This window comes from Cherax quadricarinatus, chromosome 1 (genome assembly GCF_038502225.1).
Source record: "Cherax quadricarinatus isolate ZL_2023a chromosome 1, ASM3850222v1, whole genome shotgun sequence".
Taxonomy (NCBI): domain Eukaryota; kingdom Metazoa; phylum Arthropoda; class Malacostraca; order Decapoda; family Parastacidae; genus Cherax; species Cherax quadricarinatus.
In genome coordinates this window covers 101,679,269-101,751,357 of record NC_091292.1, presented here as the reverse complement: position 1 = coordinate 101,751,357, position 72,089 = coordinate 101,679,269, and the positions used below count along the sequence as shown (strand labels likewise).

Below are 72,089 nucleotides of genomic sequence, written 5' to 3'. Positions count from 1 at the left end.
AAGTAGCGACCAATATAAGTAGAGACCAATTTAAGTAGCGACCAGTTTAAATAGCTACCAATTTAAGTAACGACTAATTTAAGTAGCGACCAATTTAATTAGCGACCAATTTAAGTAGTGACCGATTTAAGTAGCGACCAATATACCTAGCAACGTGCAAAAAGAACTAAGCAGGTTAACCCAACTAAGAGCACCGGCCCAGATAACACCCCGTTTAAGTTTCAGATGGACCCTCTGAATTGCCAATCCCCATTGCTCACATAAAAAGATTGTCCATCACCACTAATACCGTACTAGAGGTTCAAGGAGGCCAGAGTTACGGTGCTACTTTGGCTTGTTATCTACAAGGAAAATGATATCTACACTTACATTGCGATCTACACCTTATATTGCAATCAACACGGTACCTACCCTAACCTAACCTATATTAGGTTAGGTTAGGTACCGTGTTGATTGCAATATAAGGTGTAGATCGCATAACAAAGTATATTCATGACACGTAGATAACAAGCCAAAGTAGCACCTAGAGTTACTCCTATCTTTAAGAAAAATAGTAAGTCTGATATCAGGAACTATAGGCCTGTTAGTATACTCAGTGTAATATCCAAAATTCTACAGAGGGCGGTGTACTGTCAAGTGAAGTATCTTAATGACAACAACATTGTCAAAATCAACAAAACATGTGGAGTTCCCTAGGTAGTATCCTGGGTCCCTTATTATTCAGGGTGGCCCGGTGGCCTGGTGGCTAAAGCTTCACACACCCAGGGCCCGGGTTCGATTTCCGGCGGGTGGAAACATTTCGACACGTTTCCTTGTACCTGTTGTCCTGTTCACCAAGCAGCAAATAGGTACCTGGGTGTTAGTTGACTGGTGTGGGTCGCATCCTGGGGGACAAGATTGAGGACCTCAATGGAAATAGTTAGACAGTCCTCGGTGACGCACTGACTTTCTTGGATTATCCTGGGTGGCTAACCCTCCGGGGTTAAAAATCCGAACGAAATCTCTTCTCTTCTTATGTTATGTAAATGATATGCCCATCAGTGTCAAATGCGAACTCCTGTATGCAGATGACAGTGCTCTGTTAATGTCAGGTAAAGACCCACAAGATATAGTTAATGTAATAACACTAGAACTGGAGTCCTGCAGCAAATGGTTAGTAGACAACAAACTATCGTTACACCTCGGGAAAATGGAAGCCATACTCTTTGGCACGAAACAAAAACTGAGAAGGGTAAATAATTTTTATGTCCTATGTAATGGGGAACCCATCGCTTCAGTTTCCTTAGTAAAATATCTGGGGATCCCCTTTGACCCATGCATGTCAGGAGAACTACTGATCGGGAATAGTGTAGTAAGGAAAGCGAATGCCAGACCGAAGTTCCACTACAGACAAACACGATATCTATCTACTGAGGCTCGCAGGACACTGTTTATCCCTTATACGCTTGCTCTTCATGGTACTCTGCCTTGACAAAAAAAAAAAATGAAAGATTAACTGCAAATCACCCAGAACAAAATACTAAGATTCATCCTGGGGCTGGGACCAAGAGAACATGTAGGTCAGGATTAATTACAACAATTGGATATGCTGAATATTGAAGACAGAGTAAAACAACTGAAGTTAATTCAAGTTTATGAAATTGCTCACAAACAGTGTCCAGAATATCTTGCTGCTAATTTTATCAAGGCTGGGAAACTGAAGCAATCATAGTACAAGAGGGAGAGAGCACAACTTTATAGTACCCACAGTTAGTGGCCAGGCTTCAAACACCTTTTATTGCACAACAATAAAGGATGAAACAGACTGCCTGCACATGTCAAAGCCAGTCATACCTGGAGTTTACCTGGAGAGAGTTCCGGGGCTCAACGCCCCCGCGGCCCGGTCTGTGACCAGGCCTCCTGGTGGATCAGAGCCTGATCAACCAGGCTGTTGCTGCTGGCTGCACGCAAACCAACGTACGAGCCACAGCCCGGCTGATCAGGAACTGACTTTAGGTGCTTGTCCAGTGCCAGCTTGAAGACTGCCAGGGGTCTGTTGGTAATCCCCCTTATGTGTGCTGGGAGGCAGTTGAACAGTCTCGGGCCCCTGACACTTATTGTATGGTCTCTTAACGTGCTAGTGACACCCCTGCTTTTCATTGGGGGGATGGTGCATCGTCTGCCAAGTCTTTTGCTTTCGTAGTGAGTGATTTTCGTGTGCAAGTTCGGTACTAGTCCCTCTAGGATTTTCCAGGTGTATATAATCATGTATCTCTCCCTCCTGCGTTCCAGGGAATACAGGTTTAGGAACCCCAAGCGCTCCCAGTAATTGAGGTGTTTTATCTCCGTTATGCGCGCCGTGAAAGTTCTCTGTACATTTTCTAGGTCAGCAATTTCACCTGCCTTGAAAGGTGCTGTTAGTGTGCAGCAATATTCCAGCCTAGATAGAACAAGTGACCTGAAGAGTGTCATCATGGGCTTGGCCTCCCTAGTTTTGAAGGTTCTCATTATCCATCCTGTCATTTTTCTAGCAGATGCGATTGATACAATGTTATGGTCCTTGAAGGTGAGATCCTCCGACATAATCACTCCCAGGTCTTTGACGTTGGTGTTTCGCTCTATTTTGTGGCCAGAATTTGTTTTGTACTCTGATGAAGATTTAATTTCCTCATGTTTACCATATCTGAGTAATTGAAATTTCTCATCGTTGAACTTCATATTGTTTTCTGCAGCCCACTGAAAGATTTGGTTGATGTCCGCCTGGAGCCTTGCAGTGTCTGCAATGGAAGACACTGTCATGCAGATTCGGGTGTCATCTGCAAAGGAAGACACGGTGCTGTGGCTGACATCCTTGTCTATGTCAGATATGAGGATGAGGAACAAGATGGGAGCGAGTACTGTGCCTTGTGGAACAGAGCTTTTCACCGTAGCTGCCTCGGACTTTACTCTGTTGACGACTACTCTCTGTGTTCTGTTAGTGAGGAAATTATAGATCCATCGACCGACTTTTCCTGTTATTCCTTTAGCACGCATTTTGTGCGCTATTACGCCATGGTCACACTTGTCGAAGGCTTTTGCAAAGTCTGTATATATTACATCTGCATTCTTTTTGTCTTCTAGTGCATTTAGGACCTTGTCGTAGTGATCCAATAGTTGAGACAGACAGGAGCGACCTGTTCTAAACCCATGTTGCCCTGGGTTGTGTAACTGATGGGTTTCTAGATGGGTGGTGATCTTGCTTCTTAGGACCCTTTCAAAGATTTTTATGATATGGGATGTTAGTGCTATTGGTCTGTAGTTCTTTGCTGTTGCTTTACTGCCCCCTTTGTGGAGTGGGGCTATATCTGTTGTTTTTAGTATCTGTGGGACGACCCCCGTGTCCATGCTCCCTCTCCATAGGATGGAAAAGGCTCGTGATAGGGGCTTCTTGCAGTTCTTGATGAACACAGAGTTCCATGAGTTCCAGTTCAAGAAGAGAGCCAAAAAGTGCCAAATAAATTTTTTTCTTATTCGCCGGTACTCTCCCGGCCCGGGTCTTTTCCAAGTAGTGGTGACCCGGCCTTGGCTCCCTATCTGAGGAGTATCCCGAGACCTAAGTCTCCCATGGGAGGAGGTACAACTACCCCCTCATCTTTGGGACCAACTGTCCCCAGGCCTAGCCACATCCCCCGCCCTCACGGGGCTCGTAGGGAGAAGCTAGGCCTCTGGTCTGCCATCTACCCCGCCTCAAAGGGGCTCGTGGGGATGGCAGTCTTATGAGCTGCAGGTGGTAGCAAGCTCAGGCTCTACCAAATAAATGTACCGACAGAAAAGGAGAAGAATTATTTTTTTATTTTTTTTAGCCAACACTCATGTAAATGTAAATAACTTTTTTTCCTTATTCCTAGTATATATCCTTTATAGTATAATAATAAGATATTATATCCTTTATAGTATAATAATAAGGTATTTAAAGGACCCCAATGGAAATAAGTCACTGACTTTTTTGGGTTATCCTGAGTTTTCTACACATATGCTGCTATGTATGATAATCTATGTATCTGTATTTGTGTATATCTGAATAAACTTACTTAGCAATCAAATTTAAGTGGTAACCAATTTAAATAGCGACCGATTTAAATAGCAATCAATTTAAGTAACAACCAATTTAAGTAACGACCTATTTAAGTAGCGACCAATATGCCTTGAGACCAATTTATGTAGCAATCAATTTAAATAGCGACCAATTTAAGTAGCGACCAATTTAAATAGTGACTAATTTAAGTAACGACCAATTTCAATATTAACCAATTTAAGTAACGACCAATTTAAGTAGTGACCGATATAAGTAGCGACCAATATACCTAGCGACCAATTTATGCAGCGACCAATTTTAGTGACCAATTTTCCTAGCGACAGATTTAAATAGCAACCAATTTAGTAGCGACCAATTTACCTTGCGACGATTTAAATAGCAACAATTTTCCTAACGACCAATTTATTCAGTAACCAATTTACGTAGCGACCAATTTAAGTAGCGACCAATCTACGTAGTGACCAACCTTCATAGTGACCAGCCTATGTAGTGACCATGTAAAGTAACAATCAACCTACTTAGCGACTAATTAGCGAGCGACCAACCTAGTGACCATATAATGATCAACCTACTTAACGACCAATTTACATAGCGACCATCCTAGATGTTTACCTGGAGTTTACCTGGAGAGAGTTTCGGGGGTCAACGCCCCCGCGGCCCGGTCTGTGACCAGGCCTCCTGGTGGATCAGCGCCTGATCAACCAGGCTGTTGCTGCTGGCTGCACGCAAACCAACGTACGAGCCACAGCCCGGCTGATCAGGAACTGCCTTTAGGTGCTTGTCCAGTGCCAGCTTGAAGACTGCCAGGGGTCTGTTGGTAATCCCCCTTATGTGTGCTGGGAGGCAGTTGAACAGTCTCGGTCCCCTGACACTTATTGTATGGTCTCTTAACGTGCTAGTGACACCCCTGCTTTTCATTGGGGGGATGGTGCATCGTCTGCCAAGTCTTTTGCTTTCGTAGTGAGTGATTTTCGTGTGCAAGTTCGGTACTAGTCCCTCTAGGATTTTCCAGGTGTATATAATCATGTATCTCTCCCTCCTGCGTTCCAGGGAATACAGGTTTAGAAACCTCAAGCGCTCCCAGTAATTGAGGTGTTTTATCTCCGTTATGCGCGCCGTGAAAGTTCTCTGTACATTTTCTAGGTCGGCAATTTCACCTGCCTTGAAAGGTGCTGTTAGAGTGCAGCAATATTCCAGCCTAGATAGAACAAGTGACCTGAAGAGTGTCATCATGGGCTTGGCCTCCCTAGTTTTGAAGGTTCTCATTATCCATCCTGTCATTTTTCTAGCAGATGCGATTGATACAATGTTATGGTCCTTGAAGGTGAGATCCTCCGACATAATCACTCCCAGGTCTTTGACGTTGGTGTTTCGCTCTATTTTGTGGCCAGAATTTGTTTTGTACTCTGATGAAGATTTAATTTCCTCATGTTTACCATATCTGAGTAATTGAAATTTCTCATCGTTGAACTTCATATTGTTTTCTGCAGCCCACTGAAAGATTTGGTTGATGTCCGCCTGGAGCCTTGCAGTGTCTGCAATGGAAGACACTGTCATGCAGATTCGGGTGTCATCTGCAAAGGAAGACACGGTGCTGTGGCTGACATCCTTGTCTATGTCGGATATGAGGATGAGGAACAAGATGGGAGCTAGTACTGTGCCTTGTGGAACAGAGCTTTTCACCGTAGCTGCCTCGGACTTTACTCTGTTGACGACTACTCTCTGTGTTCTGTTAGTGAGGAAATTATAGATCCATCGACCAACTTTTCCTGTTATTCCTTTAGCGCGCATTTTGTGCGCTATTACGCCATGGTCACACTTGTCGAAGGCTTTTGCAAAGTCTGTATATATTACATCTGCATTCTTTTTGTCTTCTAGTGCATTTAGGACCTTGTCGTAGTGATCCAGTAGTTGAGACAGACAGGAGCGACCTGTTCTAAACCCATTACATGTAATGTAATAATCAATCTGCTTAATGACCAACTTACATAGTGACTAACCTAGCCTAAGTATTAACAATATAATGTAACGACGAACTCATTTAATGAGCAACTTATGTAGTTACCAACCTGATAATGACCATATATTGTAACAATTAACCTACATAACGACCAATTTACATAACGATCAACCTATTTAATGATCATTTTACGTAGCGGCGACCATGTCACAAAACGAGCAATGTTACTATACAGTGTACATGTAAGTTTATTCAGGTATACGCAAATAAAGTTACATAGGTTATCATACATAGCAGCATATGTGTAGAGAACCTAGGATAACCCAAAAAAGTCAGACAGAGTGACTTATTTCCATTGGGGTCCTTTTACCTTATTATAACATAAAGGTTATAATATCTTATTATTATTCTATAATGAAGATAACATCTTATTATCATACTAAAAAGACTATCTACTACACGAGGGTCATTAAGACTACAAAACGAGAGTCATTACTGGGAATAAGGTAAAATTACACGTGTGTTAGCTAAAAAATAAAAAAATCATTCCCCTCCTTATCTGTTGCTACATCCATCAGACACCTTTTGGCACTCTTCTTGAACTGGTTCATGCTATGACTGGCTCTGACATGTGCGGGTAGTCTGTTCCATGCCTTTATTGCTGTACAATAAAAGGTGTTTGAAGCCTGGCCAATGACCGTGGGTACTACAAAATTGTGCTCTCTCCCCCCTAGTATGATTGCTTTGGTTCCCAACCTTGACAAAATTGACAGCAAGATATTCTGGACACTGTGAGCAATAGAAGACCGAGGCTTTACCGTCTCTACGTCACCATACATGCTTGCAAAACGTTCAGTGTTTATGAAACGTCTTGACAAGCTGATCACGAACATGACCATCCAGGAAATTACTACATCACTTGAAGACCTCAACATCTGGGCCAAGATTGACACTGTAGTGAAGATTCCCAACGCTTCCTCAATGCTCAAGGTCACATTCCTGGACGTTACCGTGGCGACCAGAGCACTGTCTGATGGCCTGGCCATCTCTTACTACTATATCAACCCTCGACAGATTGAACCTGAACGCTTCACGTACATAACACCTTGCTGGACATGTTACTCGTACAGTCACTCTACTGCCGACTGCCACGTGAAGAATAAGAAGATATGTTCCACCTGTGGGTCTGCAGGACACGATTTTCGTTCTTGCACTTCCACTGCTGCTCCCACTTGCATCAACTGTAAGAGTGATCACCATACTCTTGCAGCCAAGTGTCCAGTGCGAAAGGATATCCTTTCTAAGAAACTGAAGGAAGAAACAAAGAGGTCATTTGGCCACAAAATAGAGCGAAACACCAACGTCAAAGACCTGGGAGTGATCATGTCGGAGGATCTCACCTTCAAGGACCATAACACTGTATCAATCGCATCTGCTAGAAAAATGACAGGATGGATAATGAGAACCTTCAAAACTAGGGAGGCCAAGCCCATGATGACACTCTTCAGGTCACTTGTTCTATCTAGGCTGGAATATTGCTGCACACTAACAGCACCTTTCAAGGCAGGTGAAATTGCCGACCTAGAAAATGTACAGAGAACTTTCACGGCGCGCATAACGGAGATAAAACACCTCAATTGACTTAAGAAATCGTAATGACACGATTGCAAATAAACCATACCCCCGGCCGGGATTGAACCCGCGGTCATAGAGTCTCAAAACTCCAGCCCGTCGCGTTAGCCACTAGACCAGCTAGCCACAATAAGATTCATCCAACTAGGTATATTTCTACACCATAGGAAAGTTAGCACAGGCACCTCTGTGACCACAAATGCAAGTTTTTACAGACGAATCTCCAGCTAGCGTGGCCGTGACGAACTCTAGCTCAAGTCCCTTCACTGCCGTCAACATGACTTAAGAAATCGTAATGACACGATTGCAAATAAACCATACCCCCGGCCGGGATTGAACCCGCGGTCATAGAGTCTCAAAACTCCAGCCCGTCGCGTTAGCCACTAGACCAGCTAGCCACAATAAGATTCATCCAACTAGGTATATTTCTACACCATAGGAAAGTTAGCACAGGCACCTCTGTGACCACAAATGCAAGTTTTTACAGACGAATCTCCAGCTAGCGTGGCCGTGACGAACTCTAGCTCAAGTCCCTTCACTGCCGTCAACATGACTTAAGAAATCGTAATGACACGATTGCAAATAAACCATACCCCCGGCCGGGATTGAACCCGCGGTCATAGAGTCTCAAAACTCCAGCCCGTCGCGTTAGCCACTAGACCAGCTAGCCACAATAAGATTCATCCAACTAGGTATATTTCTACACCATAGGAAAGTTAGCACAGGCACCTCTGTGACCACAAATGCAAGTTTTTACAGACGAATCTCCAGCTAGCGTGGCCGTGACGAACTCTAGCTCAAGTCCCTTCACTGCCGTCAACATGACTTAAGAAATCGTAATGACACGATTGCAAATAAACCATACCCCCGGCCGGGATTGAACCCGCGGTCATAGAGTCTCAAAACTCCAGCCCGTCGCGTTAGCGACGAATCTTATTGTGGCTAGCTGGTCTAGTGGCTAACGCGACGGGCTGGAGTTTTGAGACTCTATGACCGCGGGTTCAATCCCGGCCGGGGGTATGGTTTATTTGCAATCGTGTCATTACGATTTCTTAAGTCATGTTGACGGCAGTGAAGGGACTTGAGCTAGAGTTCGTCACGGCCACGCTAGCTGGAGATTCGTCTGTAAAAACTTGCATTTGTGGTCACAGAGGTGCCTGTGCTAACTTTCCTATGGTGTAGAAATATACCTAGTTGGATGAATCTTATTGTGGCTAGCTGGTCTAGTGGCTAACGCGACGGGCTGGAGTTTTGAGACTCTATGACCGCGGGTTCAATCCCGGCCGGGGGTATGGTTTATTTGCAATCGTGTCATTACGATTTCTTAAGTCATGTTGACGGCAGTGAAGGGACTTGAGCTAGAGTTCGTCACGGCCACGCTAGCTGGAGATTCGTCTGTAAAAACTTGCATTTGTGGTCACAGAGGTGCCTGTGCTAACTTTCCTATGGTGTAGAAATATACCTAGTTGGATGAATCTTATTGTGGCTAGCTGGTCTAGTGGCTAACGCGACGGGCTGGAGTTTTGAGACTCTATGACCGCGGGTTCAATCCCGGCCGGGGGTATGGTTTATTTGCAATCGTGTCATTACGATTTCTTAAGTCATGTTGACGGCAGTGAAGGGACTTGAGCTAGAGTTCGTCACGGCCACGCTAGCTGGAGATTCGTCTGTAAAAACTTGCATTTGTGGTCACAGAGGTGCCTGTGCTAACTTTCCTATGGTGTAGAAATATACCTAGTTGGATGAATCTTATTGTGGCTAGCTGGTCTAGTGGCTAACGCGACGGGCTGGAGTTTTGAGACTCTATGACCGCGGGTTCAATCCCGGCCGGGGGTATGGTACACCTCAATTATTGGGAGCGCTTGAGGTTCCTAAACCTGTATTCCCTGGAACGCAGGAGGGAGAGATACATGATTATATACACCTGGAAAATCCTAGAGGGACTAGTACCGAACTTGCACACGAAAATCACCCACTACGAAAGCAAAAGACTTGGCAGACGATGCACCATCCCCCCAATGAAAAGCAGGGGTGTCACTAGCACGTTAAGAGACCATACAATAAGTGTCAGGGGCCCGAGACTGTTCAACTGCCTCCCAGCACACATAAGGGGGATTACCAACAGACCCCTGGCAGTCTTCAAGCTGGCACTGGACAAGCACCTAAAGTCAGTTCCGGATCAGCCGGGCTGTGGCTCGTATGTTGGTTTGCGTGCAGCCAGCAGCAACAGCCTGGTTGATCAGGCTCTGATCCACCAGGAGGCCTGGTCTCAGACCGGGCCGCGGGGGCGTTGACCCCCGGAACTCTCTCCAGGTAAACTCCAGGTCCATACGCTGCAATTGCCAAGATTCAATCTACAACATCCAAGATTCTACAAGCTACTCAACAGTCGTCTCCACCACCTCTCACTACCCAACCTCCACCTGATGATATTTCCACCAAATTCTATTACTGCATGATGTTTGCCCACATGCAAAATGCTGCAAAACCTGGCTCTTTCAACACGACTATCAATGAACTTCTTGCACTCAACAACATGCCATCATTTAACTTCCCTGCAAGTCCACCATCAGCTGAAATTTTGAAAATAATCCCGAAGATAGTCAGTTTTGAAGCGCCAGATGACTTGAAGGAATTAATAATTGACAATGACGACGCATCCTTTTTTGAATCCTCCAATGAACGTTCACCTGATAACATCCAAGTCAGCACTACGCCTCCTATTCGTCGATCGCCTCCTACTCGTCGATTGGCTCGTCGTGGCGGCGTACCTCCTTCACCTCCACTCACCACTACTCATATGGACCAATCAGAAGCCATGATTCTACCACAGTCTTCTACACACTCTCTAGCAGAGACACCAACTTTGAAAGAACCTTCAATGCTGCAACCACCAACAAAAACCTCTCCATCCATCACTCGACGTATTAATACAGAAGACCAACATCGAGATCAATACCTGCACTGGAAATATATAACTTTTTATACGACTCCTGACCAAGAACCCACCATGAATGTCGACACTTTGTACGAGAAATTACACGACAGAACAGTCAAGTTTACAAATCGCAAAGGATCCCACTGCTCCTTCACTACACTCAAGATGACCCTTGACCAGTTACAAGCCGACCCAGCATTTCGACCCAAGATTACAAGACTACTCATCGTTTCCTTCCAACAACTGCACAACATAAGGAATGCCTCCCACACTGAAGAATTGAAGTAACTTCTGACTCACAATTTAACGACACCTGACCAATCAAGAAGCTAGCCTCCCTTGACCACGCCTCCAGCTTCTGCCAGCCGCCAATCAACATCAAGATGCAGCAATCTTCCGTCCAGCAAGTTGCAGTCAGCACCCGCAGAGTTCCTGCTGTCTTCTATGTCGTCTTCGTTCTTGTTTATCCAGGCTTAGCAGTTGGGTCTAGTCCTGACTCTTCTCTCTTCGACTCAAGACATTCCTCTCACCGTCTATTCTTCGCACTGTCCCCACTTGCCCCTCGCCCCTCGTGGGTCCTTACCTGTGAGTCCTTGATTGATTGATTTGCTCCAGATTCTCCTCCACCACGATGCTGTGAACACTAACTCCAAGGCTGAGGGACTGATTACCTCATCTTTTGTATATAGTTCTACTGTCTTCCTATTATGTCCTAGAATCTGTATTGATAAAGCCACTGGATGGCGAAACGTCTACAATAAAGATACCCAGATGTTGCACATGTCTTAACTTTCATATTGTCGGTATTTTATACCTTTCTTGCCCATAAATACACTTACATAATTGGTCGCTTTGGGAGGTGATCGTTAAGCGGGGGTCCACTGTATTATTAAATTCATGGGGAAGCGCTAAACTCTAAAGGGTTATACAAAATTTGAAAAATAATGAATAAAATGTGAAACCCCTGAATATCTTTAGTGGCAAGACGTTTCACCTGTGCTGCAGGCTTTTTTTTTTTTTTACAATATAATACAGATGTGACTTTTATACTGGAGATAGTGGAAGAAATGGAGAGGTGATTTATTGTGTTCAGGTAATAGTAAACTACTGTTCCTCGACGGATTTTGGCCACTAAATTTACAGTAGCTTGAACTGCACAACATTTAGTTGGTTTTGCAGAAAAGATGATTGTTGTGGTAAAGTAAAAAGACATAATTTAACCTAATGAAACCCACCTGACTCTACCTTATATAATCAAACGCAACTTAACTTGACCCTGCCATTGCTAGATACACTTTTTTTTATACATTCGACCAGGCGTAATACACTAATCAATAATTATTGTTAATTAGCTCAGATGTGCTGCTCAACCAAAATGAACGTTGTATTTTCGCCAATTTTTCAAAAAATAACAATTTGCACAAAAATGCCTATTCCGTAGTGTATGTAAGTTATATGTATTATAAAATGTAAACTAATGCCCGAGTTCTGCATAGTAGCAGTTAGAAACTAATGGGGAATTTACAAAATACAGGCTAGTAATGGAACGTTACATTTGCACTGTTTCCCTTAATAATGTAATGTAATAAAAATCTGGGTATCTGAACAATGCAGTTTGCTAAAACAAACATGAAAGTATAATCAATATTACTTTTTTTTCCCCAAGAAGATAGATTATTTTTAATGGTAAATTAAGAATTTATATTTTTTTATAAGGAAATGCCTATAGTTATGCGTGACATTTGGAACAGACCTAAGCCTCAAGATAATAATTACTGTAAATTCTCGTTAAATACATAGATTAGTAAGTTTATTTAGGCACAGGTAAGCATAACAACAATTATACATAGTGAAAATTACCTACGATAACTTAGAAAAGTCAAAGTGACTTATTTCCATTGTTTACAAGTGTTAAAAGATTCTATATATATTGTGGACAATACTGGAGTTTACCTGGAGAGAGTTCCGGGGGTCAACGCCCCCGCGGCCCGGTTTGTGACCAGGCCTCCTGGTGGATCAAAGCCTGATCAACCAGGCTGTTGCTGCACGCAAACCAACGTACGAGCCACAGCCCGGCTGGTCAGGAACCGACTTTAGGTGCTTGTCCAGTGCCAGCTTGAAGACTGCCAGGGGTCTGTTGGTAATCCCCCTTATGTATGCTGGGAGGCAGTTGAACAGTCTCGGGCCCCTGACACTTATTGTATGGTCTCTTAACGTGCTAGTGACACCCCTGCTTTTCATTGGGGGGATGTTGCATCGTCTGCCAAGTCTTTTGCTTTCGTAGTGAGTGATTTTCGTGTGCAAGTTCGGTACTAGTCCCTCTAGGATTTTCCAGGTGTATATAATCATGTATCTCTCCCGCCTGCGTTCCAGGGAATACAGGTTTAGGAACCTCAAGCGCTCCCAGTAATTGAGGTGTTTTATCTCCGTTATGCGCGCCGTGAAGGTTCTCTGTACATTTTCTAGGTCAGCAATTTCACCTGCCTTGAAAGGTGCTGTTAGTGTGCAGCAATATTCCAGCCTAGATAGAACAAGTGACCTGAAGAGTGTCATCATGGGCTTGGCATCCCTAGTTTTGAAGGTTCGCATTATCCATCCTGTCATTTTTCTAGCAGATGCGATTGATACAATGGTATGGTCCTTGAAGGTGAGATCCTCCGACATGATCACTCCCAGGTCTTTGACGTTGGTGTTTCGCTCTATTTTGTGGCCAGAATTTGTTTTGTACTCTGATGAAGATTTAATTTCCTCATGTTTACCATATCTGAGTAATTGAAATTTCTCATCGTTGAACTTCATATTGTTTTCTGCAGCCCACTGAAAGATTTGGTTGATGTCCGCCTGCATTCCAGGGAATACAGGTTTAGGAACCTCAAGCGCTCCCAGTAATTGAGGTGTTTTATCTCGGTTATGCGCGCCGTGAAGGTTCTCTGTACATTTTCTAGGTCAGCAATTTCACCTGCCTTGAAAGGTGCTGTTAGTGTGCAGCAATATTCCAGCCTAGATAGAACAAGTGACCTGAAGAGTGTCATCATGGGCTTGGCATCCCTAGTTTTGAAGGTTCACATTATCCATCCTGTCATTTTTCTAGCAGATGCGATTGATATAATGTTATGGTCCTTGAAGGTGAGATCCTCCGACATGATCACTCCCAGGTCTTTGACGTTGGTGTTTCGCTCTATTTTGTGGCCAGAATTTGTTTTGTACTCTGATGACGATTTAATTTCCTCGTGTTTGCCATATCTGAGTAATTGAAATTTCTCATCGTTAAACTTCATATTGTTTTCTGCAATCCACTGAAAGATTTGGTTGATGTCCGCCTGGAGCCTTGCAGTGTCTGCAATGGAAGACACTGTCATGCAGATTCGGGTGTCATCTGCAAAGGAAGACACGGTGCTGTGGCTGACATCCTTGTCTATGTCAGATATGAGGATGAGGAACAAGATGGGAGCAAGTACTGTGCCTTGTGGAACAGAGCTTTTCATTGTAGCTGCCTCGGACTTTACTCTGTTGACTACTACTCTCTGTGTTCTGTTAGTGAGGAAATTATAGATCCATCGACCGACTTTTCCTGTTATTCCTTTAGCACGCATTTTGTGCGCTATTACTCCATGGTCACACTTGTCGAAGGCTTTTGCAAAGTCTGTATATATTGCATCTGCATTCTTTTTGTCTTCTAGCGCATCTAGAACCTTGTCGTAGTGATCCAATAGTTGAGACAGACAGGAGCTACCTGTTCTAAACCCATGTTGCCCGGGGTTGTGTAACTGATGGGTTTCTAGATGGGTGGTGATCTTGCTTCTTAGGACCCTTTCAAAGATTTTTATATGGGATGTTAGTGCTATCGGTCTGTAGTTCATTGCTGTTGCTTTACTGCCCCCTTTGTGGAGTGGAGCTATGTCTGTTGGTTTTAGTAACTGTGGGACGACCCCCGACCGAGTAATGCAAGAAGAAATTGTAGTAAGACCCACTAGGAAAACAGCAGCGCAATCTAGAGAGGGCTGGAATCGTCTCCTGGAGGAAGACGTAATTTAAGTCGTCTAACAACGGCTTCCGCCCGGCCGCAGTGTGGAAATGATTTAATTTCCGAAGCTATAGTGCCTAATAAGTGTTTAATGTGTTGATTTGGGTTAAAATGTATTTGTATTTTGAATAGAACCAACCGGGTTCGCCCTGCGCCTGCAAGGATGTGCGGGGGGGTCAGGTCAACTCAGGGCAGGGGTTGGCGGCAGTGTTTTGAATGTAGTGAGAAGGCGGTGAAAACATGGGATCAGGAAATTCAAATTCAAATTCAAATTCAAAGTTTATTCTCTATAAGGATTACAATGCTGAGTTTACAGAATTTGGTTATTGTGTGGTTTACATGTAGTAAAATAATGATTACAGAGTGTACCACTAGAACACCTAGCATGGCTAGGCATTTTGGGCAGACCGTGGCGTTCACGGCGGCCTAAGGATTAATATAGGCCTCACTTCCTAATAGGAAGTGTCGTAACTGTTCCTGGTGAAGAGTGAGGGAACGTGATTTACGTGACCACCATAATAAAGTGGTAAAATGAGTGGATAATAGTAGGACCGCAGGTGACGGGTGCGCCGCCATGGAATGTGTCCAGGGAAAATTACCCGTGAGTTAATCCTCACTCATCGGTCTCAGATCTTAATGGAGTGACCTCTAATGTGTATAATAATTATGAGACATTAAATCGTCTTGTGAACTGTAATGTAATCATTGATAATAACACTAAGTTCAGGAATCGTTGAAGCGATATGAGCTGCCATACCCAGAGTGTGTGTGCACATGTTTACCTCGTTGTTCCTGTCTCGAGGATAGTGAAGTTTTTATGGAGTCACGACTTCTAAACCGGGACAAACCAACGGATACCTCGTCCTGCTGGAATAAGAACCGTGTCAGTGTAGCAGGACATCGAAATGAGATGGTGAATGGAGGAAATAAGGAGCATCAATCACCCACAGCTAAGTAACCTTTCTAGTTATAGCAGACTGATACTGGCCAGTTAGGTATGTTGTAATTGGATGGGTTATGGGTGATCCAGCTACATCTAGTGACCACCAGAGAATATCTGGTAAGTGGTGGGATTATGTACAAGTGTTTTTCCTTGATGGATATATCCATGTGTAACCTACCCCCCCTTCATTCAGTTACACTAATATAATCTATACAGTCCACAATTAATTAGTAGCGCCGTACTTGAGGGTGCTATCCAATTTATACTGGTCTCGGATAGATATGGATAAGACTGAGAGAGGGTCGAGGGGGCGACCTGCAGTGACCAAAGGTGGTTAAGTTTTCTCACATGTCTACACGGGGTGACTGCGGTAAACAACATAGTTGTTGTCTCCCAATGAGATTACTCGTATGTATGTAATGTTGAGGTACGTACAGATAACACCCCTAGTAAATTTTCCATAACTGTCATGGAATATAGAAACTTTATAAATGACGATTTTTTCGCCTATTTTGGAATAATTTTCAAATCATTTATGAATTTTGATGCAATGAATTAAAATGTTTCATTTATTTTAATTTGTGGGGATTGTGACATTGCTGTAGTGAGAGCAGTGTTGTAGTGAGAGCAATGTTATAGTGAGAGCAATGTTGTAGTGAGAGCAATGTTAGTTAGTTTAATATGTTTATTATGCACCCCATACCCATCCTGTGGGCGGTAGTCAAAAGATTACAGAGGTACATAATTGGTCCAGGGACTGGGCCTCAAAGTTTTGATAGCTGAGCAAGTTACAGAGGTAATGAATTCACAATTTACAAAGGTAATGAACTCACAATTTACAAAGGTAATGAACTCCAGGTAGGTCTAGTCACAATCATGACAAGTTACAAAGGTATTTACAGATTACAGAGGTACACAATGGGTCCAGGGACCGGGCTCCAAAGTTTTGATGGCTGAACTAGGTACAAGGTAATGAACTCACAAGTTACAAAGGTAATGAACTCACAAGTTACAAAGGTAATGAATACTGTAAGAATGGTTACTTACGTTTATACATGGCTGCAATCATGAACAAATTTTAGAGTAATGAGCAATTCACACTTCCACACCCGGTCACAACTGTAGTGAGTTATTGGTGCAAATGTTGAGAGCAATGTTGTAGTGAGAGCAATATTGTAGTGAGAGCAATGTTGTAGTGAGAACAATGTTGTAGTGAGAACAATGTTGTAGTGAGAACAATGTTGTAGTGAGAACAATGTTGTAGTGAGAGCAATGTTGTAGTGAGAGCAATGTTGTAGTGAGAGCAATGTTGTAGTGAGAGCAATGTTGTAGTGAGAATAATGTTGTGAGAGCAATGTTGTAGTGAGAGTAATGTTGTAGTGAGAGCAATGTTGTAGTGAGAGCAATGTCGTAGTGAGAATAATGTTGTAGTGAGAGCAATGTTGTAGTGAGAGCAATGTTGTAGTGAGAGCAATGTTGTAGTGAGAGCAATGTTGTAGTGAGAGCAATGTTGTAGTGAGAGAAATGTTGTAGTGAGAGCAATGTTGTAGTGAGAGCAATGTTGTAGTGAGAACAATGTTGTAGTGAGAGCAATGTTGTAGTGAGAGCAATGTTGTAGTGAGAGCAATGTTGTAGTGAGAGCAATGTTGTAGTGAGAGAAATGTTGTAGTGAGAACAATGTTGTAGTGAGAGCAATGTTGTAGTGAGAGCAATGTTGTAGTGAGAACAATGTTGTAGTGAGAGCAATGTTGTAGTGAGAACAATGTTGTAGTGAGAGCAATGTTGTAGTGAGAGAAATGTTGTAGTGAGAACAATGTTGTAGTGAGAGTAATGTTGTAGTGAGAGCAATGTTGTAGTGAGAACAATGTTGTAGTGAGAGTAATGTTGTAGTGAGAACAATGTTGTAGTGAGAGCAATGTTGTAGTGAGAGCAATGTTGTAGTGAGAGAAATGTTGTAGTGAGAGCAATGTTGTAGTGAGAGCAATGTTGTAGTGAGAGAAATGTTGTAGTGAGAGCAATGTTGTAGTGAGAGCAATGTTGTAGTGAGAGCAATGTTGTAGTGAGAGCAATGTTGTAGTGAGAACAATGTTGTAGTGAGAGCAATGTTGTAGTGAGAGCAATGTTGTAGTGAGAACAATGTTGTAGTGAGAGAAATGTTGTAGTGAGAACAATGTTGTAGTGAGAGCAATGTTGTAGTGAGAACAATGTTGTAGTGAGAGCAATGTTGTAGTGAGAGCAATGTTGTAGTGAGAACAATGTTGTAGTGAGAGAAATGTTGTAGTGAGAACAATGTTGTATTGAGAACAATGTTGTAGTGAGAGCATTGTTGTAGTGAGAACAATGTTGTAGTGAGAGCAATGTTGTAGTGAGAACAATGTGTGAAGTAGCGTCAATATGGAGGAACTGTGGTGGTTGTCAGGCTTCACAGTGTTGTTGTTTGTTTGGTAACTCCAGCAACCTCAACATTTTAACACTTCTCGTCACTGGATCAAGCTTTTTCTAACAAGACGAGCCACACATTGCACCACAATTGCTACAGACAACCCGAGAAGATTAAACTGCTAAGTAAACCGCACGTGTCTTCAAGAAGGCAGTTGTGGAGCCTTGGAGCAGCAGCAGCAACACTGCTAATGTAGTCCTTGTACAAACCTTGAGAGACACATTACATATATCATTAAGATCTGTGTCCCTCATCACCAGGATCTCCAGCCCAGCCACCTCCATTGTCAGTTTGTAGTAAATTAAAAAAAATACAACCGACATGTCAAGTTTAAACAAGAAACAGCAGACTGCATGTTACTCGCTGTGATCCCTCACAAAGGACTATGCAAACTGACTAAACCTAAAAAAAAATTAAAAAGAAAGGAAGAATTGGTCATTTTGGTCACCTTGGGCCAGGTGGGATGTTGTACTGTATATTTGCTCACCCTCAAATGTACACCTTTTTTTGTGTAAGTGTAAAGCATGTTATTCGGAGACACTTTTCTTATTCTCTTGGAGACACTTTTCTTATTTTTTTTTTCAAGCTTGTGAATATATATATATATTACACTATATGTTCTTTAGTGGATGTGCATTGATGCCAGTGAAGGGCTTTTGATCTAAGGAATTGGAGCTACCCTTCCTTTCCTCTTATTACACCTCCTTTTCTCTTGTTCTCCGGGTGCTGTAAAGATCCCAATGGATTTAGCACTTCATATTGAATAGTATAATGTATATATTAATCATGTGAAATTTACTAACTTTACAAATTGATGTTTTAAATCTCTACAATGCACAAAGAACTCAAACTTAGACTAAAACTTATGGCAGCATTAATGGTCTAAGTTGAGCTGAAATGTCTTCATAAGGTTCAGTCTCCTAAGTGCGAGTTATTTGCGTATTCTTCCAGCCACCGTATCGCTGCTTAATTCTTCTAAATCTCTACAATGGTTGCAGTAGTCGAATATAATATAGCTTCATACAGTAGGCACTGAAAAAATGTTTACTTCCTGTGGTACAACATTGATTGTGATTCTTAACAAAAAAAATAACATTTATGACATGATAGTCTTGATATGTTGGCACTTTATAGTTGACTTGGTTCAATTTCATGTTTCACTCTTGCCTACCATTTTAGCTTTTGTACGGATTTGCTGTTTGTCCTGGCCTGTGTGTTCCTGCACACTGATGTCTGGGTCAAATATATTGTTTTGGATGTCTGGCAGTTTGCTTTTCAGATTTTACATTAGAACAAAATACCATGATGAGTAGGTGTGATCCATGTGACATGGTATATTGTAAGAACAACATAGGGCCTTGCGTGATTCAGTTTTTTAATTTTTTTTTTAACACTGGCCATTTCCCACCGAGGCAGGGTGACCCAAAAAGAAAGAAAAACCCTAAAAGAAAATAAGAAACTTTCATCATTCAACTCTTTCACCATTAATCATACATAATCACTGTCTTTGCAGAGGCGCTCAGATACGACAGTTTAGATGTCCCTTCAAACTGCCAGTATCCCAAACCCCTAACCGATAAACATATTGTATTAAATTTCCATTTGTTTTTTGTGTAGGCCTAGGAATTTGCTTTCATCTTTTCTATCTGTTTGGGGATCTTTTATTCAAATTTTTATTTGGTTGTATGTTACTGTGTAAGATGATTGTAATCACCCAAAACTTGCTTAATTGCATGTAGCTATCTAATTGTACAGAAAATAAACATATCCAAGTGTGAACATTTTTTTTTTTTTTAAGCTCTTTGTTAACTGTTCAGTTTAGGGCATTAGGGTCTATTGGATAAGATGAAAGTGGAGTCATCAGCACAGGGTATTGGTTTAATATGTTATGTGGCATTTTATATTTTGTTGACATAAAGGAGGAATAGGAAAGGGCTCAAGATGCTGCATAGGAAAATAACAATATTCATTAGTATAGTGAATAATTATAGTATGACTTTTGTAGTTGTTGGTATCCATCCTAGAGGTAAGATTAGATTAAGTAGTTTGTGTAATCTCAATATAGTATTAAATTAAGTGGGAACAAATAGAAAGGATGTGCTTATAAGGTTTTTAAAATTTTAGAAGTGCCAAAGCCTAGTGAAAGAATTTTAGGGAAAATGTTTGGTAGGATTCCATTGGTAACATAGGTATAGTTATCTTTTTTTTTCATGAAGTAGGTTCTTCATATAAAATGTGAATGTAACTTTTCTCTCTTTTTCTGTATCATTGTCTACTTAATGCTTCTCTTGACAAACTTGGCTCAAAAGAGGGTTATTTTCAGGGCATTCACATTAAAGATGGTAAAGTTTGCGGAGGCTGAAAAGCGTGGTCGGGGGGGTGAGGGGAGTGATAGAAGGTACGCTCCTGTGGTGATGGTAGAGAGAGCCAAGATGAATCGTGCCATGTGGGAGTCGCTAAAGGCGCACATTATTAGAGAACGGAAGAGAAAAAAAGAAGGTAGGTTACTACAAAGAATATACAGTAATGAATAGTCTTTGCAATTCTTCAGTATAGTAGTATGGATTAGTTTTATGTGCTCAGAGAGTTAAAAGTATGTGTATTTCTAATATCCTGTTCAATATCTAGTTATTTAAAATAAAAATTACAGAGTAAAGATATGCCACTTTGCAGTACTGTATATACCTTAATTTTAGTAATAAATATTCCTTGACCTTAATAGAAGGTATACATAAATTTTTAAAACTCTTAGAACAGGAAGCTGATGCAGAAGAGGAGCGACTTCGTAAAGAGCGTGAAAATCGGAAGAAGCAGCATGCTATGACTCTTGAAGAAACAAGAGAAAAGTTGTCCCAAATGGAACAGGATCTTAATGATCTGAAAAATCAAAAGCATCAACTTTTTCAAGACTTAAAAGTTGTTCTTAATGAAGATGCAACACGGAAACGTGCTCAGCAACAGCAAAACTATCTCAAAGAAAGGTATGTTTTATGAGTATTTCACTATATTTGACTAAAATTTAATCTAAGATTGCAGAGAGATGCATTTAGTATGATTACAACAGTTTACACTGGCAGTTCCACATAAGGGACAAAATGGGATCAGTGGGGCAGGTTTTTGAGTTTAAATAAAACTGCATTATGAAGTTTGGTGGAGTATGACATTAAAATACCCCACCTATACAAATGTCCTGAATCTTGTATGCTACAGAATACACCTTCAAGAGACAAGTTTTTTAAAAGACAGCGAGACCCTAGAAATTAAATTTTTTAAAGATTCACTACATATAAGTGTGCTTTTGTTAAGTGAAATAAAGTAGACTCAGAAATTTTACCTCTGTGATATGATTTTGTTTTAATGAAGAAACATCATTAAAGAATATTGGAACATCAAGAGCATAGCTCCACTCTTATTGCTTTCAAACATACCAACAATGCAGTCCCCAAATATACATCTGGAAAGATGCAGTAGGCAACCATAAATTGCATGATCATATCTTTTACTTTCAATATTCTGTGATTTAAACTTAGTGTTTAATTTCCAGTAGAAGGGCACCATTTCCATTAAGGAGCTCTGGAGTGGTATTCATTTCCATTGGTGGCAAACATTCCCATTAATCCTTTCACTGTTGTGACTCCTGAAATTAATAGCACTGATGAGAGACAGCAAAAGAGTTAAGGAGCACTATGACAGGTAGGCAGGAGACCCCATTATGCCTTGGGCAGTTCTGCTGTCTTAGTGTTGCTGGGGAGGGTGAGGGGATGTAAACAAGCAGCCTCTCATGAGGGTCAGTGTATCTGGATATTTAACATGACATCTGCACAAGGTGTAAATGATACTGGCAAAGCAAGGTAGAAAATTAAGTGTGAAATTATGCCTATTTGTAAAAATAAAATTAGGCAATTGAGATGCCAAAGAGTGGTGATTGTGTCAGGGAGACAGCATGAGTGTTTGGTGTTAGAGAATCAGTGATTTGTTCAATATGAGGCAAAGATAAAAGGCTTGTGCAATGAGTAATCCTCAATGTAACACAGTGAAAAGACTGAGGAATAGGTCATTACAGTTTAAAGTTTAGTAAAAGGACACAAGTGCAACTAATGTGACATTTTATTGTGGCATTTTATTGCCACAATAAAATGTCACATTAGTTGCACTTGTGTCCTTTTACTTTACATATTTTCAGTAATTCTACTAACTTTATTACAGTTTAAAGTTTACTAAATGTGTGGATTGAAAAACAAGGAAAGGTGTTCTACTTGATGGCCTTATTGTTAGGGACAAAAGCCTCATCATACTAAAAAGAATTTATGAGGAGGAAAGACAGCCCAAAAATAAATTCACCTTTAGTTGTGGATAGTTTAACAGGCCTAGAATGTGCATTGGGTTGCATAATATAAAGTTCAGTGGGGAGAGTGCCTTTGCTGACCATTCTGCCTCAGAGAGGTGCCTGGCTGAGCTAGCTAGCTAACATTATCTCTCAGGATGGTTACAAACCTGAGCAAGTGTTTAATGCTGATGAAGCAGGTTTGTTCAGAAAAAAGATGCCATTTAAAACATACATTAGTAAACAAGAGAAAATTGCTCCTGGATTCAGGGCTGCAAAAGACCATTTCAGTTTGCTTCTTTGTGGTAATGCATCAGGATATTTTAAATACAAACCTTGTTTGTTTATTGCTCCAAGAATTCCCATACTTTAAAAGACAAAAGTACATTGCCTGTTATTTAGAGGTCCAATGCCTCAACATGGGTGACTGATGTCTTTCCTGAGTGGTTCAAGCATCACTTTCCTGAAGTGAGGATGTGCCTATCCCTGAAAAAATGTTGCATTTGCGATTCTTCTTGCCCATGATAATTTTCAGTGTCATCTTCAACTCCTGGAGGCTTAATTCAGTGAATAATAATTTTAATTTTGATAGAATTTTAAATGCAAGGTATATGTAAAAAAAATTAGGTACTGTATATGAATTGATATTTTGTTATTGTGCTTAATGCTCTTAAAGTGCTTTGGAACATAATGTTTCTGATATCCCCAGTGAATTGATGGCAGTACATTCATATCCACATGGCACAATCCCACTTAGTGGCCATCCACAGATGCTCTTCCAGTCCAACCTTGTGCCAGGGCGAGGCTCTCTGCCCATCCATGGATACAAGGTTCCACCTGCTCAACCTCAGCCATTAATACCTCCCGTAAGTGCAATATTCTTGTGGTTATATAGTCTCCAAATGGCAGGTCAGGGAGATAGTAAGTACAGCATTTGAGTTTGTCTTATTTTCATTTTATTCCCCCATAAGTGGAAGAATTATCATTAATAATTTCAAGTTATTCTTATAGTCAAAACTAAGTGGTAAACAATAATTTCAAAACATTAATTTCTTATCAACATCATTTTCCTCCTCCTCCTCCTCCTTGGTTTTCTTCAGTCAGTCTAAATGAAAATTGCTTTCAAAACTTCCTTAAAATAATCACCTCATTTTGAGTTTATCACTTTTCAAACATGGTTCTTTGGTTATCATATCCTCATTTTTATTTGGATGTTTGGAAATAAAAATGAGGATATGATAACCAAAGAACCATGTTTGAAAAGTGATAAACTCAAAATGAGGTGATTATTTTAAGGAAGTTTTGAAAGCAATTTTCATTTAGACTGACTGAAGAAAACCAAGGAGGAGGAGGAGGAGAAAAATGATGTTGATAAGAAATTAATGTTTTGAAATTATTGTTTACCACTTAGTTTTGACTATAAGAATAACTTGAAATTATTAATGATAATAATAATGTTTTCACTTATTAAAGAAAGCCTACAATATATTGAGACATTTTTAGACTGGTACATAAACTAGGGTGTTCGGGAGAGGAGTGGGATTAAATTATGGGGAATCAAATACAAAATGAGAATTGACACAGTTACTGTTAGCTGATGATATTGTGTTTATGGGAGATTCTAAAGAAAAATTTGCAAAGCTTAGTAGACGAGTTTGGGAGTGTGTGTAAAGGTAGAAAGTTGAAAGCGAACATAGAAAAGAGTAAGGTGATGAGGGTATCAAATGATTTTGATAAAGAAAAATTGGGTATCAAGTTGGGGAGGCGGAGTATGGAAGAAGTGAATATTTTCAAATATTTGGGAGTTGACGTGTCAGCGGATGGATTTATGAAGGATGAGGTTAATCATAGAATTGATGAAGGGAAAAAGGTGAGTGGTGCATTGAGGTATATGTGGAGACAAAAAGTGTTATCTATAGAGGCAAAGAAGGGAATGTATGAAAGTATAGTAGTACTAACACTCTTGTATGGGTGTGAAGCTTGGGTTGTAAATGCTGTAGTGAGGAGGCAGTTGGAGGCAGTGGATATGTCCTGTCTAAGGGCAATGTGTGGTGTGAATATTATGCAGAAAATTCGGAGTATGGAAATTAGGAAAAGGTGTGGAGTTAATAAAAGTATTAGTCAGAGGGCTGAAGAGGGGTTGTTGAGGTGGTTTGGTCATTTAGAGAGAATGGATCAAAGTAGAATGACATGGAGAGCGTATAAATCTGTAGGGGAAGGAAGGCGGGGCAGGGGTCGTCCTCGAAAAGGTTGGAGGGAGGGGATAAAGGAGGTTTTGTGGGCGAGGGGCTTGGACTTCCAGCAAGCGTGTGTGAGAGTGTTAGATAGGAGTGAATGGAGACGAATGGTATGTGGGACATGACGAGCTGTTGGAGTGTGAGCAGGGTAATATTTACTGAAGGGATTCAGGGAAACCGGTTATTTTTATATAGCTGGACCTGAGTCCTGGAAATGGGAAGTACAATGCCTGCACGTTAAAGGAGGGGTTTGGGATATTGGCAGTTTGGAGGGATATGTTGTGTATCTTTATGCGTATATACTTTCTAAACTGTTGTATTCTGAGCACCTCTGCAAAAACAGTGATTGTGTGAGTGAGGTGAAAGTGTTGAATGATGATGAAAGCATTTTCTTTTTGGGGATTTTCTTTCTTTTTTGGGTCACCCTGCCTTGGTGGGAGACGGCTGACTTGTTGAAAAAAAAAAATTAAATAAAAAACGTAAATTAAGTTAAACTGAAGCTGTTGCATGTCCTGCATTACACAAACTGTGTGTATGTGTGCGTGTGTCTGTGCATGTACACACATGCACATGCACACACGTGTGGTAATTGCTATTCCAGGAGTGTCAAAACTAAATTTTTCTTAGGGTTCGCTGAAGAGGTCACGTACACCATCACCACCGCCTCAAGGAGGATATCAACAGATCCCATACAACTTTAAGAATTTGCCAGCACATGCAGCTCCCAGTGTACCTGTCACACTTCCCACCACCAGTAAGTTTTAAGTTTGTTTCCATTCAAATTTTATGCCCTTTGTGATTTGAGTTAGTTGTCAGATTTTGAAATTTTGCTCCATAACAGCAACATGGTTATTATTTATGATTTAGTTTTATATAAATTGGGTTTTTGACAAATTTGTATTACTGTACTCAGGAATGTATGATTGTGCATTCCAGAATACAGGAAATTGAAGAGGGTGTTAGATGTAGGAGAAATTAAGGTGTTAGGGGGTATAAAATTGAATTTTTTGAAATGTAAAGACAATATATGACATAAGCTTAAAATTTTTCTGCACATTTTGATTAACACTAACTGCTGTACTTTAATGAAAAGTCTCCTTGCTTTATTACCAGATTGTAAACTGGGATTAATCCTGGGTCTGAATGCAATATTTGTGGATACCTGATAGACTAGACTTAGTTGAACAGTATATAGCCATTGCAAAAGTGTGAATAGACATGACTTTCTTGATTAAGTTCAATTAATTTTACTACGTATATTTAAACTACAGTGAACAGTGTTGTATTTGAACACCAAGGGACTTGACACTACCACTTGTTTTTTTTTTTGTTTTTTTTTTAGTATTCCAGCCATCTCCCACTAAGGTGGAGTGACCTGGCAAGGAAGAAAACACTTTTATTGTCACTCATTCAATCACTGTGTTGCTAGGAGAATGATGACATCACAGTTCAGATGACTTTTGAAACTGTAACATTCCCAGACATATTTTCCCTTCATTTTACTGTATGATATTCTGGGAAATACACAATACAGAACCCTTAGTTTAGTCATAATTTTTATGGTAATTCTGATGTTCCTCTTATATTATTATTTATTATAATTGTTATACTGTATGCTAATTCTTACATTGTACAGATAATTTTAAAGCTAAAATTAATATTTATCATTTTTCATGCAAGTGGTTTTTATGACTTGAAATGCTGTTGGAGTGTGAGCAAAGTAACATTTGTGAAGGGATTCAGGGAAACTAGTTAGTCAAACTTTAGCCCTGGAAGTGGGAAGAACAGTGCCTGCACTCTGGAGGAGGGGTGGGGATATTGCAGTTTGGAGAAGTATCTGAACTGTAGCATTGGCATGCCTCTGGCAAGACAGTGATGGAGTGAGTGATGGTGAGCGAGTGTTGTTTTTTTTTTGGGTCACCCTACCTCAGTGGGAGACAGCTGGTGTATTAAAAATAAAATGTCAGTTTTGCACAGATGTTGCTGGTTTTTTTTTTTTTTTTTTTTTTTTAAACAAGTCGGCCGTCTCCCACCGAGGCAGGGTGACCCAAAAAAGAAAGAAAATCCCCAAAAAGAAAATACTTTCATCATCATTCAACACTTTCACCACACTCGCACATTATCACTGTTTTTGCAGAGGTGCTCAGAATACAACAGTCTAGAAGCATAAACATATAAAGATACACAACATATCCCTCCAAACTGCCAACATCCCAAACCCCTCCTTTAAAGTGCAGGCATTGTACTTCCCATTTCCAGGACTCAAGTCCGACTATATGAAAATAACCGGTTTCCCTGAATCCCTTCACTAAATATTACCCTGCTCACACTCCAACAGATCGTCAGGTCCCAAGTACCATTCGTCTCCATTCACTCCTATCTAACACGCTCACGCACGCTTGCTGGAAGTCCAAGCCCCTTACCCACAAAACCTCCTTTACCCCCTCTCTCCAACCCTTTCGAGGACGACCCCTACCCCGCCTTCCTTCCCCTATAGATTTATATGCTTTCCATGTCATTCTACTGTGATCCATTCTCTCTAAATGACCAAACCACCTCAACAACCCCTCTTCTGCCCTCTGACTAATACTTTTATTAACTCCACACCTTCTCCTAATTTCCACACTCCGAATTTTCTGCATAATATTTACACCACACATTGCCCTTAAACAGGACATCTCCGCTGCCTCCAACCGTCTCCTCGCTGCTGCATTTACCACCCAAGCTTCACACCCATATAAGAGTGTTGGTACTACTATACTTTCATACATTCCCTTCTTTGCCTCCATAGATAACGTTTTTTGACTCCACATATACCTCAACGCACCACTCACCTTTTTTCCCTCATCAATTCTATGATTAACCTCATCCTTCATAAATCCATCCGCCGACACGTCAACTCCCAAGTATCTGAAAACATTCACTTCTTCCATACTCCTCCTCCCCAATTTGATATCCAATTTTTCTTTATCTAAATCATTTGACACCCTCATCACCTTACTCTTTTCTATGTTCACTTTCAACTTTCTACCTTTACACACATTCCCAAACTCATCCACTAACCTTTGCAATTTTTCTTTAGAATCTCCCATAAGCACAGTATCATCAGCAAAAAGTAACTGTGTCAATTCCCATTTTGAATTTGATTCCCCATAATTTAATCCCACCCCTCTCCCAAACACCCTAGCATTTACTTCCTTTACAACCCCATCTATAAATATATTAAACAACCATGGTGACATTACACATCCCTGTCTAAGACCTACTTTTACCGGGAAGTAGTCTCCCTCTCTTCTACACACCCTAACCTGAGCCTCACTATCCTCATAAAAACTCTTTACAGCATTTAATAACTTACCACCTATTCCATATACTTGCAACATCTGCCACATTGCTCCTCTATCCACTCTATCATATGCCTTTTCTAAATCCATAAATGCAATAAAAACTTCCCTATCTTTATCTAAATACTGTTCACATATATGCTTCAATGTAAACACCTGATCTACACATCCCCTACCCACTCTAAAACCTCCTTGCTCATCCGCAATCCTACATTCTGTCTTACCTCTAATTCTTTCAATTATAACCCTACCGTACACTTTTCCTGGTATACTCAGTAAGCTTATTCCTCTATAATTTTTACAGTCTCTTTTGTCCCCTTTCCCTTTATATAAAGGGACTATACATGCTCTCTGCCAATCCCTAGGTACCTTCCCCTCTTTCATACATTTATTAAACAAAAGTACCAACCACTCCAACACTATATCCCCCCCTGCTTTTAACATTTCTGTCATGATCCCATCAGTTCCAGCTGCTTTACCCCCTTTCATTTTACGTAATGCCTCACGTACCTCCCCCACACTTACATTCTGCTCTTCTTCACTCCTAAAAGATGGTATACCTCCCTGACCAGTGCATGAAATTACTGCCTCTGTTTCTTCCTTAACATTTAAAAGTTCCTCAAAATATTCTCGCCATCTACCCAATACCTCCATCTCCCCATCTACTAACTCCCCTACTCTGTTTTTAACTGACAAATCCATATTTTCCCTAGGCTTTCTTAACTTGTTTAACTCACTCCAAAATTTTTTCTTATTTTCATTAAAATTTCTTGACAGTGCCTCTCCCACTCTATCATCTGCTCTCCTTTTGCTGGGTATGTAACAAAAATAGTCATTACAGTAGTATGTGCACTTAAAATGTGAACATTGATAGAGAGAAGGAAGAAGAAAAATAAGAGGTATGAGTGGGAAAGAGTATAAGGGGAACTTGATATACTGTACACATCTCAAGTTTTTTTTTTTTTGCTTGCTCTTCAATTTTGTGAGTGAGTCAAATGAGGCACTAAGGTTTTTAGTAGCTGTCTTCTTTGGTGGGAGACGGCTGTGCATCAGCTGTTATTTCAACTCTTACGCGCTTGTGGCACTCCAAAGCAAGATTGGATACTGTCTTGTGGACAAATTTGGGACTTTCATTTACAGGGTCATTGGTGACTAATTCAGATATTAGGTGAATTTTATAGATGTCCAGGTACCCTGTTTACTGTATTAGAATATTTGATTTGTCTCTTCAAATGGGTGTGGTGTCTGATGTGTGGAGGATGGCTAATGTAATTCCTATTTTTAAAACAGGGAACAAGTCGTTGCCGTCAGATTACCGCCCAATGGGCCTGACCTCAATTGTGGGCAGATTGCTGGAGTCAGTTATAGCTGAGATTATGAGAAGCCATCTTGATAAGCATAGCTTAATTGATGATACTCAGCATGGATTCACAAGAGGCCAGTCTTGTCTAACTAATTTATTAACTTTCTTCAGTAAAGCTTTTGAGGCTGTTGACCACGATAAAGAATTTGATATTGTTTACTTGGATTTTAGTAAGGCTTTTGATAGAGTTCCGCACCATAGACTGTTAAAGAAAGTGGCAGCTCATGGCATTAGGGGGGGGTGCTCTCATGGATTGAGTCGTGGCTCACTGACAGGAGGCGCAGAGTGTCCATAGGTGGGGCTGAGTCCGAGTGGGGATCTGTGACAGGTGGCGTTCCGCAGGGATCAGTCTTGGGCCCGTTGTTGTTTGTAATATGTATCAATGATCTTGATGAGGGAATTACTAGTGATATGAGCGGGTTCGCCGATGACACAAAGTTAGGTGGGATGATTGATTCGAACGTGGATGTTGTGGAACTTCAGGAGGATTTAAACAAACTCTATTCTTGGTCAGAAAAGTGGCAGATGCAGTTCAGTGTAGATAGGTGCAGGGTTCTGAAGCTTGGGAGTGCCCATAACCCTAGTACTTGTGAGTTGAATGATGTAGAACTTGGCCATACAGATTGCGAAGGGGACTTGGGGGTTGTGGTGAGCAGCAACCTTAAACCAAGACAGCAGTGCCTATGCTTGCTCTTCAATTTTGTGAGTGAGTCAAATGAGGCACTAAGGTTTTTAGTAGCTGTCTTCTTTGGTGGGAGACGGCTGTGCATCAGCTGTTATTTCAACTCTTACGCGCTTGTGGCACTCCAAAGCAAGATTGGATACTGTCTTGTGGACAAATTTGGGACTTTCATTTACAGGGTCATTGGTGACTAATTCAGATATTAGGTGAATTTTATAGATGTCCAGGTACCCTGTTTACTGTATTAGAATATTTGATTTGTCTCTTCAAATGGGTGTGGTGTCTGATGTGTGGAGGATGGCTAATGTAATTCCTATTTTTAAAACAGGGAACAAGTCGTTGCCGTCAGATTACCGCCCAATGGGCCTGACCTCAATTGTGGGCAGATTGCTGGAGTCAGTTATAGCTGAGATTATGAGAAGCCATCTTGATAAGCATAGCTTAATTGATGATACTCAGCATGGATTCACAAGAGGCCAGTCTTGTCTAACTAATTTATTAACTTTCTTCAGTAAAGCTTTTGAGGCTGTTGACCACGATAAAGAATTTGATATTGTTTACTTGGATTTTAGTAAGGCTTTTGATAGAGTTCCGCACCATAGACTGTTAAAGAAAGTGGCAGCTCATGGCATTGGGGGGGGGTGCTCTCATGGATTGAGTCGTGGCTCACTGACAGGAGGCGCAGAGTGTCCATAGGTGGGGCTGAGTCCGAGTGGGGATCTGTGACAGGTGGCGTTCCGCAGGGATCAGTCTTGGGCCCGTTGTTGTTTGTAATATGTATCAATGATCTTGATGAGGGAATTACTAGTGATATGAGCGGGTTCGCCGATGACACAAAGATAGGTGGGATGATTGATTCGAACGTGGATGTTGTGGAACTTCAGGAGGATTTAAACAAACTCTATTCTTGGTCAGAAAAGTGGCAGATGCAGTTCAGTGTAGATAGGTGCAGGGTTCTGAAGCTTGGGAGTGCCCATAACCCTAGTACTTGTGAGTTGAATGATGTAGAACTTGGCCATACAGATTGCAAAGGGGACTTGGGGGTTGTGGTGAGCAGCAACCTTAAACCAAGACAGCAGTGCCTATGCGTACGTAGTGAGGCAAATGGATTGCTGGGATTTGTATCGGGAAGTGTGGGCAACGGAAGTCCAGAGGTCATACTGCAGCTTTGTGCATCATTAGTGGGGCCTCACCTGGATTATGTAGCTCGGTTCTGGTCTCCATGTTGCAGAATGGACATAAATTCGTTAGAGGACGTTCAGCGTGGGATGATTGAGTTAATACATAGCATTGGAGGTCTTCCTTATGAAGAAGGATTGAAGACTCTTTGAGTTATGTTCACTTGTTAGACGAGGAATGGGGGGAGACCTGATCGAGGTGTATAGGTGGAGGATGGGTTTTAATAGGGGGGATATTAGTGAGGTCTTGAGGATGTTTCTCCAAGAGAGAACCCGCAGTAATGGATTTAAATTAGATAAGTTTAGATTTAGAAAGGACATAGGAAAGTATTGGTTTGGAAATAGGGTAGTTGATGAGTGGAACAGTCTACCTAGTTGGGTTATTGTGGCTGGGACTTTGGGTAGTTTCAAATTTAGGTTGGATAAGTACATGAGTGGGAGGGGTTGGATTTGAGTGGGACTTTCACATCAAAGCTTATTTCTTGGGTAGCATTGAAAATTGGGTTGGGCAAATGTTTTGTTAGTGGGATGAATTGTAAAGGACCTGCCTAGTATGGGCCAACAGGCCTCCTGCAGTGTTTCTCCTTTCTTATGTTCTTATCTCAGAAGTAAATAGGAGATATGATGTTATGCATAACCAGTAAAAAAGTGGCATTCATGTATAGATCATTGAACAACATCCATTCATGGCCTGTTTTAGCATCATGGGGATTAGGTAGAAAGGAAGCTGGCAAATTTGTGAATTAATTTGTTAACAATTAAGTTATTAAATGGTTGGTGGTTGGAGAAGTTGCTCGATGACTTATTAGACTTTTTAATATGCATGTCAGTAAATAGGATAGTGATAAGCCTATTTAATATTAATCACAGAAAAAAGGAGGAAAGGGGAATTGAAAATGTATGTACTTTAATAATCAAGTAAGTTGGAAAACAGACTCACCTGATCAAAACTAAGAGGCTTAGGTGAAAGAGACTACCAAGAAGTTGAAAGTGGCTTGAATTTATTATAAACCTTTGATACTTGCTCATTATGAGTGAAATTTAGTATTGTTTCTGTTCCACTGATTGGATAAAAATAATACAGATTAGAGGTAAATGTTTTTAAGTCATGGTCAATAAAGATGCACCAGTTATACAGTTTGACAAGAGTGGTTATTGATTCTGAGAAATTATTTAGCTGGATTTAAGCTTTGGAGGTGGAAAGTATGGCACCTGAATTTCAGCTTTCGATGTAGAGAGTATGGATGAGGATGTGGTTCATTGTGATTTTGGACTGTGAGGCTTGTGCACTTGTAGAAAGAGGACTAAGGAGCAGTGATGTTGAATGTGTTTTCTTTTGATCTCGCTGCCTGGGTAGGAAATAACTGTTAAAAAAAAAAGGAAAGAAAAAAAAAGGGATGCTTTGGTACCATACTGTAATGAAACTATTGTATAGAGTAAAGAGATAATTATTGGAAAATGCTACTTTGTATTTAAAATATAATTGGTTAAACTTCATTGTAATTTAGCAATAGATGAAATTGTCACATTTTTATGGGTCAAATTCTTGCTGGTTCCATTAACATTTTAAGATAGTTTTGGACTTAACAGATTGTTCTAATTAGTTGTGCTTCATATTGAACAAGAGGTAAGTACTGTATTCCATTTTGTTTCAGATTTCCCACAATCTCTCTCCTCATTATTTTTGCCTTGCTAACATACCCATTTGTGTGATTTGGTGCACTTGCACAGAGGCAGGGAGTGCAAGTAATGTGTACGTGGCGGGACAGGCTCCTTACTACCATGGGTCCACTCAGGCTCATGGCAGCTCCAGCCAGTACCAGCCCACCTCACAGGCTGTGGCCTATCTCCCACCTGCAGCACCAACCCACACCAACCCTCCCACTCCTTCCCAACCCCAACAACCTCCTACTCGAGATGACAAACACCTCCAGCCTGTTTATATGCAAAGTAGTCGAGGTAAGTACCTATTGCTTTAACAAGGTATTACTGGTTATTATTTTCTATGTACAGTACTGTAATTATTTTTTTCATCTGTCTTTCTGAAAATGTTTATTTTTATTAAGATTTGTTACTATTATTTGTTGTTGTTAATATTTCAGTTTATCCTCACACAGTATTTTCTTGCAGGGTTTCATATCCACCACCTTTGCTCAGAATAATTATATGCATGGATTTGACAATTTTATTTTAGAATAGGTCTTTGCATTATTCTATTTTTTATTCTTTCTGGCAAATCTTTGTAAATTATGAAGCTTGCCAGGATTTTACCTAGTATTACTAATCAGTTTCTTTTTAAGCAGATCTGTTATTCTCTATAATAATTTTCTTTTCATTCCTTCTGTGTTTTGTAGTTTCAGTATTAGCTATTCACGACTGTCTTTAAATCCAGGTACTGTACTTTAAAGGCAGTCTACCTATCCATTATTAAAATGCAAGTGCAGTCTCATTTTGCACTACTTGTAGTGAGATCCTAAATTTTATTTTGTAGTGGTTAATTTATTTTGTACATTCTTGAAGATTCATCATGTATGTATCCATTTCAGCAATAATTATGCACGTTACTCTTTTAGCTCTTTCCCAATGTTGGGGGTCGACCTTTATTTACATATGGCTAATATGTGATTGAGAAAAATATATTCATTAGGTACTCTACAGTATACAAGTACTGAATAAGTATTATCGTTCATGTTTAGTTTAAGTAGCTTACTGGAATTATATGTAGAATAAATGACCTATAGAATGCTCTTAGATATAAATAGTTGTTCCATCAAAATGTCTTCAAAAATCAATATTTTAATGAGAATGCTTTAGGCATTTTTTCTCCAATATTGAGATTTCATATTATACTATATAATTTTGATTGGTATTTTAACTCTGCCTGTTGTTACTCGCTAGCTTATCGCTGTACTTCATGCGAAACGTTAGTATGAGGTATTATTATACTGGAAAATGAGTCTCTTGCTATCTCTAGCCTGAATAAGCTAGTAGTTTCCCAAGATTATAAAATAAATTTTCAAACTGAATTTGCTGATATTTTCCTACGTTTCTGTGTGTGGTAAACTGATCTTGCCAAATTTATTTCTGTTGATCTGAGTTTGAGGAATACTGTTTTTTTTTTTCTTAAAAATGCTGTTTTTTTTTATAACCCATATACATTTTGATATAAAATAAGTGCCCCATCATGTACTTCATATGATATACAGTATACCTTGTATAATTAATAATTACAAAAAATTTTTGTCCGTAAAAATTAAAAAAAAAAGGTACAATACCATGACTGGAACAATATCTTCCATATCTACACTTCCAAGGAAAAGAATGGATTTCATAAGTTTTCATTCACATATGATAATTTTTGTTTGTGTGCTGCAGTATTGGATGAACCAGATGACACTGTAATCTCATTGTCACATTTTTCAGAAATTGATGGTGAAAGACCACATTAACCCTTAAATTCCATTGGGGTAAAATAAAATTGTATTATAGTGCTAAAATATTTTTGTATTTTTTTTTTACCAAAAAATCTGCCTTGATTTTACACGTTAAAAATGAAAAAGTGAAAATCGGATTAAAACTTAGCAAGAAATAGTTGCTTAAAGTTTCTGGAAGTGACCCATTTTTCATTTTTTTTCTTTTTAAAACATGCATGTGTGATTAGTATATTATTATATTTTTTCAGACCATATCTACGGGATATTTAGTCTTCATTAACTAATTATTTCTTATCTGAATTTTTTTTTGCTGACATTGTTCACTCTTGGTACTTTTTTTTCTTGTGTATTATATGCACATACATTATACATTCACTGTGACCACCATACACCGTACATTATGCTTGAGTTCATGAACAGTGAATCATGAATCATGTCCCCTTGCATTCCTTGTTTTTCTGGTATTCAAACATACATAACACATTATATTTTTTTTTTTATTATTATCGCACTGGCCGATTCCCACCAAGGCAGGGTGGCCCGAAAAAGAAAAACTTTCAGCATCATTCACTCCATCACTGTCTTGCCAGAAGGGTGCTTTACACTACAATTTTTAAACTGCAACATTAACACCCCTCCTTCAGAGTGCAGGCACTGTACTTCCCATCTCCAGGACTCAAGTCCGGCCTGCCGGTTTCCCTGAATCCCTTCATAAATGTTACTTTGCTCACACTTCAACAGCACGTCAAGTATTAAAAACCATTTGTCTCCATTCACTCCTATCAAACACGCTCACGCATGCCTGCTGGAAGTCCAAGCCCCTCGCGCACAAAACCTCCTTTACCCCCTCCCTCCAACCTTTCCTAGGCCGACCCCTACCCCGCCTTCCTTCCACTACAGACTGATACACTCTTGAAGTCATTCTGTTTTGCTCCATTCTCTCTACATGTCCGAACCACCTCAACAACCCTTCCTCAGCCCTCTGGACAACAGTTTTGGTAATCCCGCACCTCCTCCTAACTTCCAAACTACGAATTCTCTGCATTATATTCACACCACACATTGCCCTCAGACATGACATCTCCACTGCCTCCAGCCTTCTCCTCGCTGCAACATTCATCACCCACGCTTCACACCCATATAAGAGTGTTGGTAAAACTATACTCTCATACATTCCCCTCTTTGCCTCCAAGGACAAAGTTCTTTGTCTCCACAGACTCCTAAGTGCACCACTCACTCTTTTTCCCTCATCAATTCTATGATTCACCTCATCTTTCATAGACCCATCCGCTGACACGTCCACTCCCAAATATCTGAATACGTTCACCTCCTCCATACTCTCTCCCTCCAATCTGATATCCAATCTTTCATCACCTAATCTTTTTGTTATCCTCATAACCTTACTCTTTCCTGTATTCACCTTTAATTTTCTTCTTTTGCACACCCTACCAAATTCATCCACCAATCTCTGCAACTTCTCTTCTGAATCTCCCAAGAGCACAGTGTCATCAGCAAAGAGCAGCTGTGACAACTCCCACTTTGTGTGTGATTCTTTATCTTTTAACTCCATGCCTCTTGCCAAGACCCTCGCATTTACTTCTCTTACAACCCCATCTATAAATATATTAAACATCCACGGTGACATCACACATCCTTGTCTAAGGCCTACTTTTACTGGGAAAAAATTTCCCTCTTTCCTACATACTCTAACTTGAGCCTCACTATCCTCGTAAAAACTCTTCACTGCTTTCAGTAACCTACCTCCTACACCATACACTTGCAACATCTGCCACATTGCCCCCCTATCCACCCTGTCATACGCCTTTTCCAAATCCATAAATGCCACAAAGACCTCTTTAGCCTTATCTAAATACTGTTCACTTATATGTTTCACTGTAAACACCTGGTCCACACACCCTCTACCTTTCCTAAAGCCTCCTTGTTCATCTGCTATCCTATTCTCCGTCTTACTCTTAATTCTTTCAATTATAACTCTACCATACACTTTATCAGGTATACTCAACAGACTTATCCCCTTATAATTTTTGCACTCTCTTTTATCCCCTTTGCCTTTATACAAAGGAACTATGCATGCTCTCTGCCAATCCCTAGGTACCTTACCCTCTTCTATACATTTATTAAATAATTGCACCAACCACTCCAAAACTATATCCCCACCTGCTTTTAACATTTCTATCTTTATCCCATCAATCCCGGCTGCCTTACCCCCTTTCATTTTACCTACTGCCTCACGAACTTCCCCCACACTCACAACTGGCTCTTCCTCACTCCTACAAGATGTTATTCCTCCTTGCCCTATGCACGAAATCACAGCTTCCCTATCTTCATTAACATTTAACAATTCCTCAAAATATTCCCTCCATCTTCCCAATACCTCTAACTCTCCATTTAATAACTCTCCTCTCCTATTTTTAACTGACAAATCCATTTGTTCTCTAGGCTTTCTTAACTTGTTAATCTCACTCCAAAACTGGGCATATTTCTTCTCAGAGGAAAAAGTTGTGTTATGTAATGGTTCAAAGTTCATCAGGATTTTTCTTGTTTGATGGGTCATCTGTAGTGGCAGCAGCACACACACTATCTTCATATTCATACAACTCCAAGTCCTCATCACAATTTTCACTATGTACTAGATTCAGTCAGGGCAAATAGCAGATGGCCAATAGCTGTAGAGTGAGGGATTGTCATTGACGAGACATGCTGGTATGGTACCTTGAAGCAGACTTTTGACAATGCCCAGTGTGGCAAAGGAAGTTTTTGCTGGTGCACATACCAGTTGTCTAAGCTTACCTTATCCTGTGTAGGCCTAACATTCCCAATCACAGCCATTTTGAGGCAGCTAGAATTTAAACGTTGATCATATGTGGCAGTTGAAGGGTTAAGTGTTTAAATTTTTTTTATTTTTTTAAAATCTTCTCTGTATATGCTGTAGTCTTTTTACCAGAATTGTTAGGAGGCTGCCATGATAGAAACTATACAGGAACAATTTTAAAATGTATGTAAAAATCCAGTCAAGACTAGAATATATGAAGCAGTACCTGTGTTTTATGCTACAAGTTCCAGTGGCTTTGAGTGATTTTTTTTTTCCAACTGGCCATATCCCACCGAGGCAGGGTGACCCAAAAAGAAACAGCTTGTTTATAAATTTAGTAATGTATGTAGGAGAAGGGGTTACTAGCCCCTCACTCCCAGCATTTTAGTGGTTTATGGAGGAAGAGTTCTGTTCCACTTCCCCATAGTAAATTTGTAACACATGAAATAAAAAACCATAAAACAGGTGATATGTGCACATTTATAACATCTGAAGATGGCATTACTACTACAATCAAAACAAAGCACTAAACCCACAAGGGTCATACAGCACTGACCTGAAGATACCAGAAAGCTACAATATTCTCATTTCAATGCAAGCTACTTGTAGCACCTGTGTTAAGTCACTCATGACTCCTATGGAGGACATGCCTCGCTGTGTAAAATGCTGGTCTAAAGGCAAAGTAAATGATCTTATTTAACACTGAAGCCCAAACCAAAAACTAAGGCATACTTTAGCTAGGGCTAACACTGGTCATCACGATGTCAGGCTGAGTCACACTTGCAGGCTCACTGGAAAATAGTCTTACCTAATCACAAATAAGCATTTTACAAGCACAGTGTTTTTTTTCTCACAATGATCAATTTTTATTTTTGAAGGTTCTGTAACTTGTGCAAATATATTCTTTATCATTTAGTAATAATTAGGTGAGCTAAAGGCATTTAAAACTGGTTGGCCATTTTGTGCTTGGCTCACTTTTCTCTTGTACTGTACTGTGCTGTATACTTTACAAGTTAAAGGAGGTTAATTGTTTGTAGAGATGTATTATGGTCATGCTTTATATAACTATTGGTATTTGTTTTAAAATGCTTCAATCTGGAAAAAAAAAATGTATACACATTTTAAAACTGTGTGTTTCGATATTCTCATGTCCCCATTTGCCTTTGTCCATCCTTAATATTATGTTTTTATCACAGCTGCTCATGTTGCAACTCTTCACCAACCTATGGACCACAAAGGCAAGCCAGGAGGCAGTAGTTTCCTGCCACCTCAGGAGGGGGGACAAGAGAAGTATTTCCAGCCAACTGTGAGATCACATTTGGCTCTCCACTCTGGGGTATTACCAGTGCAACAACCACATCCGGGGGTGGGTATTTTGCCTACCTAGTGTTTATAGCAGTTATATAACTCATCAATTTTTTTTTTTGTTGAATTTTGTATCTTGCTTTATTTATGCGGGCATTTTCTTTTTTAGTTCAACTACAGACAGTTCTGTTTTTTCTTAGCTTTAGGGTTCTGCTATTATATCGCATTTTTCAAACTTGTACACCCTGTTAAGCAACATTTGAGTATCTTGATTTGGATTACAACATAAAATTGTTTTCATGTTATTTTATGTTAACTTTATTTTATATCACACAATATGTTCATTTACTTATTGCATTTGTAAAGTTCCTGATTTACATAATTTATCACTGTAGTGTACTAATAAAATTTGTGATGTAGAAGAGAGCTAGACCTGTTAGAATTGGGTGAGTATATGTTGCATAATATGTGGTATGTACTGTACCTCTTTACTATTAATTGCCGCCTCTGCTGCCGCTGCTAACTACATTATTATTATATTATTATTCTCTTCTTCGCCCATCCTCTCTTCCAACCTGTGTTCTGGTCTGCTCTGCATTTTCTTGCTTAGTTGTGGTTTGACGTTTGTTGAGGATGGACTGAAATGTTGTCATAAGTTTCATCTCTTAAGTGCAGGTTATTTGTGTGTTGTTCTAACTGTGGTATTGACATTTATTCTTCATTGGGTATGATGGTAGACAAGCTTTGTTCAAATGATGGCTAAAATCGGTCATATAATAAATAATCAGTCGTATAAAAATCAGTCATATAAAACTTTAGGCATGAAATTAATTAGGGAGAAAGTTCAAATATTATATTTTTGAGTCTAGATTTAAATATATATACACCTACCATCCAACTTACGACCTGCTCGACTTACGACCACTCGACTTATGACCGTGTTTTTTATGCCAAATTTCTGGGAAATAAACAACTATTTGTGTTGTACATAGTGTTTATCCTAAACCTTACAGTATAAAATACAGTACTAACAACATAAAAAGTAAAGTAAAACATGAAATACCAAAATAAAACAATAAAATAAAGTCATTACAAAAGTGTTTTGTTGATATTCAGTAGTAAAGTTCGACTTACGACCATTTCGACTTACGACCATTTCGACTTACGACCGGTTTCTCGGAACCGAACTCGGTCATAAGTCGGATGGTAGGTGTATATATTTTTTTGCATTATTTAGCCTGTTGTTCTGGTTGATGGTGCTAAAAATCATCTTTGTTTTCTTGTATAGTATTCTTTTATGATCTTTCATTTGATAATCATGTCACCTCATATCAGTCCCTGTGGGGAATTTTTAATGTTTTCAGTCTGTATTAGCAATATTGCCTTGCTTTGGGAGTCATTTTGTAGTCGTGTCTTCAGACTTAAGATCTTCTATACAGGCTCTGTAGGCTATGTGATAGTTTGATGTTGAAATGTGTTACGAAGATACTTTAAAATTATTGTTCCAACTGAAAGGATTTTTTTTTTTTATTTCATATACAATAGCCCTAATATAACTAGGAAACTTGTAGCAAGGAGTAAGTAGCACTTCGTCTATGGCTAACTTGGCTATAATACCTGACTTCATGAGGAGAGACATGAAGCTATCCACTGTATGAAATATTTTTATTCTTTGTGTACTTAGTAGAATCATAAAATATTGAAATTAGCACTTGGATAAATAATTTATTAAAATTATTTAAACTAAAAAGCATTCTCCCCTGACAGTGATTTTTGAACTCATTAAAAAAGTGTATTTAGGCTCTTAATGGCGAGAATACCTAAAGTATTTTGTAAGATAATTGTCAGAACATACTTAAGTAGCAAATTATTTATTTTAAAAGTGAATTTTTAAATTCTATAATTATCGTTAGAGATTGCATTTGTTCCTTTATATACTTATTATATAATATAGTTGACCCTTGAACAACACGGGGGGGTTAGGGGCGCTGACCCCCTACACCTGAAAATCTGCATATAACTTTTGAGTCCCCCATAAACTTAACTACTAACCAGAAGCCTTTCTGATAACAAACAGTGGTTTAACACACATTTTTGTATGTTATATGTATAATATACTGTATACTTTATATACAATAAAGTAAGCTAGAGATTTCCTTATGATTTTCTTAAAAAAAAAAAAAAGAGAAAATACATTTACAGTACTGTACAATATTCATCAATACCATAACTTTACTTTGTTTATAAGATGAATTGTCTGTCAGTACCTTCATCAATACAGTGGAACCTTGACTTATGAGTGCCCGAACATACGAGTTTTTCGAGTTATGAGCTGGTGCTTGGTCGATTTTTTGCTCTGAGTTATGAGCCAAAATCAGAGTTATGAGCAATCTTCTGAATGCCACCACTAGTTGGCGCAGAGAACTCCACAACATCTACTCAGCAGTGCATGTGTTTACCTCGCTGTGGAAGCATTTCTCTTGTGTTGTGCTTGCATTTTGTGCAGTCATTTTGCCAAATTTCTTTTTTCTAACCATGGCTCCAAAGAAAGTAAGTGCAAAGGACAGTGCTGAGAAGAAAAAGAGGATGAGGCCCATTGAATTAAAGAATGAAATCATAGATAAACACGAGTGAGGTGTGTGGGTTGTGGACTTGGCCAGGCAGTACAAGCGTAGTACTTCCACTAGATATACAATACTAAAGCAGGAGGAGTTGATAAAGGCTATAGCACCAGCCAAGTAATAAAGTGTAGCATTAAGAGTGTAGCAAGTAGCCTATCTTTTCCACCCTCTACCTCCATCTGTTCTCCAAGGTAAATATGTACACTATATAAAACCAGTTTATTTCTTTACATTCTTTATTATGTTTTATGTTTTTATACAATATTTCTTCTTTTTAAATACATTGTTTCAGTGTTTTCCTTATGAAACTAGTGATCTAGTGCAGTTACCCTCACAAACACTGCATTTTCAGAAGGGGAAGAATGGTAAGATATAGTAAGAGCGGGAGCTGGAGTGGCCGCCACCACTCGTCACATAATGACATATTTTATTCATTCTAAAGTATATATCATGTTTCCGTTTTATTTATATTGTTTATTATGTCACATTAAATGAATTGCGATATATAAATAAGCCATAGAGTTGACATTAGCGTTAAATTTAAGTATTTTCTCGTGCCTCCCGAGAACAGGAATTACACTGAAACGGATTAATGGCATTTCAGTTAATTTCACTGAGGAAAGTTGATTTGATATACGAGCAGATTGAGTTACGAGCTAGGTCAGGGAACGGATTAAACTCGTAAGTCACAGTACCACTGTATTGTCTTATATGATACAGAACACTGTAGATGTTATGCGTATTACTAATGCTAAATGTCAAAAATGAAAAAAACAATTCATGTTTATTCGTGATTTAATATTGCATCTTTTAGTTTACATTTCTCTCAGCTGCGAATGGAACACGTATGATCTGTAATTGTTTGTGCGCTTAAGTTTTGATAAATTTTAACTTTTATAGTGGATTTATGTATATTTTATGGTAGTAAATGATAAAATGGACTAGTATCTACATATATTTTACGCATGACATTAACTCTCTTAATTTTTTCAGTCACAAATCTTCAAAAAATTTTCCAGTACATTGAAAAAAATCTGTGTATAAGTGTTCTTCAGGGGTCAACTATAAACCAGTTCTTTGTGTTAAGCCCTTTTTTTTTTAATTGCTATGTGACAATTGAAAATGTGAAATTCTATTCTGCTTCTTAATTGTATTTGGCATTGTAATTATTGAAAATACTTTATTGCTCTTAGATGAATTTGTCCTAATTGTTTTAAAATAGTTTTACTGGCATTTTCCTGCTTGAAGTATTAGAGTAACCTGATAAATGTAAACAGTGTAGTTAATTGCTTTAATTGCATTTTCCTGGATTATGAAGGAGCTTTTTTTTTTTTTTTTTTTTAACAAGGAAGCTTTCCCAGTTTCAGTTTTCTGTTTCTTAATGTACCTAATAATGGGTGTTTCTTATCACTGGAAGCATATTTTTGAGTTGCTGAACTGATAACTAAATACCTTCCTAGGGTGGTAAGAGCGGAAGCATCACCTCAGGGTTCCCTGTTCGCACTGTTCCTTCCTCGCAGCAGCCTCCCCCGGTTGTGAGCTCTGCATCCCATGTGAGTAAGCCAGAAGCTCAGCCAAGGGTTAGTGTCTCTACTTTTTGTCTTTTTTGTTTTTTTTCTTTTTGTTTTGGAATTAATACATGTGACTTTTTTTTTCAGCTGATGATGGCTATATATTTGCTGAACTCTTCACCTCTAACAAAATTTATATTTCCTTGATTCTTTTATTGTTTTTAAGCAGTCAGAAAAGTTGCTTCTCTCAGTTGTAACTATTAAGGGCTCATGTTTCTTAATGCCTATGATTGTAGGTGGCATAAGGGGACTAGATTTAAATAAATGCCAACTTGCAAAATCTCTGCATTTTATTATTAGTTTCACATTATTTCCGAGCCATCAAAAGCAAATTTCTTTTGCAAGTGTTTTAGCAAGGTTTTGTAGGCAGAATTCAAACTGAGAATTTTAGGTTCTTGGAGATACATTTCTGATCAAAGTGAAGCTGTGCAATATTATTATTATTATTATTATTATTATTATAATAAAAAAGAAGCGCTAAGCCACAAGGGCTATACAGCGCTGTGCAAGAATAGATTTCACCCTGAAAAAACAGGAAAAGTTGGGAAAAAGAAGGAATGGCAATTGATGGCTATCATGCATGTCTGAATATTTCATTGAGCTAGCTTTTTTATTCAGACATACTGATTTCCACTGAAATCTAGCACTATTTTTTTTCCTTTAAATCTTAGTCCATTTATTGTTTAAAGCAAAACTATGATCCAGAGTAAAAATGTTTATTTGGCTGAGAGCCAGGGCTTACAGTAAACAAGTATTGTACAGTGAACCCTCGATAAAACAGACTACAGCCTCTCCTCACTTAGCGATGTACTTGTTTATTGACGACTCTGACCAGTATGCATACCTAAAAAGTGTATATTAGAGCTGGTTGGTAGACAGCAACCACCCAGGGAAGTACTACTGTCCTGCCAGATGACTGTGAAACAGAAACCTGTAACTGTTTTGCATGATGGTAGGATTGCTGGTTTCTTTTTCTGTCTCATAAACACGCTAGATAACAGGGATATCTTGCTACTTCTACTTACACTTTGGTCACACTTCACAGACACGCACATGCATATATATATAAACATACATCTAGGTTTTTATAGAGGAATAAGTTTACTCCTTTTTATAATTGAAAGAATTAGAGGTAAGACTAAATAGCTCTTGTTCTTCTTTATTTCTTCTATTGTCCATGGGGGAAGTGGAAAAGAATCTTTCCTCCGTAAGCCATGCGTGTCGTATGAGGCGACTAAAATGCCGGGTGGAGCAATGGGCAAATGAGTAACCCCTTCTCCTGTAGACATTTACTAAAAATAGAGAAGAAAAAATTTTATAAAACTGGGATGCTTAAATGTGCGTGGATGTAGTGCGGATGACAAGAAACAGATGATTGCTGATGTTATGAATGAAAAGAAGTTGGATGTCCTGGCCCTAAGCGAAACAAAGCTGAAGGGGTGATAGGGGTGTTGAATGATGATGAAAGTATTTTCTTTTTGGGGAGGGTCACCCTGCCTCGGTGGGAGACGGCCGACTTGTTGAAAAAAAAAAAAAAAAAAAAAAAAAAAAATACATCTAGGTTTTTCTCCTTTTTCTAAATAGCTCTTGTTCTTCTTTATTTCTTCTATTGTCCATGGGGAAGTGGAAAAGAATCTTTCCTCCGTAAGCCATGCGTGTCGTATGAGGCGACTAAAATGCCGGGAGCAATGGGCCAGTAACCCCTTCTCCTGTAGACATTTACTAAAAAAGAGAAGAAAAATTTTATAAAACTGGGATGCTTAAATGTGCGTGGATGTAGTGCGGATGACAAGAAACAGATGATTGCTGATGTTAAGAATGAAAAGAAGTTGGATGTCCTGGCCCTAAGCGAAACAAAGCTGAAGGGGGTAAGGGAGTTTCAGTGGGGGGAAATAAATGGGATTAAATCTGGAGTATCTGAGAGAGTTAGAGCAAAGGAAGGGGTAGCAGTAATGTTAAATGATCAGTTATGGAAGGAGAAAAGAGAATATGAATGTGTAAATTCAAGAATTATGTGGATTAAAGTAAAGGTTGGATGCGAAAAGTGGGTCATAATAAGCGTGTATGCACCTGGAGAAGAGAGGAATGTAGAGGAGAGAGAGAGATTTTGGGAGATGTTAAGTGAATGTATAGGAGCCTTTGAACCAAGTGAGAGAGTAATTGTGGTAGGGGACTTGAATGCTAAAGTAGGAGAAACTTTTAGAGAGGGTGTGGTAGGTAAGTTTGGGGTGCCAGGTGTAAATGATAATGGGAGCCCTTTGATTGAACTTTGTATAGAAAGGGGTTTAGTTATAGGTAATACATATTTTAAGAAAAAGAGGATAAATAAGTATACAAGATATGATGTAGGGCGAAATGACAGTAGTTTGTTGGATTATGTATTGGTAGATAAAAGACTGTTGAGTAGACTTCAGGATGTGCATGTTTATAGAGGGGCCACAGATATATCAGATCACTTTCTAGTTGTAGCTACACTGAGAGTAAAAGGTAGATGGGATACAAGGAGAATAGAAGCATCAGGGAAGAGAGAGGTGAAGGTTTATAAACTAAAAGAGGAGGCAGTTAGGGTAAGATATAAACAGCTATTGGAGGATAGATGGGCTAATGAGAGCATAGGCAATGGGGTCGAAGAGGTATGGGGTAGGTTTAAAAATGTAGTGTTAGAGTGTTCAGCAGAAGTTTGTGGTTACAGGAAAGTGGGTGCGGGAGGGAAGAGGAGTGATTGGTGGAATGATGATGTAAAGAGAGTAGTAAGGGAGAAAAAGTTAGCATATGAGAAGTTTTTACAAAGTAGAAGTGATGCAAGGCGGGAAGAGTATATGGAGAAAAAGAGAGAGGTTAAGAGAGTGGTGAAGCAATGTAAAAAGAGAGCAAATGAGAGAGTGGGTGAGATGTTATCAACAAATTTTGTTGAAAATAAGAAAAAGTTTTGGAGTGAGATTAACAAGTTAAGAAAGCCTAGAGAACAAATGGATTTGTCAGTTAAAAATAGGAGAGGAGAGTTATTAAATGGAGAGTTAGAGGTATTGGGAAGATGGAGGGAATATTTTGAGGAATTGTTAAATGTTGATGAAGATAGGGAAGCTGTGATTTCGTGTATAGGACAAGGAGGAATAACATCTTGTAGGAGTGAGGAAGAGCCAGTTGTGAGTGTGGGGGAAGGTCGTGAGGCAGTAGGTAAAATGAAAGGGGGTAAGGCAGCCGGGATTGATGGGATAAAGATAGAAATGTTAAAAGCAGGTGGGGATATAGTTTTGGAGTGGTTGGTGCAATTATTTAATAAATGTATGGAAGAGGGTAAGGTACCTAGGGATTGGCAGAGAGCATGCATAGTTCCTTTGTATAAAGGCAAAGGGGATAAAAGAGAGTGTAAAAATTATAGGGGGATAAGTCTGCTGAGTATACCTGGTAAAGTGTATGGTAGAGTTATTATTGAAAGAATTAAGAGTAAGACTGAGAATAGGATAGCAGATGAACAAGGAGGCTTTAGGAAAGGTAGGGGGTGTGTGGACCAGGTGTTTACAGTGAAACATATAAGTGAACAGTATTTGGATAAGGCTAAAGAGGTCTTTGTGGCATTTATGGATTTGGAAAAGGCGTATGACAGGGTGGATAGGGGGGCAATGTGGCAGATGTTGCAAGTGTATGGTGTAGGAGGTAGGTTACTGAAAGCAGTGAAGAGTTTTTACGAGGATAGTGAGGCTCAAGTTAGAGTATGTAGGAAAGAGGGAAATTATTTCCCAGTAAAAGTAGGCGTTAGACAAGGATGTGTGATGTCACCGTGGTTGTTTAATATATTTATAGATGGGGTTGTAAGAGAAGTAAATGCGAGGGTCTTGGCAAGAGGCGTGGAGTTAAAAGATAAAGAATCACACACAAAGTGGGAGTTGTCACAGCTGCTCTTTGCTGATGACACTGTGCTCTTGGGAGATTCTGAAGAGAAGTTGCAGAGATTGGTGGATGAATTTGGTAGGGTGTGCAAAAGAAGTAAATTAAAGGTGAATACAGGAAACAGTAAGGTTATGAGGATAACAAAAAGATTAGGTGATGAAAGATTGAATATCAGATTGGAGGGAGAGAGTATGGAGGAGGTGAATGTATTCAGATATTTGGGAGTGGACGTGTCAGCGGATGGGTCTATGAAAGATGAGGTGAATCATAGAATTGATGAGGGGAAAAGAGTGAGTGGTGCACTTAGGAGTCTGTGGAGACAAAGAACTTTGTCCTTGGAGGCAAAGAGGGGAATGTATGAGAGTATAGTTTTACCAACGCTCTTATATGGGTGTGAAGCATGGGTGATGAATGTTGCAGCGAGGAGAAGGCTGGAGGCAGTGGAGATGTCATGTCTGAGGGCAATGTGTGGTGTGAATATAATGCAGAGAATTCGTAGTTTGGAAGTTAGGAGGAGGTGCGGGATTACCAAAACTGTTGTCCAGAGGGCTGAGGAAGGGTTTTTGAGGTGGTTCGGACATGTAGAGAGAATGGAGCGAAACAGAATGACTTCAAGAGTGTATCAGTCTGTAGCGGAAGGAAGGCGGGGTAGGGGTCGGCCTAGGAAAGGTTGGAGAGAGGGGGTAAAGGAGGTTTTGTGTGTGAGGGGCTTGGACTTCCAGCAGGCATACGTGAGCGTGTTTGATAGGAGTGAATGGAGACAAATGGTTTTTAATACTTGACGTGCTGTTGGAGTGTGAGCAAAGTAACATTTATGAAGGGATTCAGGGAAACCGGCAGGCCGGACTTGAGTCCTGGAGATGGGAAGTACAGTGCCTGCACTCTGAAGGAGGGGTGTTAATGTTGCAGTTTAAAAACTGAACATTAAAATGGTATAAAATACCGACAGGTTGTTAGGTAAGACACATATGCAACAGAAGTTGATTGCAGGTCTGTTGCATACGCAGTTTAAAAACTGTAGTGTAAAGTACCCTTCTGGCAAGACAGTGATGGAGTGAATGATGGTGAAAGTTTTTCTTTTTCGGGCCACCCCGCCTTGGTGGGAATCGGCCAGTGTGATAATAATAAAAATATTAGAGCTGATTTCCTCTATTCTGTTTGTTACAGTATACTGCTGCATAAACATTTAAAAATATAGCAGAAATGTTATAAATTTTGCAAAGGTGACATTAAAACAATATCAAAGATGGTTGACACAAACCCACTTCCATTATAGTATGCTCCTCACAGCGACGAATTCATTTACCTATGTGGTCCTAGGAACGGAACTCAGTCGTTAAGTGAGGAGAGGCTGTAATAGGGTAAAAGAGGTGTCTGTCAAATCCAAAGGAGATTGTTTTATGATGATCATAATAAAGGACAATTTTGGATTTGACTTCACCTGTTAAATCTGAAAATCAATTTACCCAACAGACCACAGCAAAAATGGACAATTCTGGCAAATGTGACATGACAGTTCTCCAGACAGACCAAAACGTCATCATAAGTGTCCTCTCCTGAGTGAGTTTTGTGAATAGCAAATGTCCATTAAATTTAAAATAATGCTGTGGTCCATAGCAGTAACAGACAATTCTGTATTTAACAGACTGTTGGTTGTTTCTGAATGTTTCCAGCACATTTTGTCCATTACATCCAAAATTCATTAGTATAATGAGGGAAATCATATTTGTTTTCTACCTTAAGTATGGTAGCAATAGTATGCAGTAAAGGTCAACATCAACACAGTGAAGACAAATTACAAGAAACTAGATACAGTGTGTAACTACAACCTGCCTTCCAAATAGTGTTCATTTTTACACACTTTGCAATGAGTGTTTTTGCATGATGTAAACAAATAAAATGTATTGTTCTTAGTTAGGTTGTATACATACTGCATGTATTAATAAGAGTATTTCTTGCTTTAATGCATGACGAATACATAGTTCCTACAATATCTACCCCAGATGATGCTTGAATCATGCAAGCCTGTAGCAAACACTTGGAAGAACAGGCTTCAATTATATTGAACACCTGAGGCTATATAAAATCCCAAATTGTCAGCCTAATGCTGAATGTATTTACATGGTTAATAAATGTTAACACATATGGCCACAGGTGTTACTTGCATCATCAAAACCAGACATTACAATAAAATTATTTTGAGATGCACTGTGCATATCTTGAGACCTATTTGTGATTACTTAATGTTGTAGGATGAGAGCTAAGCTCATTCCTGAATCAGTGTTTCATAAGTTTGTAATTTTTTTTTTTTAGTTATTATATTTTCACCCATCCTTCCAGTGTCCTTTTCTCATCTTTAGTACTGAATAGTTTTGTCAATGCTTTAAATGGAGAATTGGACAGTTACGGAGCAGTCATGAAATGAGAATTGTGTGGAGACTGACTAAAGGCCAACTTTAGACCTAGGTTGTTACAGACATTTACCTAGTCTTAAAGGTTGACAACCCAAAGACCACATCAGCTGCACCCTGGAGCCTTTCCTTCGTACAGTGATTGTCATATGTCCCATGTAGCTGAAAAAGGGTGGATGTAATGGCTTAACATATGCTCTAACACCATATGATCCACTATATCAGGTATATAACACCTGGATTACATGATTTACCTGGTATGGGCAGTTTGCTGGCCCAGTATGGCATCTTTAAAGTATCGTCCATATTTCTGTAATTATCTGGACCCTAATCACTGCAGTTAACGTTCTCTAGGGCTATGTGAAAAATAAGGACCTACCTGGGCTCGTGTGACTTGAGCCATGATGCCACTGTCATCTGGAGGCCATTATCTGATGGCTTGATTGAAAATATGATGGGTGTACCTGATGAATCACAAAGATGTCCCAACTTCTCTTCATTGCTTTAGCCATGTTGAATGCCAATTTTGGGATACTGTGGACAGTTTGTTGCATCCATTAGCATTCTAGTTCACTGCACACATTCGACTGTTCAGTTCACAGTACATTTATCGAGTTGTTTCACTGTAACTCTGCTTCATCACTTGTTCATGAAGATCTACTCATGAATGCTTAATATGGTCACAGTTAATTTACCACAGCAGGGAAATTTATTGGCGGTGCCTTGCTCAGCAGTTATGTAATATGTGTTTCAGTATAATGTATCTGCTTCAGTTATCCATTGATATATTATTATTACAATCAAAAAGAAGCACTAAACCTACAAGGGTCATACAGCACCACATTGACATAACATCCCACTAATGAAAGTTATTACGAAGGGCGCTTCTGTCACAGTTATTCGCATGGATTTCTATGTTTTGATTCAACATGGACTTACCCCAGTAACTCTCTCTGTGATGATTTTGTACTTAGACCAGTTTATTAGTTTCTTAACCACTGGAGAGCTACATTATTACTGCAGATCATTGCTTTTTCAATGGTGAGTTGATCTGGCACTTTGTGAAGATGGACATTAGCAAAATGTTTGATAAACCAGAGGTATAACAAATGCTGAATCAATGTCGTTGGAAACTCACACTTCCCAAGGCTCCTTGGCAAGAAGGGTTCTGTGAGATGATGATTGGCATCTTAAAACTTTGTGAAGGAAAGAGTCCAGGGTTCAGCTGCTGTGGTCGTTAGGTCATCAACCTTTGAGATAAGTGAAAGACTGGGTGAATGTTTGTAACAGTCCAAAATAGGCCTTTGGCCATAAACAGTCTCCACAAATTGTTTGAAGATCGGGAAATGTAATGTACAGTCAAGCACAGAGAGAGGTGTTGTATATTGTAATACATTTAGGCTTAAAGGGTATGAAAAAGTAATCATTAAAAAAGTTTGCATAAAAATGTTTAAATTTGCAAGGTGTTATGGGGCCGATAGTTGGAAAATGGCAACAAAATGTGCAGAGAAATAGCAGCAGCAACATAGGGATTGCAGGAATGGAGGTTGAAGCTGCCTGAAAAAATTCTTTAATTCATGTGCCTCAACTAGATGACAAAATATAATACAGTACAACTGTTTAGAACATCTTTTTGTATCACCTAGGATATTTAATATGTAAGCTAATAATTATTTCCTTTCTTTTCAGTCTTACAATAATCAACCAACAAGTTATTCTCGTTCTTACTATTGAATAGTCTTGATGCCAGCCTCAGTTGAAAGTTTCCATTGAAATTCTAGATCTGCAAATGGTGAGAATATTAGATTTTTTAATTTAATAAATTTCTAGCCATTTGATGTTACAGATTACCGAGTTTCTTCATTAATTATATATACTTAGTGCTAGAGGAGACGCAAGCTTTAAGCATCATAAGTTCATTGCACAGATAATACATGTATTATATCTCATTATGTTGAGTGTACATAGCTATGAATGTGATGTAAATTCAAGTACATGTACCTGTATTATCTCAGTTATTGTATTTGTGCAATACTTAAAAAAAAAAAAAAAACTGAAAATGGTGTGCGAGGAAAAGAGCATTAATGTGGGTGGTGTATAATCAGTGTATAAAATATGGGTAATGGAATTAGGGTAGTTAAACTAGAGAAATAAAAGTTTTTAAGAGAATCGTCTTATGAGCCTTCATTACGAGTACAAATAAAAAAAAATATTTGCAATTTGCATGTCAAGATGTGCATTTATTGGAAAACTAGTACCTTATTTTTTCTTGAGCCTAGGAATTGGATTTTTATTCCCTTTCCAAACCTGATTGTTCCATCCACCTCCCCCCCCTTCCATTCTCCAGGGACTGTATGACCTTTACAGGTTTACCATTTTCCCCATAATTGTAGAAGACCCCTGAAAGGTGGTGAGGGGCTCCCCTTTATTAGTTTTACATTATAATCAAAACTAAGTACTAAACCATTAGGGTTATAGTGCTGTTTAATGATTTGAACCTGATGGCTTCCCAATCCCCAGGTGTTGTATGACCCATATGGATTTAGCTTTTCTTTATTCCATAAAAATAATTTGGCTGGAACTATTCATAACCCATATTTAGAATCATCATTGCAAAGGAGAGGTTAGATTGAAACATGGGGAAGCACTAAATCTGTAGGGGTCATATAATACCTAGTTAATGGGAGGCATGGAGGTGCACCCCAGGGAAGGGAAGAACAGAAAAAGTCCAGTAACTTGGATTATGAGCCCCTCACCAGCATGGGGGCCACCTTCAGGGAAGGTGATAATAGAAAGCAATAGCAAAAGTTAATTTGAAGAATGGTAGTTCCTTAGTGAAGGATCTTAAAAGTAATTGGAGTCACCCCCATCCTATGATCAAACCTGATTACCTCCCATTTCCAAGGCACTGTGTAACCCTTATGGGTTAAGTGCTTCCCCATGGATATGATTATTTAAGAAAGTGGGTGCCAGTGAAGGGCTTCTGATCCAATGAATTGGCCCTGTCCTGTTTTGACCCTAATTTCTATTTTCTCAGGTGCAGTATAACCCATGTGGGTTTAGAGCATCCCACCCCTCCTGATCTGATTATGATAATCCCCTTGGATCAAACCTGATGACCTCAGATTTCCAAGTCTGTATGATCCCTCAGAAAGTTAGGAACTCGGGATAACCCAAACATATAAGTATTCCTGTCCCTCTTCCAAGGCACAGGAATACTTTTGTTTGGTACTGCTCAGAAGAGCAGTTTAGTGATTAGTTATGATTATAATTATCATGGGGAGCACTAAACCTGTATGGTTGATAATCTGAAAAGCAATCAGTACACAAAAATTTCTGGAGATTTGCAAGAATGGAACCAGGGTCAAGAAGAATGAATGTTCCCCTGTAGCCTGGCTGAGAGACCACCTACAGGTGAGGTTAGCAACTATGTGGTGATGAACCCTAAGTGTGTTGTAAATGGTATGCTGTGGAAGAGGATTCAGGACATTAATTAAAGGAAACCCACAGGTGTCATCAGTTCTAACAGTTGGGGTAAAAAAAAAAACAAAAACTATGTATTAGCCTGTTAGTTGTGCAGTTTGGCACTTCATGACCTTTATGGGTTTAACACTTGGTTTTGATAAGCGAGTGGTTAATTTATTGAGCACCTCTTGCTCATCCTGTGATTAGTAGCACAAAAAAAAAAAATGTCACAATAGATCTGTTACTTGAATGGGCATATAATAATGAAGCACTAAACCTACAAGGGTCATACAGCACAGGTTAATGGGCATAGTTACATAAATTTATTGGTAATTCCATGTATTACAATTCTGAAATGTTAGTAACCCAGGATGACCCAATGAAAGTCGAGTCTTCAAGGATTTTCTGTGACTCCCACTGCTGTATAGCCCTTGTGGCTTAGCGCTTTTTGATTATAATAATGCGACTCCCACTGAGGTCCTCTTCCCAGGATGCCACCCATGACAGTCATCTGAAACTCTGGTACCTACTTACTGCTAGTGTGACCCTTGTGGGTTTAGTGCTTGGTTTTGATAATACTGCTAGGTGAATTATTAATTATTATTATTATCATGGGGGGAGTGCTAAACCCATAGGATTATACAGCAGCTGCTAGGTGAAGAGATGCAGCAGGCGTGAGGAAACATGAATGTCTCACGAGTGATTCCTTCTCTCTGAGCTAAGTATGCAATAATCACATTAACAAGGAGCACTAAACCCATAGGGTCATGCAGCACCTGAGGCAGTTTGACGGGTAATCTCGAGTCCAGAAACTTTCTAGACATGGTCTAAGACTGCTTTCAATAATAAAAAAAGAAGCGCTAAACCTACAAGGGTCATACAGCACCGCTGGGCACAAAAGGATGCAGGGGTATTGGGTAGCAAGAGGGAGAGAGATGATTAGGTCATGGAGTGCAGTGGGACAGTGGATAGTGCTGGGGTAGAGGATAGCAAGAGATTGAGGTAGAAAGGGCTGTGAGGAGTACTAGAGGCATCATCAGAGTTTGTACAGTAAATCAATTGCTGTCAAAAAGTCAACGAGAGTGTGTGGGTTAAAGGAGGGTCCATTAGCTTGAATGGAAGGTAAAGTAAGGGCAGTAGAGTGGTGATGACGATGGATGTAAATTGTGCATACTCGCTGATAGAGTGGGTGGTCCAACAGAATGTGGCTAACAGAAACTGGAACCTGGCAATTCTCAGAGTGGAACATGGCACCTCTCCACGAGGTACTCGTGAGTAAGAAGTATGTGGCCAAAGTGAAGACGGGAGTAGACTCCCAACCTCGACACTGATAAGATGGCCAGAAACCTATACTCGGTTTAATAGAATGTAGTTTATTATGGAGCAGATCAGACCAACGTTGTTGCCGACGGGTGTGAAGGTGGGAAGCAATTACAGCAAAATAGTGAATGAATCATCTCTATATCAAACTGGGAGGTCATGTACTGCTGACTGCACAGCACTGTCTGCCTGTTCATTACCCTGTATGTCAATATGACTGAGGACCCAACAAAAAACAATATCTTTGTGCTTGCTAGAGGTATGGTGTAACCAAAGTTGGATATGAAGAACCAGAGGACAAGGTGTATCAAATTTTTGTATAGCCTGTAAAGCACTAAGAGTCTGAAATGACCACAAATGGTGACAAGTATAGATGCAATATGGATAAGAACTATGAGAATGGCATACAATTCAGCTGTAAAAATGCTAGCCGGGGGAAACGCTCTCGCACGACGCTGTCCGGAAACACTGCTGTGAATCCAACACCGTCGAAGACTTGGAACCATTGGTGTACATTGCGATAAGACTGCTTTTGAAAACTGTCAGAACCATCTGGAAGAAATATCCAGCTAGACTTTGTTAATGTAACAGCACTGTGTGGCCCTTAAGGGTTTAGTGCTTCGTTATAATTTGTTAATGAAAAGCTTGGAGCCAGTGATCACAAATCAGTTATATATATATATATATATATATATATATATATATATATATATATATATATATATATATATATATTTTTCAACAAGTCGGTCGTCTCCCACCGAGGCAGGGTGACCCAAAAAAAGAAAGAAAATCCCCAAAAAGAAAATACTTTCATCATCATTCAACACTTTCACCACACTCACACATTATCACTGCTTTTGCAGAGGTGCCCAGAATACAACAGTTTAGAAGCATATACGTATAAAGATACACAACATATCCCTCCAAACTGCCAATATCCCAAACCACTCCTTTAAAGTGCAGGCATTGTACTTACCATTTCCAGGACTCAAGTCCGACTATATGAAAATAACCGGTTTCCCTGAATCCCTTCACTAAATATTACCCTGCTCACACTCCAACAGATCGTCAGGTCCCAAGTATCATTCGTCTCCATTCACTCCTATCTAACACGCTTATGCACGCTTGCTGGAAGTCCAAGCCCCTCGCCCACAAAACCTCCTTTACCCCCTCTTTCCAACCCTTTCGAGGACGACCCCTACCCTCTTTCCTTCCCCTATAGATTTATATGCTTTCCATGTCATTCTACTTTGATCCATTCTCTCTAAATGACCAAACCACCTCAACAACCCCTCTTCTGCCCTCTGACTAATGCTTTTATTAACTCCACACCTTCTCCTAATTTCCACACTCCGAATTTTCTGCATAATATTTACACCACACATTGCCCTTAGACAGGACATCTCCACTGCCTCCAACCTTCTCCTCGCTGCTGCATTTACCACCCAAGCTTCACATCCATATAAGAGTGTTGGTACTACTATACTTTCATACATTCCCTTCTTTGCCTCCATAGATAACGTTTTTTGACTCCACATATACCTCAATGCACCACTCACCTTTTTTCCCTCATCAATTCTATGATTAACCTCATCCTTCATAAATCCATCCGCCGACACGTCAACTCCCAAGTATCTGAAAACATTCACTTCTTCCATACTCCTCCTCCCCAATTTGATATCCAATTTTTCTTTATCTAAATCATTTGATACCCTCATCACCTTACTCTTTTCTATGTTCACTTTCAACTTTCTACCTTTACACACATTCTCAAACTCATCCACTAACCTTTGCAATTTTTCTTTAGAATCTCCCGTAAGCACAGTATCATCAGCAAAAAGTAACTGTGTCAATTCCCATTTTGAATTTGATTCCCCATAATTTAATCCTACCCCTCTCCCGAACACCCTAGCATTTACTTCTTTTACAACCCCATCTATAAATATATTAAACAACCATGGTGACATTACACATCCCTGTCTAAGACCTACTTTTACCGGGGACGTATTCTCCCTCTCTTCTACACACCCTAACCTGAGCCTCACTATCCTCATAAAAGCTCTTTACAGCATTTAGTAACTTACCACCTATTCCATAAACTTGCAACATCTGCCACATTGCTCCTCTATCCACTCTATCATATGCCTTTTCTAAATCCATAAATGCAATAAAAACTTCCCTACCTTTATCTAAATACTGTTCACATATATGCTTCAATGTAAACACTTGATCTACACATCCCCTACCCACTCTGAAGCCTCCTTGCTCATCCGCAATTCTACATTCTGTCTTACCTCTAATTCTTTCAATTATAACCCTACCGTATACTTTTCCTGGTATACTCAGTAAACTTATTCCTCTATAATTTTTACAATCTCTTTTGTCCCCTTTCCCTTTATATAAAGGGACTATACATGCTCTCCGCCAATCCCTAGGTACCTTCCCCTCTTTCATACATTTATTAAACAAAAGTACCAACCACTCCAACACTATATCCCCCCTTCTTTTAACATTTCTGTCATGATCCCATCAGTTCCAGCTGCTTTACCCCCTTTCATTCTACGTAATGCCTCACGTACCTCCACCACACTTACATTCTGCTCTTCTTCACTCCTAAAAGATGGTATACCTCCCTGGCCAGTGCATGAAATTACCGCTTCCCTTTCTTCCTCAACATTTAAAAGTTCCTCAAAATATTCTCGCCATCTACCTAATACCTCCCTCTCCCCATCTACTAACTCCCCTACTCTGTTTTTAACTGACAAATCCATACTTTCCCTAGGCTTTCTTAACTTGTTTAACTCGCTCCAAAATTTTTTCTTATTTTCATTAAAATTTCTTGACAGTGCCTCTCCCACTCTTTCATCTGCTCTCCTTTTGCACTCTCTCACCACTTTCTTCACCTTTCTTTTACTCTCCATATACTCTGCTCTTCTTATAACACTTCTGCTTTGTAAAAACCTCTCGTAAGCTACCTTTTTCTCTTTTATCACACCCTTTACTTCATCATTCCACCAATCACTCCTCTTTCCTCCTGTCCCCACCCTCCTATAACCACAAACTTCTGCTCCACATTCTAATACTGCATTTTTAAAATATATATATATATATGTATCTCATGGAATTACCTTCATAATGATGAAATTAAGGTCCCCAATGTTGGCAGTACAGATCAGGTGAGTTAAGGGATTAAGTGTAGACTGGAATAGCTTGACTGGTGAGGGAGACCAGATGTGGGGTGGTGGTCGCCACTCGCATTTTCCACAGCATTGTACAAGCCGGCTGAACAGCAGCATAAAACCCTAATAGAGAATTTAGATGAAACATGAATGACCCTAAATGGATAATTAATAGATTCAAACATCTTGGGTGAAAAGAGGCATTTACATTATAATTATGGTGGAGTGCTAAACCTGTAGGATTATACACAGAGGCATTTACAGAAGAATCAATGTATTCAGTTTGAGAATTCAAGAAAGGAATATGGAAATCCAAAAGAAAATATGAAATTAGAGTTGCAAGGGAATCAAAGACCAATCCTAAGGATTTTTCAGGTATATAGAATAAGGAAAAAGATAGGCTTACTTGCTGTTAGTGACAGAAATGTGTAACATTTTCAACACTTATTTCCTATGTTCTGACACAGAGGATTGCTACCGCACTCGGTTCACACATTGAAGTCCGTTTACCTGGAGTTTACCTAGAGAGAGTTCCGGGGGTCAACACCCCCACGGCCCGGTCTGTGACCAGGCCTCCTGGTGGATCAGAGCCTGATCAACCAGGCTGTTACTGCTGGCTGCACACAAGCCAACATATGAGCCACAGCCAGGCTGGTCAGGTACTGACTTTAGGTGCTTGTCCAGTGCCAGCTTGAAGACTGCCAGGGGTCTGTTGGTAATCCCCCTTATGTATGCTGGGAGGCAGTTGAACAGTCTCGGGCCCCTGACACTTATTGTATGGTCTCTTAACGTGCTAGTGACACCCCTGCTTTTCATTGGGGGGATGTTGTATCGTCTGCCAAGTCTTTTGCTTTCGTAGTGATTTTCGTGTGCAAGGATTTTCCAGGTGTATATAATCATCTCTCCCGCCTGCATTCCAGGGAATACAGGTTCAGGAACCTCAAGCGCTCCCAGTAATTGAGGTGTTTTATCTCCGTTATGCGCGCCGTGAAGGTTCTCTGTACATTTTCTAGGTCAGTGTTGTGATAGAAACACAGGCCTTATCTCTAGGCTTTATTGAACATAGAATCTTCATAGTACTTCTGCAACAACAAAATATAATGACTAGTATATCTAATAAATGCTTCTACAGGGATGGTGATGTCTTGCATATGTCAAGAGAAAAGTTATAACTACAGGCCACATATTTAAACTCACCATGTAATCTGCATCACTAATACAGTGGTCCCCCGCTTTTTGTAGTTCCCGGCAATCGTAAAATTCGCCAATCATAGAGGTATTTTCGTATAAACGTGGACTCGCTTTTCATAGGTTGACTCGCGAGTCGTAGTTCGTCCGGGACGCGTACCCACAGCGTGAGCCAGGGCGGCAGCCAGTCTGGCATTGTTTACCAGTGAGCGAAGGTCCCCTCACGTGCTCCAGCGAAATATTTCATAATATTCCATTTATTTTAGTGCTTGCAAGTACTAAATAAGCTACCATGGCTCCAAAGAAAGCTCCTAGTGCCAAGCTTGTGGTAAAGAAGGTGAGAAATACGATTGAATTTAAGAAAACCATCATTGAACAATATGAAAGTGGTACAAGTGTGGCCGAACTGTCCAGGATGTATAAGAAACTCTACACAACCTTATGTTCCATAGTGGCCAAGAAAAATGAAATAAAGGATGCTGTTGTTGCAAAGGGAGTAACTATGCTGACAAAAATGAGATCACCAGTACTGGAAGAGGTTGAGAAGTTATTATTGGTGTGGATAAATGAGAAACAATTTAGCAGGAGATTCTCTTATGACTTCGTTTATTTGTGAAAAGGCTAGGCAGTTGCATGAAGATTTGGTAAAGAAATTGCCTGCAAATAGTGGTGAAGTGAGTGAATTTAAGGCCAGCAAAGGCTGGTTTGAGAGATTTAAGAACCGTACTGGCATACACAGTGTGGTAAGGCATGGTGAGGCTGCCAGTTCGGACCACAAGGCAGCTGAAAAATATGTGCATGAATTCCAGGAGTACATAGAGGCTGAAGGACTGAAACCTGAACAAGTGTTCAATTGTGACGAAACAGGCCTCTTTTGGAAGAAAATGCCAAAGAGGACCTTCATTACACAAGAGGAAAAGGCAATGCCAGGACACAAGCCTATGAAAGACAGGCTGACGCTAATGTTCTGTGCTAATGCTAGTGGGGATTTCAAAGTGAAGCCATTACTAGTGTACCATTCTGAAAATCCCAGAGTGTTCAGGAAAAACAATGTTATGAAGAATAACTCCTCAAGGAAGGTTCCTTGATGCTGGTGAGGGGCTCTTGATCTAGGGAACTGGATCTGTGCTCCAGTTCCCTGAGTTAAACCTGAATACCTTCCATCCCTCCCCCAAGCACTGTATAATCCTATGGGTTTAGTGCTTCCCCCTTGATTATAATACTACTAATAATAATAATATGAAGAGTAAATTGTGTGTGTTTTGGAAATCTAATAGTAAGGCATGGGTCACGAGGGAAATTTTCGTCGAGTGGTTCAATGAAGTGTTTGGCCCTAGTGTGAAGGAGTATCTCCTGGAAAAGAAATTGGATCTCAAGTGCCTGCTAGTAATGGACAATGCACCTGCTCATCCTCCAAACTTGGATGACCTAATTTTCGAGGAGTTTGGGTTCATCACAGTAAAGTTCTTGCCCCCGAATACCACTCCTCTCCTCCAACCCATGGACCAGCAGGTTATTGCAAACTTTAAAAAACTCTACACAAAAGCAATGTTTCACAGGTGCTTGACTGTGACCACAGACACTCACTTGACCCAAAGAATTTTGGAGAGAACACTTCAGCATCCTCCACTGCATAACCCTTATAGGTATGGCTTGGGAGGGAGTGACTACCAGGACTTTGAACTCTGCCTGGAGAAAGTTGAGGGATTTTGAAGAATTTGGGACTGACCCTAATGAGCCTATGTCTGTTGTAAAATCAATTGTGGCACTGGGGAGTTCCATGGGGTTGGATGTGAGTTTGGAGGATGTGGAAGAATTGGTGGAAGACCACAATGAAGAGCTCACCACTGAGGAGCTGCAAGAGCTTCAGCAGGAAGAGCAACACATCGCAGCTCAGAATCTTGCTGCAGAGGAGGAGGAAGAGAGATGGAAGAAGGTGCCTTCTTCAGAAATTAAAGAGATTTTTACTATGTGGGGTAAGATGGAAAGCTTTATGGAGAAACATCACCCTAACAAGGTTGTTGCAAGCCAGGTTGGCAACATGTACAGTGACAAAGTCTTGGGCCATTTTAGGGAAGTGTTAAAGAGACGCCAGAAACAGAGCTCTCTCCACAGTTATTTTGTGAGACAGGACTCCAGTGACTCTCAAGGTGGTCCTAGTGGCATTAAGAAACAGAGAAAAGAAGCAACCCCAGAAAAGCAAATGGTACCTGAGGTGTTGACGGAAGGGGATTCCCCTTCCAAACTATAAACAATCCACTCTCCTCCTCCAGTCTCCCATACACTTAAGAAGAATCTCCAATAAAGGTAAGTGTTATGCTGTTAATGTTTCATTCATCATTTCCCATTGTATTGTTTATGTACTACATGCATATTTCATGTTAAAAAACTTTTTGTTTTAATACTTCTGGGTGTCAGGAACGGATTAATTGTATTTACCTTATTTCTTATGGGGAAAATTGATTCGTAAATAGTAAATTTCGTTTATAGTAACGGCTCCAGGAACGGATTAATTACGAACAACGAGGGACCACTGTATATTGATGTAAAAGAAGAGAATCACACACCATGTGTTGGTGCCCATGACACACACCAAACTGTTGTTGTTAAGGGCCCCGAGAGGTGGTGCAGTATTATCCTGTTGCTGCTCCCCACAGGAGCAGTATCACTACAATCTCCCCCTTCTAAAATATCAGAGACAGTAATCTCCCAAACTGTTAGGTGGGCGACGTACACGTCCCGACCTTCGTAGCCCTTGAGCCTCTTCACCAGGTTCAATATTTTCCAGCGGGGTTTGACTAACTGCTGGAGCAGAATCCTCTATTTCTGTAGGGGTAGTCTCAAGGGGCTTTCCAGGAGAAAACGAAGCATCTTTCACATCTATTGGTGTATCTTGAGATTCCACACTAATGGGGATTTCAACTGGGGCTAAATGTCTTATAGATACTGTAGTCTCTTCACCATTTTGGTAGCGAATATGGGCGTAATGTGGATTAGCTTGCAGGAGCTCTACCTCTTCCACTAAAGGATCCGTCTTGTTCATCCTACGGTGACTCTTCAGGAGAACGGGTCCAGGATGACATAACCAAGTGGGCATGGAGGCTCCCGTAGAGGAACGACGTGAATAGTTGAGGAGTCTTTCATGAGGGGTTGCATTAGTAGCTGTGCACAGCAATGATCTAATAGAGTGAAGAGCATCAGGTAGGACAGTTTGCCAGTGTTCAACAGGTAGATTGCGCGACTTCAATGTCATTGTAACTGCCTTCCATATAGTACCATTGAACCGCTCCACTTGACCATTGCCTTGAGGGTTGTAGCTTGTTGTTCTGCTGCAGGCAATACCTTTGCTAGCCAAAAACTCCTGAAGTTCGTTACTCATGAACGAGGATCCCCTGTCTGAATGGATATAAGCTGGCATACCAAAAATAGAGAACAACTGTGAAAGACAACTAATAACAGTTGAAGCAGTCATATTTGCACAGGGGAACACAAAGGGAAACCTTGAATATTCATCTACTATGGTAAGGAAATATCTATTCTGATTTGTGCTTGGTAGAGGTCCTTTGAAATCTATATTCAGTCTCTCGAAAGGCTGGGTGGATTTTATGAGATGAGTCTTCTCTGGCTGATGAAAGTTTGGCTTGCACTCTGCACATACTCTGCATGCTCTGATCACTTGTCGCACATCTTCCACTGAGTAGGGCATGTTCTTTGATTTGACAAAATGGTACAGGCGTGTAACTCCTGGGTGACACAAAGCCTTGTGGAGCGCTGAGAGTGATTGCAAATCATGACATGCTGCTCCACAGTGGGACCTAGAGAATGACATGGTCGGTACAGAATATCAAAGTCATAACACGATAGTTCCATCCTCCAGCGTAATATCTTGTCATTCTTTATCCTACTTTTGTGCTTCTTGTCGAACATATACATCACGGACCGTTGGTCAGTCCTTATGGTGAAATGTCTACCAGTTAAATAATGCCTCCAGTGGCAAACTGCTTCTATTATGGCCTGAGCTTCCTTTTCTACAGCAGTATAACACTTCTCTGATCCTTGAAAAGTTCTCGAAAAGAAGGCTACTGGTCGTCTTGCCTGAGATAAGACTGCAGCAATGGCAATGTCAGATGCATCCGTTTCCACTTCGAATGGTAGGGACTCATCAATGGCTTGAACTACTGAGTTTTCAATGTCCTGTTTAAGAGTATGGAAAGCAGCTTCTGCTTCCTTTGTCACAGGAAATGTGGTAGCACTCAATGGGCGGATTTTACTTGAATAGTTGTAGATCCATTGTGAGTAATAAGCAAAGAGACCAAGAGTTCTTCGGAGTGATTTTTTGTCTTGAGGCATTGGAAGTTCCCGTAGAGGTCGTAGTCGTTCAGGGTCTGGGAATATTGAACCTCCTTCCACTACATAACCAAGGATGCTAAGCCTTTTAGTTGAAAAAGTGCACTTTTCCTCATTGTAACTGATATTTTTCTTCTTGGCGGCTTCCAAAAACTTATCAAGGTTTGCATCATGTTCCTCCTGGGTCTTGCCACAAATGGTAACATTATCTAAATACGCGTAAGTTCCCATGAGTTGCTCTTCCTGAATGAGTGAATCCATAATTCGTTGGAAGCAGGCTACCCCATTGGTGACTCCAAAAGGGACTCTGGTAAACTGATACAGGCCATCACTAGCCTGAAACACTGTGTATGGTTTATCTTCATTCCTTATAGGGACTTGATGATAGGCACTCTGTAGATCAATTGTGCTAAACACATAGTACTGAGCAATTTTGTTCACTGTATCATCAATTCGAGGTAGAGGGTAATCGATAGCCAGTCTCCGTTTCCTATAATCATCCTTAACAACAACAACCTGTACACGCCAAGGGGAATTACTCGGTTCTATAATACCCTCCTTCAGCAGCCTCTGAGTTTCCTTCTCAATGAACATCCGATCCTCATAAGAATAGCGGCGTGACTTAGCTGATATAGGATGGCAATCCGCGGTAAGATTTGCAAAGAGCTTTGGTGGGTCTACCCTTAAAGTGCTAAGTCCACAGACAACAAGAGGAGGTAGTTCACCTCCGTATGTTAAGGTGACACTATCATGCAGCTTCTGAAAGTCCTGACCAAGGATAACATCAGAGCACAGTTGTGGCAGAATAGCTAAATGTACATCTTGATAATCCTTTCCATTAACTCTGAGATTTACCTTACAAAACCCTAAGGTCTGAATAGAGAGAGAGATGTTGATGCCATGGAAACGGTACCTGATGAGTGATGTACAGTCAAGGAGTGGCGTTTAACTAAATCAAAGTTGATGAAACTCTCTGAGCTGCCACTATCAATAAGACCATCTACTTCTGTTCCTTTGATGAATACTTTCACAACTGCCTTTGACAGTGAATTTGGAGTAGCTGCAGAAGTCACTGTTGCTAGAGTCGCATGATCACTGGAATGTGTGGAGGCACTAGCTCTTGTTGATGCATTAGCACGACATACTTTAGCAAAGTGACCTTTCTTGTGGCATTTATGGCACATTGCTTCACGAGCAGGACACTTTGGACGTGGATGTCTTGAAAAACCACAAAAGAAACACCGTACCTGCTGCTGCTGTCACTGAGGCAGGTTCCACAGTAACTTCATTGCAAGAGTCTTGGTCAGGAATTGCAGCACTTACAACTCGAGAAGGCTGAGTGGTACTGTATACTTCAGAATTCTTCTGGGCTGAATCTAGAGCTCTTGCCTGGTCGAAGGCAGTGGCTAAGTCGAGAGTTTTATTCTCCAATAAACGCTGCCTTATTATTGGTGATTGCAGGCCACTGATAAACGCATCCCTGATGGACTCTTCACAATACTGAGCAGCTGTCACTGCTTGGAAGTGACAGTCCTTACCTAAAATTTTCAGTGCTTGAAGGTATTTCTCTAAGGATTCATCAGTCTGCTGGCGGCGAGTTGCAAGGCGATAGCGTGCAAAGATTTCATTTGTAGGTTTAATATACTGAGACTTGAGGGTTTTGATAGCATCTTCATAGGTATTACACTCAGAAATAGCCTCATATATCTTAGGTGACACAAAATTGATAAGCAGACTTAGTTTATCTAGATCTTTTTTAGGAAGGGCTCCCAAGAAGTTTTCGAAAGTCTTAAACCAGTGCTTCCATTCCTGAGCAGCCGTTGATAAGCTGGGGTCACAGTCTAGCCTCTCAGGTTTCAGTAAACGCTCCATGTTGTGATGTAGTCTAGCGCAGGATCACCACCAGGTAGCCCAGGATTCTATGTTCAATAAATTGTTGTGATAGAAACACAGGCCTTATCTCTAGGCTTTATTGAACATAGAATCTTCATAGTACTTCTGCAACAACAAAATATAATGACTAGTACATCTAATAACTGCTTCTACAGGGATGGTGATGTCTTGCATATGTCAAGAGAAAAGTTATAACTACAGGCCACATATTTAAACTCACCATGTAATCTGCATCACTAATATATTGATGTAAAAGAAGAGAATCACACACCATATGTTGGCGCCCATGACACACACCAAACTGTTGTTGTTGTTAAGGGCCCCGAGAGGTGGTGCAGTATTATCCTGTTGCTGCTCCCCACAGGAGAAGTATCACTACAGTCAGCAATTTCACCTGCCTTGAAAAGTGCTGTTAGTGTGCAGCAATATTCCAGCCTGGATAGAATAAGTGACCTGAAGAGTGTCACCATGGGCTTGGCATCCCTAGTTTTGAAGGTTCTCATTATCCATCCTGTCATTTTTCTAGCAGCTGCGATTGATACAATGTTATGGTCCTTGAAGGTGAGATCCTCCGACATGATCACTCTCAGGTCTTTGACGTTGGTGTTTCGCTCTATTTTGTGGCCAGAATTTGTTCTGTACTCTGATGAAGATTTAATTTCCTCGTGTTTACCATATCTGAGTAATTGAAATTTCTCATCGTTGAACTTCATATTGTTTTCTGCAGCCCACTGAAAGATTTGGTTGATGTCCGCCTGGAGCCTTGCAGTGTCTGCAATGGAAGACACTGTCATGCAGATTCGGGTGTCATCTGCAAAGGAAGACACGGTGCTGTGGCTGACATCCTTGTCTATGTCAGATATGAGGATGAGGAACAAGATGGGAGCGAGTACTGTGCCTTGTGGAACAGAGCTTTTCACCGTAGCTGCCTCAGACTTTACTCTGTTGACTACTACTCTTTGTGTTCTGTTAGTGAGGAAATTATAGATCCATCGACCAACTTTTTCTGTTATTCCTTTAGCACGCATTTTGTGCGCTATTACGCCATGGTCACACTTGTCGAAGGCTTTTGCAAAGTCTGTATATATTACATCTGCATTCTTTTTGCCTTCTAGTGCATCTAGGACCTTGCCGTAGTGATCCAATAGTTGAGACAGACAGGAGCGACCTGTTCTAAACCCATGTTGCCCTGGGTTGTGTAATTGATGGGTTTCTAGATGGGTGGCGATCTTGCTTAGGACCCTTTCAAAGATTTTTATGATATGGGATGTTAGTGCTATCGGTCTGTAGTTCTTCGCTATTGCTTTACTGCCCCCTTTGTGGAATAGGGCTATGTCTGTAGTTTTTAGTAACTGTGGGACGACCCCCGTGTCCATGCTCCCTCTCCATAGGATGGTAAAAGCTCGTGATAGGGGCTTCTTGCAGTTCTTGATGAACACGGAGTTCCATGAGTCTGGCCCTGGGGCAGAGTGCATGGGCATGTCATTTATCGCCTGTTCGAAGTCATTTGGCGTCAGGATAACATCAGATAGGCTTGTGTTAACCAAATTATGTGGCTCTCTCATAAAAAATTAATTTTGATCTTCGACTCTTAGTCTGGTTAGCGGCTTGCTAAAAACTGAGTCATATTGGGACTTGAGTAGCTCACTCATTTCCTTGCTGTCATCTGTGTAGGACCCATCTTGTTTAAGTAGGGGCCCAATACTGGACGTTGTTCTCGACTTTGATTTGGCATAGGAAAATAAATACTTTGGGTTTCTTTCGATTTCATTTATGGCTTTTAGTTCTTCCCGTGATTCCTGACTCCTATAAGATTCCTTTAGCTTAAGTTCGATGCTTGCTATTTCTCTGACCAGTGACTCCCTACGCATTTCAGATAGATTGACCTCTTTTAGCCGCTCTGTTATTCTTTTCCGTCGCCTGTAAAGGGAGCGCCTGTCTCTTTCTATTTTACATCTACTCCTTTTTCTTAGAGGAATAAGCCTTGTGCATACATCGAGTGCCGCCGAGTTAATCTGTTCTAGGCATATGTTGGGGTCTGTGTTGCTTAGTCTATCTTCCCAGCTTATATCGGTTAGGACTTGGTTTACTTGGTCCCACTTTATGTTTTTGTTATTGAAGTTGAATTTGGTGAATGCTCCCTCGTGATTAATCTCATTATGTCGGTCTGGGGCTCTGCGCATACATGCCTGAACCTCAATTATGTTGTGATCTGAGTATATTGTTTTTGATATGGTGACATTTCGTACCAGATCATCATTGCTAGTGAAGATGAGGTCTAGTGTATTCTCCAGTCTAGTAGGCTCTATTATTTGCTGGTTTAAATTGAATTTTGTGCAGAGATTTAAAAGCTCGTGTGTGTGTGTGTGTGTGTGTGTGTGTGTGTGTGTGTGTGTGTGTGTGTGTGTGTGTGTGTGTGAGTTCTCGTCAGAGCTGTCTCCTGGTGTTATTTCTGCAACATTATTTGCTATATTCCTTCATTTTAGGTGCCTTAAGTTGAAATCCCCCAGGAGCAAGATGTTGGGGGCAGGAGCTGGCAGATTTTCCAGACAGTGGTCAATTTTTAACAGCCGTTCCTGGACTTGCTGGGACGTTGCATCCGGAGGCTTGTAGACTACCACAATGACTAGGTTTTGGTTCTCGATCTTTACTGCTAAAACTTCCACTACATCATTTGAGGCATTAAGCAGTTCTGTGCAAACAAGTTCTGTGCAAACAGAGAGTAGTCGTCAACAGAGTAAAGTCCGAGGCAGCTACGGTGAAAAGCTCTGTTCCACAAGGCACAGTACTCGCTCCCATCTTGTTCCTCATCCTCATATCCGACAGAGACAAGGATGTCAGCCACAGCACCGTGTCTTCCTGTAGTGATACTGGTCCTGTGGGGAGCAGCAGCAGGATAATACTGCACCACCTCTAGGGGCCCTTAACAACAACAACAGTTTGGCGTGCGTCATGGGCACCAACATATGGTGTGTGATTCTCTCCTACTTTATCCATTTATCACCGATGCAGATTACATGGTGAGTTTAAATATGTGGCCTGTAGTTATAACTTTTCTCTTGACATATGCAAGACATCACCATCCCTGTAGAAGCCATTATTAGATGTACTAGTCATTATATTTTGTTGTTGCAGAAGTACTATGAAGATTCTATGTTCAATAAAGCCTAGAGATAAGGCCTGTGTTTCTATCACAACAATTTATTGAACATAGAATCCTGGGCTACCTGGTGGTGACCCTGCGCTAGACTACATCACAACATGGAGCGTTTACTGAAACCTGAGAGGCTAGACTGTGACCCCAGCTTATCAACGGCTGCTCAGGAATGGAAGCACTGGTTTAAGACTTTCGAAAACTTCTTGGGAGCCCTTCCTAAAGAAGATCTAGATAAACTAAGTCTGCTCATCAATTTTGTGTCACCTAAGATATATGAGGCTATTTCTGAGTGTAATACCTACGAAGATGCTATCAAAACCCTCAAGTCTCAGTATATTAAACCTACAAATGAAATCTTTGCACGCTATCGCCTTGCAACTCGCCGCCAGCAGATTGATGAGTCCTTAGAGGAATACTTTCAAGCACTGAAAATTTTAGGTAAGGACTGTCACTTCCAAGCAGTGACAGCTGCTCAGTATTGTGAAGAGTCCATCAGGGATGCTTTTATCAGTGGCCTGCAATCACCAATAATAAGGCAGCGTTTATTGGAGAATAAAACTCTCGACTTAGCCGCTGCCTTTGACCAGGCAAGAGCTCTAGATTCAGCCCAGAAGAATTCTGAAGTATACAGTACCACTCAGCCTTCTCGAGTGGTAAGTGCTGCAATTCCTGACCAAGACTCTTGCAATGAAGTTACTGGGGAACCTGCCTCAGTGACAGCAGCAGCAGGTACGGTGTGTTTCTTTTGTGGTTTTTCAAGACATCCACGTCCAAAGTGTCCTGCTCGTGAAGCAATGTGCCATAAATGCCACAAGAAAGGTCACTTTGCTAAAGTATGTCGTGCTAATGCATCAACAAGAGCTAGTGCCTCCACACATTCCAGTGATCATGCGACTCTAGCAACAGTGACTTCTGCGGCTACTCCAAATTCACTGTCAAAGGCAGTTGTGAAAGTATTCATCAAAGGAACAGAAGTAGATGGTCTTATTGATAGTGGCAGCTCAGAGAGTTTCATCAACCTTGACTTAGTTAAACGGCTCTCCTTGACTCTACATCACTCATCAGGTACCGTTTCCATGGCATCAACATCTCTCTCTATTCAGACCTTAGGGTTTTGTAAGGTAAATCTCAGAGTTAATGGAAAGGATTATCAAGATGTACATTTAGCTATTCTGCCACAACTGTGCTCTGATGTTATCCTTGGTCAGGACTTTCAGAAGCTGCATGGTAGTGTCACCTTAACATATGGAGGTGAACTGCCTCCTCTTGTTGTCTGTGGGCTTAGCACTTTAAGGGTAGACCCACCAAAGCTGTTTGCAAATCTTACCGCGGATTGCCATCCTATATCAGCTAAGTCACGCCGCTATTCTTATGAGGATCGGATGTTCATTGAGAAAGAAACTCAGAGGCTGCTGAAGGAGGGTATTATAGAACCGAGTGATTCCCCTTGGCGTGCACAGGTTGTTGTTGTTAAAGATGGTTATAGGAAACGGAGACTGGCTATCGATTACTCTGAGACAATCAACAAATTTACACTTCTTGATGGGTACCCTCTACCTCGAATTGACGATACAGTGAACAAAATTGCTCAGTACTACGTGTTTAGCACAATTGATCTGCAGAGTGCCTATCATCAAGTCCCTATAAGGAATGAAGATAAACCATACACAGCGTTTCAGGCTAGTGATGGCCTGTATCAGTTTACCAGAGTCCCTTTTGGAGTCACCAATGGGGTAGCCTGCTTCCAACGAATTATGGATTCACTCATTCAGGAAGAGCAACTCATGGGAACTTACGCGTATTTAGATAATGTTACCATTTGTGGCAAGACCCAGGAGGAACATGATGCAAACCTTGATAAGTTTTTGGAAGCCGCCAAGAAGAAAAATATCAGTTACAATGAGGAAAAGTGCACTTTTTCAACTAAAAGGCTTAGCATCCTTGGTTATGTAGTGGAAGGAGGTTCAATATTCCCAGACCCTGAACGACTACGACCTCTACGGGAACTTCCAATGCCTCAAGACAAAAAGTCACTCCGAAGAACTCTTGGTCTCTTTGCTTATTACTCACAATGGATCTACAACTATTCAAGTAAAGTCCGCCCATTGAGTGCTACCACATTTCCTGTGACAAAGGAAGCAGAAGCCGCTTTCCATACTCTCAAACAGGACATTGAAAACTCAGTAGTTCAAGCCATTGATGAGTCCCTACCATTCGAAGTGGAAACGGATGCATCTGACATTGCCATTGCTGCAGTCTTATCTCAGGCAGGACGACCAGTAGCCTTCTTTTCGAGAACTTTTCAAGGATCAGAGAAATGTTATGCTGCTGTAGAAAAGGAAGCCCAGGCCATCATAGAAGCAGTTCGCCACTGGAGGCATTATTTAACTGGTAGACATTTCACCATAAGGACTGACCAACGGTCCGTGATGTATATGTTCGACAAGAGGCACAAAAGTAGGATAAAGAATGACAAGATATTACGCTGGAGGATGGAACTATCGTGTTATGACTTTGATATTCTGTACCGACCGGGTCAAGAGAACATCTCACCTGATGCATTCTCTAGGTCCCACTGTGGAGCAGCATGTCATGATTTGCAATCACTCTCAGCTCTCCACAAGGCTTTGTGTCACCCAGGAGTTACACGCCTGTACCATTTTGTCAAATCAAAGAACATGCCCTACTCAGTGGAAGATGTGCGACAAGTGATCAGAGCATGCAGAGTATGTGCAGAGTGCAAGCCAAACTTTCATCAGCCAGAGAAGACTCATCTCATAAAATCCACCCAGCCTTTCGAAAGATTGAATATAGATTTCAAAGGACCTCTACCAAGCACAAATCAGAATAGGTATTTCCTTAACATAGTAGATGAATATTCAAGGTTTCCCTTTGTATTCCCCTGTGCAAATATGGCTGCTTCAACTGTTATTAGTTGTCTTTCACAGTTGTTCTCTATTTTTGGTATGCCAGCTTATATCCATTCAGACAGGGGATCCTCGTTCATGAGTAACGAACTTCAGGAGTTTTTGGCTAGCAAAGGTATTGCCTGCAGCAGAACAACAAGCTACAACCCTCAAGGCAATGGTCAAGTGGAGCGGTTCAATGGTACTATATGGAAGGCAGTTACAATGACATTAAAGTCGCGCAATCTACCTGTTCAACACTGGCAAACTGTCCTACCTGATGCACTTCACTCTATTAGATCACTGCTGTGCACAGCTACTAATGCAACCCCTCATGAAAGACTCCTCAACTATTCACGTCGTTCCTCTACGGGAGCCTCCGTGCCCACTTGGTTATGTCATCCTGGACCCGTTCTCCTGAAGAGTCACCGTAGGATGAACAAGACGGATCCTTTAGTGGAAGAGGTAGAGCTCCTGCAAGCTAATCCACATTACGCCCACATTCGCTACCAAAATGGTGAAGAGACTACAGTATCTACAAGACATTTAGCCCCAGTTGAAATCCCTATTAGTGTGGAATCTCAAGATACACCAATAGATGTGAAAGATGCTTCGTTTTCTCCTGGAAAGCCCCTTGAGACTACCCCTATGGAAATAGAGGATTCTGCTCCAGCAGTTAATCAAACCCCGCTGGAAAATATCGAACCTGGTGAAGAGGCTCAAGGGCTACGAAGGTCGGGACGTGTACGTCGCCCACCTAACAGTTTGGGAGATTACTGTCTCTGATATTTTAGAAGGGGGAGATTGTAGTGATACTGGTCCTGTGGGGAGCAGCAGCAGGATAATACTGCACCACCTCTAGGGGCCCTTAACAACAACAACAGTTTGGCGTGCGTCATGGGCACCAACATATGGTGTGTGATTCTCTCCTACTTTATCCATTTATCACCGATGCAGATTACATGGTGAGTTTAAATATGTGGCCTGTAGTTATAACTTTTCTCTTGACATATGCAAGACATCACCATCCCTGTAGAAGCCATTATTAGATGTACTAGTCATTATATTTTGTTGTTGCAGAAGTACTATGAAGATTCTATGTTCAATAAAGCCTAGAGATAAGGCCTGTGTTTCTATCACAACACTTCCTTTGCAGATGACACCCGAATCTGCATGACAGTGTCTTCCATAGCAGACACTGCAAGGCTCCAGGCGGACATCAACCAAATCTTTCAGTGGGCTGCAGAAAACAATATGAAGTTCAACGATGAGAAATTTCAATTACTCAGATATGGTAAACATGAGGAAATTAAATCTTCATCAGAGTACAAAACAAATTTTGGCCACGAAATAGAGCGAAACACCAACGTCAAAGACCTGGGAGTGATCATGTAGGAGGATCTCACCTTCAAGGACCATAACATTGTATCAATCGCATCTGCTAGA

At 40.4% G+C, this 72,089-nt stretch overlaps 1 protein-coding gene and 1 long non-coding RNA gene across 3 annotated transcripts; one reads left to right on the top strand and one right to left on the bottom strand.

The window, feature by feature from the left end:
• Positions 1–17,961: 17,961 nt before the first annotated feature.
• Positions 17,962–51,261, top strand: LOC128689135 (G protein pathway suppressor 2). 2 transcript variants are annotated; one of them, XM_053777274.2, is made up of 9 exons: positions 17,962–18,502; positions 20,315–20,490; positions 20,744–20,972; positions 23,025–23,181; positions 25,180–25,306; positions 32,851–33,078; positions 38,583–38,752; positions 42,773–42,892; positions 50,875–51,261. In XM_053777274.2, exons 1-9 carry the CDS (start codon positions 18,345–18,347, stop codon positions 50,917–50,919), a joined length of 1,410 nt encoding a protein of 469 aa, XP_053633249.2. In that variant the 5' UTR covers positions 17,962–18,344; the 3' UTR covers positions 50,920–51,261. The 2 variants fall into 2 exon arrangements, with proteins under 2 accessions (XP_053633249.2, XP_053633256.2); XM_053777281.2 differs by having other exon boundaries at positions 18,314–18,449; positions 50,875–51,068.
• Positions 51,262–64,643: 13,382 nt separating this feature from the next.
• LOC138852731 (uncharacterized) lies at positions 64,644–64,895 on the bottom strand. Its single transcript, XR_011392049.1, has 2 exons — positions 64,801–64,895; positions 64,644–64,685 (listed from the first exon to the last, which is right to left on the bottom strand). It is a non-coding gene; the product is annotated as an uncharacterized lncRNA (long non-coding RNA).
• Positions 64,896–72,089: the final 7,194 nt, after the last annotated feature.

Excerpts from the sequence above, each read along its gene's own strand:
- LOC128689135 (XM_053777274.2), top strand. The coding sequence starts at position 18,345 with ATGTTACTCGCTGTGATCCCTCACAAAGGACTATGCAAACTGACTAAA. Across the intron at positions 23,182-25,179 it reads CTCAGCCATTAATACCTCCC|GGTTCGCTGAAGAGGTCACG; the intron begins GTAAGTGCAATA and ends AATTTTTCTTAG. Across the intron at positions 42,893-50,874 it reads AGCCAGAAGCTCAGCCAAGG|TCTTACAATAATCAACCAAC; the intron begins GTTAGTGTCTCT and ends CTTTCTTTTCAG.